The following is a 72,089-nucleotide window of genomic DNA, read 5'->3' on the forward strand; positions in this document are numbered from 1 at the left end:
GGTAGAGAATGAATCTAGATGGTTAGAAGATTTGGGCATTATCAAGCCCATGCAATTCGCAGAGTGGGCAACTCCCATTGTGCCTATCACGAAGCCGGACAAGACCGTATGAATATGTGCCAACCATATATTAAGAGACATTAAGGGACAATTTAGCATGGCCAATCTCCCAACCTGCACATCTTTGGACACTAAGGGGCAATTTAGCATGGCCAATCCCCCTGACCTATACATCTTTGGACACTAAGGGGCAATTTAGCATGGCCAATCCCCCTAACCTACACATCTTTGGACACTAAGGGACAATTTAGCATGGCCAATCCACCCTAACCTACGCATCTTTGGACACTAAGGGGCAATTTAGCATGGCCAATCTCCCAACCTGCACATCTTTGGACTCTAAGGGACAATTTAGCATGGCCAATCCACCTAACCTGCACATCTTTGGACACTAAGGGGCAGTTTAGCATGGCCAATCCACCCTAACCTACGCATCTTTGGACACTAAGGGACAATTTAGCATGGCCAATCCACCCTAACCTACACATCTTTGGACATTAAGGGGCAATTTAGCATGGCCAATCCACCTAACCTGCACATCTTTGGACACTAAGGGACAATTTAGCATGGCCAATCCACCCTAACCTGCACATCTTTGGACACTAAGGGGCAATTTAGCATGGCCAATCCACCCTAACCTACACATCTTTGGACATTAAGGGGCAATTTAGCATGGCCAATCCACCCTAACCTACACATCTTTGGACATTAAGGGACAATTTAGCATGGCCAATCCCCCTAACCTACACATCTTTGCACTATGGGAGGAAACTGGAGCACCCAGAGGAAACCCATGCAGATAGGGGGAGAGTGTGCAGACTCCACTCTGCACCAGTGGAGTGGCGATGAAATGGAAGCAGATTCAATTGGGACTTTCAAATGAGGGGGAGTTGGAGAAATGCAGGAAGAGAGATATATGCACCATGACTGGGGGAAAGGGCAGGGTGGTGGGGTTGTGATGGCGGGGGCGGGGGGGGGGGGGGGGGGTGGTGTTGTTGGGAGGGGGGCTGCGGGGAGAGGGCAGCAGGAGGGCAAATTGGATCACTCTTTCACAGCTCGATGGGCTGAATGGCCCCTGTTCCATTCTGAGGTTCCCTAAACTGCAGCTGGAGGCCCCTGTGCAGATGTGAGCAGAGACCGGGGTGGGGAGAGGGCAGTCGACCAGTCAGTGGGTGTGAAGAGTTCTGTCAGCCCGTGGTAAATAGTTGGACATAAAGCTGGCTACGGGACATCTTTACACCACACAGCCCAGCTAAAAAATCCATTTCCTCACGAAATCCAACTGTGATCGGGAGGGCAACGGTCCCCTTATTTGCGAAAGGATATTTTGGCCTTGGAGGGAGTACAGAGAAGGTTCACTAGGCTGGTACTGGAGATGAGGGGGTTGGACTATGAAGAGAGACTAAATAGACTGGGTCTGTACTCTTTGGAGTTTAGAAGGATGAGGGGGAATCTTATAGAGACGTATAAGATAATGAGAGGGATGAATAGGGTAGAGGTAGAGAGATTCTTCCTGCTCAGAAAGGATAGCAGGACTAGAGGGCACAGTCTCAAGATAAAGGGGGGGGCAGTTTAGATCGGAGTTGAGGAGGAACTTCTTCACTCAAAGGGTGGTGAATCTCTGGAATTCTCTGCCCGTTGAAGTGGTGGAGGCTACCTCGCTAAATATATTTAAGTCACGGGTAGATAGATTTCTGATAGACAGGGGAATTAAGGGTTATGGGGAGAAAGCGGGAAAGTGGAACTGATCCACTTCAGATCAGCCATGATCTTATTGAATGGCGGGGCAGGCTCGAGGGGCTAGATGGCCTACTCCTGCTCCTAGTTCTTGTGTTCTATTCGGTCCTTCAAGCCTGCTCCACCATTCATTATGATCATCGAATTCAATATCCTGATCCCCCCCACCTTCCCTTTTGCCCCAAGAGTTGCCCAAAAATTATATATATATATATAATGGCAGAACCCTTAAGAGTATTGATAGGCAGAGGGATCTGGGTGTACAGGTCACTGAAAGTGGCAATGCAGGTGGAGAAGGTAGTCAAGAAGGCATACGGCATGCTTGCCTTCATCGGCCGGGGCATTGAGTTTAAAAATGAACAAATCATGTTAATATAGAACCTTAGTTAGGCTGCACTTGGAATAAAGTGTTAATTCTGGTCGCCACGCTACCAGTAGGATGTTTGGAAAGGATACAGAAAAGATTTACCAGGTTGTTGCCTGGTGTGGAGTGAGTTTTAAGGGGCGACTGGACAAATGCATGAATAGGATGGGAATAGAGGGATGTGGTCCCCGGAAGGGTAGGGGGTTTTAGTTCAGTTCGGCAGCATGGTCAGTACAGGCTTGGAGGGCCGAAAGGCCTGTTCCTGTGCTGTAATTTTCTTTGTCCTTAATTTCTTCTTGAACTTGGAGAGACAAGGGGGACTCTCCAACCAATCTTAAGTTTAAGTTTTAAAGCTTATTCATTAGCATCACAAGTAGGTTTACATTAACACTGCAATGAAGTTACTTTGAAAATCCCTAGTCGCCACACTCTTGTTCAGGTACACCGAGGGAGAATTTAGCACGGCCCAATGCACCTAGCCAGCACGTCTTTCGGACTGTGGGAGGAAATCAGAGCACCTGGAGGAAACCCATGCAGACACGGGGAGAACGTGCAAACTCCACACAGACCCAAGCCAGGGAATTGAACCCGGATCCCTGGAGCTGTGGGGCACCAGTGCTAACCACTGTGCCGCCCCCTATATCTGCATTTAGAGCATTGCGTGAGGTTCTGGTCACCACACTACCAGAAGGATGTGGAAGCTTTGGAGAGAGTGCAGAGAAGGTTCACCAGGATGTTCCCTGGTCTTGAGGGTGTTGGCAGTGAGGAGAGGTTGGATAAACTAGGATTGTTTTCACTGGAAAGACAGAGGCTGAGGGGAGACCTGGTCTACAAAATGATCAGAGACCGGGGGGATAGTCAGAGACTTTTTCCTCAGGGTGGAAGTGTCAATTACACGGGGGGGGGGCACAGGTTCAAGGTGAGAGGGGGACAGTTTAAGGGAGATGTGCGGGGGAGGTTTTTCACACAGAGTGGGGTGGGTGTCTGGAACGTGCTGCCAGAGGAGGGGGTGGAAGCAGACACATTAACAACATTTAAGAGATGGGTACATGAATAGGGAGGGAATAGAGGGATACGGACCGAGTAAGGGCAGAAAGGATTTTTAGTTTAGTTAGGGCCTCAGGATCAGCATGGACTTGGAGGGGCCGAAGGGCCTGTTCCCACACTGTACTTTTCCCTGTTCCTTCCTTTTTATTTGGAATGATCATCCAAACATATTTTTTTTCTTCCAACTCTCTCCCATTGCTGAACTGGTTCCTGTTGCACGAAAGCAGAATGTCCCCTTGTTCCTTGGCCAATAGAACATTCCGAGGCTAGGCAATGAAAAGTGTCGGATTATTTAACTGTTCAAGAGTGTTGCAGACTTTGCTGTCCACGTTCGACAGGTGCCCTCTCCTGAGGCAGGGGTGGGTCACTGGCTGGGGGCCAGGAGGCGATGCTTGGTGTGGAGCGCAAGCTAGGCACCTTAATATGTCCCACCCCGTCCAGGAGGCTTCGGGAACTTGGCTCTCGATTTCTCTGCCTTCTACAACGCAGCCCCTTCCAAAACAGAAACATCTGCTCAGGAACAGGATTACAATTGGCAGAAGTGCACCTTGGCTCATTCCCAATGCTAGTTAGCCTGGAGGAGAGCTGAGCTGTTTAAACAAGGTAAATGTCACATCATTGGAAGCAATGCTTTCACAGATTAAACAACAGAGAGGAACAGATAAAATTCCTCATCTTTCCCTATGGCTCTCAGCTTTTTATTAACTACACATGGTGATTCTGGATAGCCGACACTAGATGGTGCAGAGATCTTACAATCCCACACTCCAATGCCTTTCCAGGTACGCGAAGAGGCAATTTAGCATGGCCAATCCACCCTAACCTACACATCTTTGGACACTAAGGGACAATTTAGCATGGCCAATCCACCCTAACCTACACATCTTTGGACACTAAGGGGCAATTTAGCATGGCCAATCCACCCTAACCTACACATCTTTGGACACTAAGGGACAATTTAGCATGGCCAATCCCCCCTAACCTGCACATCTTTGGGACACTAAGGGACAATTTAGCATGGCCAATCCACCCTAACCTACACATCTTTGGACTGTGGGAGGAAACTGGAGCACCCGAAGGAAACCTACACAGACACGGGGAGAATGTGCAGACTCCAGACAGACAGTGACCCAAGCCGGGAATCAAACCCAGGTCCCTGGCGCTGTGCGGCAGCAGTGCTAATCACTACTCCTGCTCCTATTTCTTATGTTCTTACACCGGCCTAACGGGAAGCAGAAACTCCGACAGGGAAGATGGCCACATTGTTGCGGTGCCTGCCATATTTGGTTGCTCCACTAGATGGAGCACTTTGCTGTATTGGAGGGAGAGCCGTTGCCATGGCTCAGGAGCCTCCTGGCTCGGGTATTCCTGCGTGTGAGAGGCAGCATTCTGGGCAAACGGCTACCACTGACACAGCACCGCCAGCCGCCCAGGCTGGGGCCTTTCATTCCCCCATCCCGTGGCCGTGTTACCAGAGCTCAACAGCACCCCGGACCTTTAAACTCACTGGGCTGGACGCCCTGAGACCGGAAAATCCCGCCTGAGGTCAACGGAACATCCCACAATCCGGCCCTCGCCCGCTCCAGTTCCCATGCGGTGGGTGGGAGGGGAAAATTCCCAAGTTTTTGAGGATTGGAGGCGGGGGAGGGGAGGGTGAGGGGAGGGTCTGGAGTGAATTTGAGCAGCAAAAAGTTGGGGGGGGGGGGGTCCAAACAGGAGGGTTTTTTCTTCCATTTGGGCCGCAACTGAAAGTTGGCCACTTGGGGGCAGTCTTTCCCTGGCAGAGTGGTCGAGAAGGAAGCTGGCACAAACTGTACAGTGGGCTGAAGGAAGGTTCCTTCGCTACATATTTAACTTTCCTCTTTCTGTTCTGGCTGTGGATCCTGTGAGGGGATGGCGGTCGGAGCTGGTGTTGACACCCCCTCAGGTTCCCGGAGAGCCTGGCGCACCTCATGCCAGGTGGCTGCGTCCCTGGACTGGGAAGAATTGCTTCTCCCTCAGCACAGCAGCTCACTCATACACAGCAAGCTCCCGCAGGCCTGGCCAGAATATCCGCCCTCTTCTTTTTTTTGGGGTGTTGATTGAGCAATTCGAAACATTGCCTCCCCCACCAGGTTTTTTTCCTATCCAGAAAAGGGGGTTCCCCTTGCAAAGCCGCACTGACGGCAGTACGGCACTCCCTCAGTACTGCACTGTCTCTGAGTCAGAGGGAAATGAGTGACACCTCACAGCATTCTCAGGAGCTCTGAGGCAAGGTGCAGACAAATGTCCCATTCCCTGGGATCCACTCCAGATCCCTCCCCCTGGGATCCACAAGATCCTCACCTCAGATCCAATCCCAACCCATCCCCGGGATCCACAAGATCCTCACCTCAGATCCAATCCCAACCCACCCCGGGGATCCACAAGATCCTCACCTTGGATCCAATCCCAACCCCAATCCTGGGATCCAAAAAATCCTCATGTTGGATCCAATCCCCCACCCCCCCCACCATCCACCGGAAGGATCCACAAGATCTCCACACTGGAGCCAATACATAACCCAACCCTGGGATCCACCAGGATCCTCACATTGGATCCAATCCTGACTCTACCACAGGGATCCAACGGGATCCTCGCCTTGGATCCAACCCTGACTCCACCGCAGGGATCCACCTGGATCCTCGCCTTGGATCCAACTCTGACTCCACCGCAGGGATCCACCGGGATCCTCGCCTTGGATCCAATCCTGACTCCACCGCAGGGATCCACTGAGATCCTCGCCTTGGATCCAATCCTGACCCCTCCTGTTTGGACCCTCTCCCCCACTTTTGCTCCTCAAATTCACTCCAGACCCTCCCCTCAGACCCATTCTGCCCCTCACCCTCCCCTCCCTCCCTCCGCCCCCATCCGCCTCCTCACCACTCTGGCTACAGACACACCCCATCCTGGGAAAGGGTCGAAAAGCAATCGCGAGCCTGTCCAGGGGTAAGTTTGCCCAGATGATGCCAGTGATGAGAAGCGAACGGTGCGAGGGAAGCCTGTTTTGCAAGGGACTGTTTTGCCTGAAGCAGTGAAGGTTGCCCAGGCATCTGATCTGAGCCCTCAATGATCTGAAACATTGAAATCAAATATCCACTTTGCCTTTTCCAATCGGGATAACTCCGGCTTCCCCTGTCTTGCAATGTAACTCAAAACCCTCAACCTTGGAACCATTTCAGTATCCAGTGTTCTCAGCCTCCTCCAGTGCTCCCCGGCATCTCAGATATCAGTCTCCAGCCAATTTGATTCACTCCACGTGATATCAAGAAATAGAACATAGTACCCTACAGCGCAGAAAGAGGCCCTTCAGCCCATCGAGCCTGCACCAAACACAATCCCAATCCCCATATCCCTACATATACCCACTAATCCCTCTAACCTACATATCTCTGGACTCTAAAGGGCAATTTCTTAGCACAGCCAATCAACCTAACCCGCACACCTTTGGACCATGGGAGGAAACCGGAGCATCCGGAGGAAACCCACGCAGACACGGGGAGAATGTGCAACCTCCACACAGACAGTGACCCCGAGCCGGGAATCGAACCCAGCTCCCTGGAGCTGTGAGGCAGCAGTGCTAACCCACTGTGCCACCCTGAAACCCATGCAGACACGAGGACAATGTGCAGACTCCGCACAGACAGTGACCCAAGCTGGGAATCGAACCCGGGTCCCTGGCGCCGTGAGGCAGCAGTGCTAACCACTGTGCCACTCATGATGTGCTGGGCTCCTCCATCATTGAGGATGGGGATATTAGTGGAGCCTCCTCCTCCAGTGAGTTGTTTAATTGTTCGCCACTCTGATATCTGGATGTGGCAGGACTGCAGAGCTTAGATCAGATCCACTGATTGTGGGATCGCTGAGTTCTGTCAAACACACGCTGCTTCCTCTGTCCAGCATCCATACAGGCTTTCCAAACCTGTGACCTCTTCCATCCAGAGGGACAAGGGCAGCAGATACCTGGAGGGTCCCCTCCAAGTCACTCACCATCCTGACTCAGAAATATATCACCGTTCCTTCAATGTCACTAGGTCAAAATCCATCCCTAACAGCACTGTGGGTGTACCTACACCACATGGACTGACTGATGCCCAATAACAATCCTGGAACTCCCTCCCTAACAGCACTGTGGGTGTACCTACACCACATGGACCGACTGATGTCCAATAACAATCCTGGAACTCCCTCCCTAACAGCTCTGTGGGTGTATCTACACTACAAGGATTGCAGCAGGTTCAAGAAGGCAGTTCACCAGCACGTCCTCAATAGGCAATTACAGATGGACAAAGAGTATAGCTGAGGCAGTGACGCCCACATCCTTTAAATGAATAAAGAGAGAATCTCCCAGCTGGTATTGACATCTAGTGTTTTATATAGCAGTGACCTCACTTCCTGTTTGTATACATCTATACAAAGAGCCCAGCATCTGAGATACCTTGTTCCTGCTTTTAGATGTAACTTTCGCTGGCATTCCCTCCCTCATCCCAACAACAATAGCCCATCACCTCACACATTCCCAAATCGAATTCCATCTGTCACACGTCCACCCATTCCAACATTTGTCCACATCTTCATGATGGCACATCGGGTTAGCACTGCTGCCTCACAGCGCCAGGGACATAGGTTCAATTCCCAGCTTGGGTCACTGTCTGTGTTTAGTCTGCACGTTCTCCCTATGTCTGCGTGGGTTTCCTCTGGGTGCTCCGGTTTCCTCCCACAGTCCAAAGGTGTGTGGGTTAGGTATATTGGCCATGCTAAATTGTCCCTTAGTGTCCAAAGATGTGCAGGTTAGGTGGATTGGCTATGCTAAATTGACCCTTAGTGTCCAAAGATGTGTAGGTTAGGGTGGATTGGCCATGCTAAATTGGCCCTTAGTGTCCAAAGATGTGTAGGTTAGGTGGATTGGCCATGCTAAATTGCCCCTTCGTGTCCAAAGATGTGCAGGTTAGGTGGATTGGCCATGCTAAATTTCCCCTTAGTGTCCAAACAGGTGTAGGTTAGGTGGATTGGCCATGCTAAATTGTCCATTAGTGTCCAAAGATGTGCAGGTTAGGTGGATTGGCCATGGTAAATTACCCCTCAGTGTACCCAAATAGGTGCCAGAGTGTGGCAACTCGGGGATTTTCACTGTGACTTCATTGCAGTATTAATGCAAGCCTACTCGTGACACAAATAAATAAAGTTAAACTTGAAACTTTAATGTGTCTCGCTTCCGGCAAATGTAAATGAGTCTTGTTACGAGTCTGACTGCGTTCTCCACGGCAATGGTCAGCCAATCAGAGTCAGCTTACCAACCAATTAGCACCCTTTTTTTCCGTAGTATAAATTGTTCTGATTGTTTGAAATTTGGTATTTTTGCATGTGTCCTGATAAGTCAAAGACACAAAACTTGTCTCTCTTTTCAGCAGCAATTCGGCTTGTTAGCAAAATTGAAATCTGTGGATAAAAGAATTCGTGGCAGCCCGGAGACAAAATTGGCAGCAGGGTAGTATACCCAGAGGATGGCGAATGGCTGTCTGCTGAGCAGAAGGGGGTATATGGTGGGTTTTCCCAGGATTCAATATTGGGACTATTGCTGGCTTTGATAAACATGCATGACTTCAGGGCAGGCGAGACAAAAAGGTCAATGGACCATTCAACATCTGTTGAGTTCAGACGGAAATTTCCGGTCTCAGGGTGCTCATTTCGAAACTTTAAATCCTGCCCGGACATTTGCATGGTACGCCTCCCACCCATTCCAATTCCCGTGGTGGGCAAGAAGGTAAAATTCCAGCCAATATCTTTTTCCCTTCCTAAAAATTTTGAAATTTGGTATTTTTGCATCTGTTCTGATGAGTGCAAGACAAGAAGTTTCAGCAGCATGTCTCTCTTTTCAGAAACAGTCAAGTTCTATACTACCAAGCAACCAATCGTAAGCCGAACTATAAGGCACTTTATGAAGCACATTTTGAAAGTCCACATGCACAGCATCTACCGCACTATCCTTATCAAACTCTGTTCCCTCATCAAAAACCTTCATCAAGTTGGTCAGATTGTTCTCACTGTCAGTTTCACACAGATTCTCCTTTATTTGACTTGTTTTGATTTTTGTCACATGTATTGGGATTCAGTGAAAAGTATTGTTTCTTATGCACTATACAGACAAAACATACCATTCATAGAGTACACAGGGAAGAAGGAAAGGAGAGAGTGCGGAATGTAGTGTTACAGTCATAGCTAGGGTGTAGAGAAAGATCAGCTTAATATTCGATTTGATTTATTTTTGTCACATGTATTGGGATACAGTGAAAAGTATTGTTTCTTGCGCGCTATACAGACAAAGCATACCGTTCATGGAGTACCTAGGGGAGAAGGAAAGGAGAGGGTGCAGAATGTAGTGTTACAGTTAGAGTGTAGAGAAAGATCAGCTTAATATTTGATTTATTATTGTCACATGTATTGGGATACAGTGAAAAGTATTGTTTTTTGTGTGCTATACAGACAAAGCATACTGTTCAGAGAGTACATAGGGGAAAAAGAAAGGAGAGAGTGCAGAATATAGTGTTACAGTCATAGCTAGGGTGTAGAGAAAGATCAACTTAATATTTGATTTGATTTATTATTGTCACATGTATTGGGATACAGTGAAAAGTATTGTTTCTTGCTTGCTATACAGACAAAGCATTCTGTTCATAGAGTACATAGGGGAAAAAGAAAGGAGAGAGTGCAGAATATAGTGTTACAGTCATAGCTAGGGTGTAGAGAAAGATCAACTTAATATTTGATTTGATTTATTATTGTCACATGTATTGGGATACAGTGAAAAGTATTGTTTCTTGCTTGCTATACAGACAAAGCATTCTGTTCATAGAGAAGGAAAGGAGAAGGTGCAGAATGTAGTGTCACAGTCACAGCGAGGGTGTAGAGAAAGATCAGCTTAATATATGGTAGGTCCATTCAAAAGTCTGACAGCAGCAGGGAAGAAGCTGTTCTTGAGTCGGTCGGTACGTGACGTCAGACTTTTGTATCTTTCTCCCAGCAGAAGAAGGTGGAAGAGAGAATGTCTGGGGTGCGTGGGGGGGTCCTTTATTATGCTGGCTGCTTTCCTGAGGCAGCGGGAAGTGTAGACAGAGTCAACGGATGGGAGGCTGGTTTGCGTGATGGATTGGGCTACATTTACAACCTTTTGTAGTTCTTTGCGGTCTTGGGCAGAGCAGGATCCCATACCAAACTGTGATACAACCAGAAAGAATGCTTTCTATGGGGCATCTGTAAAAGTTGGTGAGAGTCGTAGCAGATATATAAAATTTCGTTAGCCCCCTGAGAAAGTGGAGGCATTGGTGGGCTTTCTTAACTATAGCATCAGTGTGGTGGGACCAGGACAAGTTGTTCTCAGGAGACTAAGAAAATTTGGTATGTCAGCTATGACTCTCACCAACTTTTACAGATGCACCATAGAAAGCATTCTTTCTGGGTGTATCACAGCTTGGTATGGGCTCCTGCTCTGCCCAAGACCGCGAGGAACTACAAAAGGTCATGAAAGTAGCCCAGTCCATCATGCAAACCAGCCTCCCATCCATTGATTCTGTCTACACTTCCCGCTGCCTCGGTAAAGCAGCCAGTATAATTAAGGACCCCCCCACGCTCCCCGGACATTCTCTCTTCCACCTTCTTCCATCAGGAAAAAGATACAAAAGTCTGAGGTCACGTACTGACTGACTCAAGAACAGCTTCTTCCCTGCTGCTGTCAGACTTTTGAATAGACCTACCTCGCATTAAGTTGATCTTTCTCTACACCCTCGCTGTGACTGTAACACTACATTCTGCACTCTCTCCTTCTCTATGAATGGTATGCTTTGTCTGTATAGCGTGCAAGAAACAATACTTTTCACTGTATCCCAATACGTGACAATAATAAATCAAATCAAATCTGCGTGGGTTTCCTCCGGGTGCTCCGGTTTCCTCCCACAGTCCCAGAAGTGTGCAGGTCAGGCGGATTGGCTATGCTAAATTCACCCTTAGTGTCCAAAGATGTGTGGGTTAGGTGGATTGGCCATGCTAAATTCTCCCTTAGTGTCCAAAGATGTGTAGATTAGGTGGATTGGCCATGCTAAATTGCTCCTTTGTGTCCAAAGATGTGTAGGTTAGGTGGATTGGCCATGCTAAATTGTCCCTTAGTGTCCAAAGATGTGTAGGTTAGGGGGATTGGCCATGCTAAATTGCCCCTTAGTGTCCAAAGATGTGTAGGCTGCGGGGATTAGTGGGGTAAATATATGGATTTGCAGAGATAGGGCTGGGTAATAGGGAGGAAATAGCGAGGCATCTTGAGGGGAATTGCTTGATAGAGCAGACACAGCATGGTTTCGTTAAGGGGAAGTCGTGTCTGACAAATTTACTGGAGTTCTATGAGGATGTGTCCAGGGCGGTGGATAGAGGAGAGCCGGTGGATGTGGTCTTTCTTGATTTTCAGAAGGCGTTTGACAAGGTACCTCACAAGAGGTTATTGTAGAAGGTCAGGGGACATGGAGTTGGGGGTAGGGTGTTAGCGTGGATAGAGGATTGGTTGTCAAATAGGAGGCAGAGAGTGGGGGTTAATGGGTGCTATTCGGATTGGCGGTTGGTGACTAGTGGAGTGCCCCAGGGGTCGGTGCTGGGGCCTCAGCTATTTACCATTTATATAGATGATCTGGAGGAGGGAATCGAGTGTATGGTGTCGAAATTTGCTGATGACGCCAAGATTGGTGGAACGGCAAATTGCGCGGAGGGTGTGGAAAGTCTGCAGAGGGATCCAGATAGGCTGGGCGAATGGGCCAGGAACTGGTAAATGGAATTTAATGTTGGCAAGTGCGAGGTGGTCCACTTTGGTAGGAATAATGGTAGGAAGGATTATCACTTACGTGGAGAAAAACTGCAGCAGGCGACGGTGCAGAGGGACCTCGGGGTCCTTGTGCATGAGTCGCAAAAACCCAGCTTGCAGGTGCAGCAGGTGGTCAGGAAAGCAAATGGGATGCTGGCCTTCATAGCGAGGGGGATTGAATAGAAAAGTAGGGAGGTCTTGCTGCGGCTGTATAGGGCATTGGTGAGGCCGCAGCTGGAGTACTGTGTGCAGTTTTGGGCGCCGTACTTACGCAAGGATATTTTGGCCTTGGAGGGAGTGCAGAGGAGGTTTACTTGGCTGATGCTGGAGTTGAGGGGGTTGAGCTATGAGGAGAGGCTGAATAAACTAGGCTTGTACTCGTTAGAGTTTAGAAGAATGAGGGGAGATCTCATTGAGACGTATAAGATGATGAATGGGATGGATAGGATAGAGGTGGAGAGACTTTTCCTGCTCAGAAAGGACAGTAGGACTAGGGGGCACAGCCTCAAGATAAAGGGGGGGCGGTTTAGAACGGAGTTGAGGAGGAACTTCTTCAGTCAAAGGGAGGTGAATCTCTGGAATTCTCTGCCCGTTGAAGTGGTGGAGGCTGCCTCGCTAAATATTTTTAAGACGCGGGTTGATGGGTTTTTGATAAGAGAGGGGATTAAGGGTTATGGGGAGGGGGCGGGAATGTGGAACTGAGCCACGACAGATCAGCCATGATCTTATTGAATGGCGGGGCAGGCTCGAAGGGCCAGATGGCCTACTCCTGCTCCTATTTCTTATGTTCTCTGTCACAGAGTCAGCACAGACTGGATGGGCCGAATGGCCTCCTTCTGCACTGTGAGGATTCTGTGATCTCTATTCATCGCCACGAGTCAAGTGCGGACACAACGCAAGAAGCATGCTCCAACTCATTCGCCTCCAGTCTCACGCTGACCTAGAGACTCTGCACTCAGCCCCAGGGTTCGCACGCCTTGGCTGATCGGGTGACACCCTCCCCAACCACCCCCTCCGCCCCCGCCAAAAACATCACCCCCTAAAGGGGGCTCACTGCTCCAGATCATCTCAGCTGCCATTACTCTTCACAGCAGTGGCAAGAGGGGCAGTAATGCTTGGCCATTTCTCACACTTCCACCCTGACCGAGGGCAACTAATTGGGCTGAGGGCTGAGCAGAGGGGGTTGGGATGGGTTGTGGGGCATGGGCAGGGGGGTGGCGAGACACTGACACCTTCTTGCTTTTCCAATTTGGAGCCCCTTTCGTTCTAAGATTAGAATTCCGACAAGATTGCAATTTCATATCAATCGCTTATAAGAACATAAGAAATAGGAGCAGGAGTAGGCCATCTAGCCCCTCGAGCCTGCCCCACCATTCAATAAGATCATGGCTGATCTGAAGTAGATCAGTTCCACATTCTTGCTTTCTCCCCATAAACCCTTAATTCCCTTGTCTATCAGAAATCTATCCACCTGTGACTTAAATATATTCAGCGAGGTAGCCTCCACCACTTCAATGGGCAGAGAATTCCAGAGATTCTCCACCCTTTGAGTGAAGAAGTTCCTCCGCAACTCTGTTCAAAACTGCCCCCCCCCCCTCATTTTGAGGCTGAGCCCTCTAGTTCTGCCATCCATTCTAAGCCGGAAGAATCTCTCCACCTCTACCCTATCTAGCCCCTTCATTATCTTGTAAGTCTCTATGAGATCCGCCCCCCGCCCTCAGCCTTCTAAACTCCAACAAGTACAGACCCAGTCTATTCAATCTCTCTTTGTAAGCTTCATTCTAGGCCTACTGGCTAAGATCGGGGGAAGGCGATGGCCTTGCAGCATTATCGCTTGACTGTTCATCCAGAAACTCAGCTCATGTTCTGGTTTCGAATCTCACAGATGGTGGAATTTTGAAATCCATTTGGAAAAAAATCTGAAATTAAGAATCTCCCATGAAACCCATTGTCGGAAAAACTCATCTGGTTCATGAATGTCCTTCAGGGAAGGAAATCTACCGTCCTTACCCAGTCTGGCCTACATGGTCGCCACACTGCCAGAAGCCTTTGGAGAGGAGACAGAAAAGATTTACCAGGACGTTGCCTGGTATGGAGGGCATTAGCTACAAGGAGAGGTTGGAGGAACTTGGTTTGTTCTCACTAGAATGACGGAGGTTGAGGGGCGACCTGATAGACATCTACAAAATTATGAGGGGCATAGACAGAGTGGATAGTCAGAACACAGGGTGGAAGAGTCAATTACTAGGGGGCATAGGTTTAAGGTGCGAGGGGCAAGGTTTGAAGCAGATGTACGAGGCAAGTTTTTTTACACAGAGGGTGGTGGGTGCCTGAAATGCGTTGCCGGGGAAGGTAGTGGAAGCAGGTATGATAGTGACTTTAAGGGGCCTCTTGACAAATGCATGAATAGGATGGGAATAGAGGGATATGGTCCCCGGAAGGGTAGGGGGTTTTAGTTAAGTCGGGCCAAATGGTTGGTACAGGCTTGGAGGACCGAAGGGCTTGTTCCTGTGCTGTAATTTTCTTTGTTCTTTGTATACATCCAGAGCTACAGCAATATGGTTGACACTCAATTGCCTTGGAATGAGCGTATGGTTGAAAGGCGACCTGATAGAGGTTTGTGAGTTGTTGAGAGGTATAGATAGGGTGGATTCTCGGAGGCTATTTCCCAGGGCTGAAATGGTCACTACGAGAGGACACAGGTTTAAGGTGCTGGGGAGTAGGTACAGAGGAGATGTCGCGGGTAAGTTTTTCACTCAGAGGGTGGCGAGTGAGTGGGATCGGCTGCTGTCGGTGGTGGTGGAGGCGAACTCGTTAGGGTCTTTTAAGAGACTTCTGGATGAGTACATGGGATTTAATGGGATTGAGGGTTATAGATAGGCCTAGAAGGTAGGGATAGGATCGGTGCAACTTGTGGGCCGAAGGGCCTGTTTGTGCTGTCGTTTTCTATGTTCTCACCTTGTCAGCTTGGATCCGGTTTATCCCGAATGTGGGGGACTCTGATTGGGCTTAATTGGGATTTTCGATTCGGAATAAAGGCACAAAAAAAAAGATTTGTCGGAGTTTTACCCGCCCGAGAGATCAACGCCGTCCCACTCGTCTGGCCCGATTCTGGTAAAATTCCGGCCACTGGCAGGGGGAATTGAAACAGGTCGGACGCCCACCGCCATCTTTTTTTTCCCCCTCGTGGAATACAAGGCTGTTAAATTTGTGTCCGGTGGGGGGAATAAAACGCGAGTGACTTTCTTTGAGAGCCTTGTTCTCTGTGAAAATACCAGCAGCGGCGATACGAAGCTTGCTGTAGGTGTCTGCTATATATAAGCAGGGGGAAGCAGCAGATTTCCTGTATTGGTGCAGGCCAAGTGTACACAGAGTCTCTGTGAGGTGTGTGTGTGAACCGATAGAACAGCGTGTGCATTGAGTGGAGCACAGAGGAGGCAGTCGGACACTCCAGACTCAGGGTAGGAGTGTGAATACAGAGTGTGTGCTGTGTGGGGAGAGCAGCACAGGAAGATCAGTCTCGCGCTCGCAGTGGCAAATTCCCATTCCTCCGCTGACAAATATTTTCCACACTCTGTTCAAATTCCTCTGCTCTGCGTTCATTCCACAAGACGATTTTTTTTTTCCATTCGCACCCAGAGCGTAAATGCATTTCTTTGTCACATCCTCGCGCACTTTGTCGGTCAGTATTTGTTTCAGATGGGTGCAGACAGGCCTGAACTGAGGAGAACCGCTTTCTTTCATTCCCGACCCTGAAGCAAAGACGGATCCCCTCCCTCCGCAACTCCCGCCTTATAAATTACTCTTTTCTCCACTTGCCTCTTCCCCCGTCGGGTCCAGCCGGCTGACGATGGGGTGGGTGGCACGCCGCTCCTCACGGCCTGGCCTGAAGCGTCTGGTTATTCGACTGCGCGAGGGGAACCCAGAGTCAGAACAAAAACTGCTGGCATTGTTCAGCAAGCCAGGTCGTGGCACAGCACCACCCCACCTCACGGTGCCAGGGACCTGGGTTTGATTCCCGGCTTGGCTCACTGCCCGGGTGGAGTTTGCACATTCTCCCTGTGTCTGCGTGGGTTTCCTCCAGGTGCTCCGGTTTTCTCCCACACTCCAAAGATGTGTAGGTTAGGTGGATTGGCCATGCTGAATTACCCCTTAGTGTCCAAAGATGTGTAGGTTAGAGTGGATTGGCCATGCTAAATTGCCCCTTAGTGTCCAAAGGTGTTTACTTTAAAGTTTATTTATTTATTAGTCACAAGTAAGGCTTACATTAACACTGTAATGAAGTTACTGTGAAATTCGTCTAACCGCCACAGTCCAATGCTGCATGGGTCAATGCACCTAGTAAGAAGTCTCACAACACCAGGTTAAAGTCGAACAGGTTTATTTGTTGGACTTTAACCTGGTGTTGTGAGACTTCTTACTGCGTTTACCCCAGTCCAACACTGGCATCTCCACATCATCAATACACCTGACCAGTATGTCTTTCAGAAATTGCTAAATTGCCCCTTAGTGTCCAAAGATGTGTAGGTTAGATGGATTGGCTATGCTAAATTGTCCCTTAGTGTCCAAAGATGTGTAGGTTAGGTGGATTGGCCGTCCTAAATTCTTCCTCAGTGTACCCGAATAGGCGCCGGAGTGTGGCGACTGGGGGATTTTCATAGCAACTTTATAGATTTTTTGCCCCGGAGTTGAAGAGCATTGCAGCTGATTGACCTCAGCCCCCGGGGCTGCCAGTTACAATGAAGTCTAAGTTGAGTGACCAACGCCATTCGACTGGCGAATCAAACCCACGCGAGCAAAGATGTGTATCGAAACTGAATGATTTAATTTGCTTCTTGACAGCCACTTGACATGTCACACAGCCTTGCAGGCAAAATCCACAGCCCCCTTCACTTGTTTCGTTGCGTCTGTGAAGCTTACGTTCAAAGGCAGTTGTTGCAAACAGTTTTTGAAAAGACCACGGAGCAGGATGAGACAATTGTCACTGTTCGAAGGGCTGTACAGATATCCCACGAATAGGGAGGCTCAGACTGCAACATCAGACAGCTTTACTAGCTCCCTTTAGCCCATAAACTACCACAGAATGCACAGTGTGGGCAGCGCTTACACTCCCTCATTCATCAGTCAGGCCAACACAAGAGGCATAGAAATTCGAGGAAGAAATCTGCCAGGCTTTTGCAGAGCCCAACCACAGCAGAGCAAATAAATGGGAGGCATAAACAGCTCCAACTATTCACCAAACAAGAAGCGAGCTGTGCCGTGAAGCCAGCCGCACTCAGGAGCCTCTGGGTAACGGTGTGGATGTGACCACGATGACCTTTAACCCCCCCACCGCTCTCCCCCGATGATCGCCATGAGCAACCCTGCCTCCTCCACACAGTTTGATCCTTTCATTTTATCCCTCATTCTCTTCTTCAGCAGCCTCTTCGGTTCAAGGCATGGTGGCACAGTGGGTTAGCACAGCTGCTTCACAGCTCCAAGGACCCGGGTATGATTCCTGGCCTCAGGTCACTGTCTGTGTAGAGTTTGCACATTCTCCTCGTGTCTGCGTGGGTTCCATCCGGGTGCTCCAGTTTCCTCCCACAGTCCAAAGATGTGCAGGTTAGATGGAGTGGCCATGCTAAATCGCCCCTTAGTGTCCTGAGATGTGTAGGTTAGAGGGATGAGTGGGTAAAATATGTAGGGATGTGGGGGTAGGGCTGAATTGCCCCTTAGTGTCCAAAGATGTGGAGGTTAGGTGGATTGGCCATGCTAAATTGCCCCTTAGTGTCCAAAGATGTGTAGGTTAGGTGGATTAGCGGGGTAAATATGTGGGGCTACGGGGACAGGGCTTGGATAAGATGCTCTATCAGAGACTCAGTGCAGGCTCAATGGGCTGAATGGCCTTCTGCACTGTCGGGAGTTACGAGGTAGGAACTGAATCGAGATCCTTAAAGTTCTGGATGAAGTCGGCGTGGAGGTGGCAAAAAAAGTAGGGTTGATCAATGGAAGCTCATCGCAAAGAAATCCAATTAGGAATGTAGGAGGAATGTGTTCATCTGGGCCCTGGTGGGAAAGTAGAGTTCGCTCCCATACAGAGTGGTTTGAGGTGAATAATATTCACGGATTTAAGAGCAAGCTGGATATCGACGGGAAGCGACTTCCCTGCATTGTCTTTCATGTGTTCCTCTGCTTCACAGACTGGGTGCCTGGGATGTGGAGGTCTTGTGGTGAGTTCTGTCTGTGACGAGAGTGAATGGACTGACTGTGTTACACCTGCGGGAGAGAAGCCAGGAGAATTTAAGAGGGTCAAACAAGCGACTAATTCATGACTGACTCTTTCACATCAGTGTTGCAAAGCAACTTCATCGCCTGGGCACAGAAAGCAGAGTGAGTTCAGCACACTCACTGAGCCTGCACAGAGTGCTGGATTCCTATCCAAACTAGGGAGTTCTCTGTCAGTAACGTCCACACATAGGAACGTAGGTGAGGTGATGGCCTAATGGTGTTATTACGAGACTATTAATCCTGAAATGTTCTGGGGGACTCAGGTTTGAATCCCGTCACAGTAAATGGTGGAATTTGAGTCCAATTTAAAAAATCTGGAATTAAGAATCTACTAATGACCCATTGTCGGGAAAACCCATCTGGGTCAGTGATGTCCTTTAGGGAAGGAAATCTGCTGTCCTTACTCAAGATCAGTCTGTTGAGCTTGCTCTGCTATTCAATCAGATCGTGGCTGATCTGTCCCTGGTCTCAAATCCACCTATCCCCTCATCCCTTTTTTAAATTAGAAATATATCTATCTCCTTCTTGAGACCATTCAACGATTCAGATTCCACTGCGTTATGGGGCAACGGGTTCCACAAATTCACCACTCTCTGCAAGTAGTTACTCCTCATCTCAGTATTAAATCTACCGCCTCTCAACATATCCCTGTGACCTCCTGTTCCAGATCGCCCCATAAGAGGAAATATCTGGTCCACATTTATTTTTCAATCCCTTTTAGCATTTTATATACCTCAATCAAAGAGTTACGGTGGTGCAACGGTTAGCACTGCTGCCTTACAGTGCCAGGGACCCGGGTTCAATTCCTGGCTCGGGTTGCTGTCTGTGTGGAGTTTGTACATTCTCCTTGTGTCTGCGTGGGTTTCCTCTGGGTGCTCCAGATTCCTCCAACAGTCCGAAAGGCATACTGGTTAGGGTGCATTGGCCATGCTAAATTCTCCCTCGGTGTACCCAAGCAGGAGTGTGGCGACTAGGGGATTTGCACAGTAACTTCATTGCAGTGTTAATGTTGGCATACTTGTAACACAAACAAATTAACTTTAAAAAAACTATATTATTAACTATATCTGAGATTGTGAGAATATAAATATGTGACAGTGTCAGCTATAGTTGATCAAAAATAATTATAACATGACTATTATACATTAAATTTACATACAATTTTAACCTAACAGTCCACCTGAATTCATAATTTGATATTCAAACAAAAATTAATTTGAAGATTAAATTCAAAATACAGAAAATAATTTCTTCAGGGTTTTTTTTGTCTCAAATGTCATTTTGAAGTTTATTTATCAATGACATAAGTATGCTTATATTAACTCTGCAATGAAGTTACTGTGAAAATCCCCCAGTCACCACACTCTTGTTTGGGTACACTGAGGGAGAATTTAGCACCCTAACCAGCACGTCCTTCGGGAGGAGACCAGAGGAAACCCACGCAGACACAGGGAGAATGAGCAAACTCTGCACAGACACTGACCCAAGCCTGGGAATCGAACCCAGGTCCCTAGCGCTGTGAGGCAGCAGTGCTAACCACTGTGCCGGGCAGGTAATGGTAAATTCAACCTTTTGTGCGTGTGCTGGCAATTTAAGGAATGGTTCTTGTCTCTGTGTCTGTTGTGAAACAAGCTGCTATTGTTCATTGTATTCCCGCAAAAACAATCCTTTAATCAGTCTGATCTATTTTTTGAAGTTACCTTCCTGTGAACTCCTGGCGTTCACGTTGCTCGCGGTCTAGTTTCTTACAGGTGCCCAGCACGCTTCCAACAATAAAGTACTTAAGATTTTTTTAAATGAGTTTCCGCAGTTCTGTGTCACTTTGTTCACCAGCGTCTTGGCACTGGTTCAAAAGCTGCATCGTGGATTTTACTTTCTCAACCTCGATTAATGTAATTTACTCATTCATTTCTTCAGTAAATGGGTCACTTCCTTGAAACATTCACTCTCTCCACCCCCAATGCACAGTGACAGCCGTGTGTACCATCTACAAGATGCACTACAGCAACTCATCAAGGCTCCTTAGGCAGCACCTTCCAAACCCACCACCACTTCCATCTAGAAGGACAAAGGCAGCAGATACCTGGGAACACCCCCACCTGGAGATTCCCCTCCAAGTCACTCACCATCCTGACTTGGAAATATATCGGCCATCCCTTCACTGTCACTGGGTCAAAATTCTGGAACTCCCTCCCTCACAGCACTGTGGGTGTACCTACACCACATGGACTGACTGATGTCCAATAACAATCCGGGATCTCGTTCCCTAACAGCACTGTGGGTGTACCTACACCACATGGACTGACTGATGTCCAATAACAATCCTGGAACTCCCTCCCTAACAGCACTGTGGGTGTACCTACACCACATGAACTGACTGATGTCCAATAACAATCCTGGAACTCCCTCCCTAACAGTACTGTGGGTGTACCTACACCACATGGACTGCAGCGGGTTCAAGAAGGCACCTCACCCACCACCTTCTCAACAGGCAATTAGAGATGGGTGATAAATGCTTGTTGGCTCGACGATGGCCAAATCCCATGGACAAATGTATTTTGAAAAAGCTTCCATTTGCTGGCAACGTAGCGATTTGAGTGGAGGGTTCGGATGTTCCGATACGCAGACAGCATTAACACGCAACACACTGCGATGGAAGAAAGTGGGGGTGACTTGGAAAAGCCTTACAAACTGGGAGACATTTGCAAAGAGAGACAGACGCAAAGACAACCCGATCACATATTTAATGATACCGTCACAGATTGGGCACCCTGATCAGATATGAACATTGCTTCCTCCTTGTAAAAAGAAAGGGTTTCTTTCATGAACTGCTTGCAGTCATATTAACCGTATAACTTCAGACACAAACAGACTGATGTGAATATGCAGTCTCGCTGGAATAACAACAGATTCTTTCTATTTTAGCCATATCTATAAATCAAATTGGATTCACAAAGTCTTCCTGATCTTGCTCCAGATTTCACTGCAGACTCAGTCTTTATTGTCTGTCCCATTGAAGATCGCATTCCCTTGTTTCCTGAAGCAGGTTGTATTTGGTCCACGTTCAATCACAGCATCCTTTCCAATCCATGCGCCTTCCCAGTTCATTATCTTTTCAAACTTCACTTTCATCTGGTTCAAGTCTCCCTCCCTCACTTGCTTGAGTCCCTGACTTGTTTCACAATCCCCTCTGGTGAATACACACAGCTCTTAGCATCCATTGAATCCCAAAAGTGCAGAAAGAGGTCATTCAGCGCATCTAACCCGCACCAAATCGCCATAAGCGCATCTTACCCGCCCGCCGCTGCAGCCACCGGTCCCCATATCCCTACACATTCACTAGGTCTAATCTAATGGACACTAAGGGGCAATTTAGCATAGCCAATCCACCTAGCCTACACATCCTTGGACACTAAGGGACAATTTAGCATGGCCAATCCACCAAACCCGCACATCTTTGGTCACCAAGGGGAAACTTAGCATGGCCAATCCACCTAACGCAGAGAGAGAGAGAGCTAAGATTTTACCTGTTAAAAACCTGTTTAAAATAAGTTTAAAGCACTTTACTCTTTGTAGAACTGTTTAAAGCATTTATTTATTGTATTTACTGCTTTAAGAATTCTGAGGGTGTGGTGAAAAGGCATTTGTGGACCAGCCTGCTTTAAATCAGCGCCAGGTTTAAAAGGAGGCCTGGTGTAGACAGCGGGCAGCGTCTGAGCGGGCAGCGGAGTGAGGGGGAAGCAGAGTGAGTTAATAGGGCTTAATATCAAAAAGGGCTGGAGGGAAAAAAGGCCAGGTGAGTTTGTTTGAAAAAAAAACAAGGAAAAAAATTTTTTCAAAACTACTACAGCAAGAAACAAGGAAAAAAATGTTTTCCCCATAAAAAATTACAGTGAATAATGGAGGGGCATGTGATGTGTGGTTTCTGTATGATGTGGGAACTGGCGGACCCCAGGGTCCTTCCCAGTGACCATGTCTGCAGTAAGTGCAGGTTGTTGGAGGAGCTCCAGCTCAAGGTGGATGAGCTGGCCTCTGAGCTACAGACACTGAGGCTCATCAGGGGGAGAGAGGGTGCCCCTAGACTGGCTAAATCTAAGGGTCAGGGACAAAAGGGGGCTGCTGGGAGGAGGAGGAAGGGGGGTGAGGAGCGGAGGCCTCAGCCTCTTAATCTGCATAACAGGTTTGAGGTTCTTGCTTCCAGTCTGGAAGAGGACGAGGCAGGTGAGGTTGGTGAGCAAACTGCACACGGTACAGTGATGCAGCAGGACATAGGCAAAGAGAAGGGGAAAAGGAACGTAGTAGTGATTGGAGATAGTGGGGTGAAGGGTATTGACACTGTCCTTTGTCACAATGACAAAGTGCACAGAAGGGTGTGTTGTCTGCCTGGTGCTCGGGTACAGGATGTCGCAGCTGGGCTGCAGAGGAACCTGGAGTGGGAGGGTGAGAACCCGGTCGTTGTAGTACATGTGGGTGCCGGCGACGTAGGCAAAGTGCGGACTGAGGATCTGGGGAGGGAGTATGAGAAGCTGGGAATGGAATTAAAAAGTAGAACCGACAAGGTGGTCGTCTCTGGGCTACTGCCTGAACTGAGTGCAGACGGGCGTAGGGTTGACAGGATAAAGGAAGTGAATGGGTGGCTCAGGGATTGGTGTGGGAGGAATGGGTTCGAATTTATGGGGCATTGGCACCAGTATTGGGGTAGGTGGGACTTGTTCGGGCGGGATGGGGTTGGTCTGAATCGTGCTGGGACCAGAGTGCTGGCGAATCGAGTAAAGAGGACTGTAGACAGGGCTTTAAACTAATTAGGGGGGGGGGAGGGTGCGAGGGTAGGTGACGCTACGAGGTCTAAAGTTAAGGATAGGGTACAGGTAAGGGAAGAGGCCGAGGATGTCCCAAGTGGTGGCGTTACGGCAAATAGGGTCCAGGTGAAGGCTGGGATGAAAGCGCTTTATCTGAATGCACGAAGCATTCGGAATAAAGTGGATGAGCTGGTGGCGCAGATCGACACAAATGGATACGATCTGGTGGCCATTACAGAGACGTGGCTGCAAGGTGACAGGGACTGGGAGATGAATGTACAGGGCTATCAAGTGTTTAGGAAGGATAGGCAGGAGGAAAGAGGGGGTGGCGTAGCTCTGCTGATTAAGGATAGTATCAAGGTGGTAGCAAGGGATGATATCGGAGCCAAAGAGCAGAACGTGGAATCGTTGTGGGTGGAGATTAGGAACAGCAAAGGGAGGAAGACGCTGGTGGGTGTCGTCTATAGGCCCCCGAATAATGATCTGGAGGTGGGGCGGGCTGTTAACGCGCAAATAAGTGCGGCATGCAGGAATGGGACGGCCGTAGTTATGGGGGATTTCAATCTGCATATTGATTGGTCGACCCATGTTGGACGAGGTGGGCTCGAGGAGGAGTTCTTGGAATGCTGCCGGGATAGTTTCCTCGAACAGTGTGTGTTGGAGCCGACGAGGGAGCGAGCTATCTTGGATCTGGTGCTATGTAATGAGGCGGGTAGAATTAGGGACCTTGCGGTGAAGGATCCTCTTGGAGAGAGTGATCATTGTATGGTGGAGTTTCTGGTGCAGATGGAGGAGGAGAAAGTGGGTTCCCGGACACGCGTCCTTTGTTTGAATAGAGGGGAGTATGGTAGGATGAGAGAAGAATTGGCAAATGTGGACTGGGGGAGTGCGTTGGAAGGTAGGTCTGCTGAGGAGCAGTGGAGGATCTTTAAGGAGATCTTTCTTGGTGCTCAGCAGAAATTTATTCCGATGGTTAAAAAGGACAGTAGGAAGAGAGGTAATAAGCCGTGGATAACGAAGGAGGTGAAGGAAAGTGTTAAATTAAAAGCGGAGGAATTTAGAGTAGCTAAGAGCAGTGGGCGAGAAGAGGATTGGGAAAGGTTTAAATGTCAACAAAGATTGACAAAGAAGTTGATAAAGGAGGGTAGGAGAAGCTATGAGGCTGGGCTAGCACTTAATATAAAAAAGGATAGCAAGAGTTTTTATAAATATATAAAAAGGAAGAGGCTGGCTAGGGTGAACGTTGGTCCTTTAGAGGATGAGAAAGGGGAGCTAGTGGTAGGGGATGGGGATATGGCTAAGGTCTTGAATAACTTTTTTGTTTCTGTCTTCACGGAGGAGGACGTGAATAATTTGCCGGGTGTTAGCGATGGAAAGGTGGTAGGTATGGAGGGTCTTAATGACATTACTGTTACTAGAGAGGTGGTGCTCGACAGACTGGAGGGGCTGATTGTGGACAAGTCCCCAGGACCGGATGGAATGCATCCGAGGGTTCTGAAAGAAATGGCGGAGGTGATAGTGGATGCCTTGGTGGTTATTTTCCAGACGTCGCTGGATTCCGGGGAAGTGCCGGAAGATTGGAAAACGGCTAATGTTACGCCGTTGTTTAAGAAGGGTGCCAGGCAAAAGGCGGGGAATTATAGGCCGGTTAGTTTAACGTCTGTGGTAGGTAAAATGTTAGAATCCGTCATTAAGGAGGAAATTGCGAGGCATCTTGAAGGGAATTGCTTGATAGGGCGGACGCAGCACGGTTTCGTTAAAGGGAAGTCGTGTCTGACAAATTTACTGGAGTTCTATGAGGATGTGTCTAGGGCAGTGGATAGAGGAGAGCCGGTGGATGTGGTCTTTCTGGATTTTCAGAAGGCGTTTGACAAGGTACCTCACAAGAGGTTATTGCAGAAGGTCAGGGGACATGGAGTTGGGGGTAGGGTGTTAGAGTGGATAGAGGATTGGTTGTCAAATAGGAGGCAGAGAGTGGGGGTCAATGGGTGCTATTCGGATTGGCGGTTGGTGACTAGTGGGGTGCCCCAGGGGTCGGTGCTGGGGCCTCAGCTATTTACCATTTATATAGATGATCTGGAGGAGGGAACCGAGTGCAGGGTGTCGAAATTTGCTGATGACACCAAGACTGGGGGAAAGGCAAATTGTGCGGAGGGTGTGGAGAGTCTGCAGAAGGATCTAGATAGGCTGGGCGAATGGGCCAGGAAATGGCAAATGGAATTTAATGTTGGCAAGTGTGAGGTGGTCCACTTTGGTAGGAAGAATGGTAGGAAGGACTATTACTTACGTGGCGAAAAACTGCAGCAGGCGACGGTGCAGAGGGACCTCGGGGTCCTTGTGCATGAGTCGCAAAAACCCAGCTTGCAGGTGCAGCAGGTGGTCAGGAAGGCGAATGGGATGCTGGCCTTCATAGCGAGGGGGATTGAATATAAAAGTAGGGAGGTCTTGCTGCAGCTGTATAGGGCATTGGTGAGGCCGCAGCTGGAGTACTGTGTGCAGTTTTGGGCGCCGCACCTGCGCAAGGATATTTTGGCCCTGGAGGGAGTGCAGAGGAGGTTTACTAGGCTGATACCGGAGTTGAGGGGATTGAGCTATGAGGAGAGGCTGAATAAACTAGGCTTGTACTCGTTAGAGTTTAGAAGAATGAGGGGAGATCTCATTGAGACGTATAAGATGATGAATGGGATGGATAGGATAGAGGTGGAGAGACTCTTCCCGCTCAAAAAAGACAGTAGGACTAGGGGGCACAGCCTCAAGATAAAGGGGAGGCGGTTTAGAACGGAGTTGAGGAGGAACTTCTTCACTCAAAGGGTGGTGAATCTCTGGAATTCTCTGCCCGTTGAAGTGGTGGAGGCTGCCTTGCTAAATATTTTTAAGAAGCGGGTTGATGGGTTCTTGATAAGAGAGGGGATTAAGGGTTATGGGGAGAGGGCGGGAAAGTGGAACTGAGCCACAACAGATCAGCCATGATCTTATTGAATGGCGGGGCAGGCTCGAAGGGCTAGATGGCCTACTCCTGCTCCTATTTCTTATGTTCTTATGTTCTTTGGACACAAAGGGGAAATTTCGCACGTGCAGGTTAGGTGGATTGGCCATGCTAAATTGGAGAGACAGGATCTACAGGCATTTAGAGATGCAAGGATTGATCAGGGACAGTCAGCATGGCTTTGTGAGTGGAAAAATCATGTCTCACAAATTTGATTGAGTTTTTTGAAGGGCTAACCAATAAGGTAGATGAACATAAAAACGTAAGAAATAGGAGCAGGAGTAGGCCATCTAGCCCTTCGAGCCTGCCCCGCCATTCAATAAGATCATGGCTGATCTGTCGTGGCTCAGTTCCACATTCCCGCCCTCTCCCCATAACCCTTAATCCCCTCACTTATCAAAAACCCATCAACCCGCGTCTTAAAAATATTTAGCGAGGCAGCCTCCACCACCTCAACGGGCAGAGAATTCCAGAGATTCACCACCCTTTGAGTGAAGAAGTTCCTCCTCAACTCCGTTCTAAACCGCCCCCCCCCTTTATCTTGAGGCTGTGTCCCCTAGTCCTACTGTCCTTTCTGAGCGGGAAGAGTCTCTCCACCTCTATCCTATCCATCCCATTCATCATCCTATACGTCTCAATGAGATCTCCCCTCATTCTTCTAAACTCTAACGATTACAAGCCTAGTTTATTCAGCCTCTCCTCATAGCTCAACCCCCTCAACTCCGGTATCAGCCTAGTAAACCTCCTCTGCACTCCCTCCAAGGCCAAAATATCCTTGCGTAAGTGCGGCGACCAAAACTGCACACAGTACTCCAGCTGCGGCCTCACCAATGCCCTATACAGCCGCAGCAAGACCTCCCTACTTTTATATTCAATCCCCCTCGCTATGAAGGCCAGCATCCCATTCGCCTTCCTGACCACCTGCTGCACCTGCAGGCTGGGTTTTTGCGACTCATGCACAAGGACCCCGAGGTCCCTCTGCACCGTCGCCTGCTGCAGTTTTTTGCCACGTAAGTAATAGTCCTTCCTACCATTATTCCTACCAAAGTGGACCACCTCGCACTTGCCAACATTAAATTCCATTTGCCAGTTCCTGGCCCATTCGCCCAGCCTATCTAGATCCTTCTGCAGACTCTCCACACCCTCCGCGCAATTTGCCGTTCCCCCAATCTTGGTGTCATCAGCAAATTTTGACACCATACACTCGGTTCCCTCCTCCAGATCATCTATATAAATGATGAATAGCTGAGGCCCCAGCACCGACCCCTGGGGCACTCCACTAGTCACCAACCGCCAATCCGAATAGCACCCATTAACCCCCACTCTCTGCCTCCTATTTGACAACCAATCCTCTATCCACGCTAACACCCTACCCCCAACTCCATGTCCCCTGACCTTCTACAATAACCTCTTGTGAGGTACCTTGTCAAACGCCTTCTGAAAATCAAGAAAGACCACATCCACCAGCTCTCCTCTATCCACCGCCCTAGACACATCCTCATAGAACTCCAATAAATTTGTCAGACACGACTTCCCCTTAACGAAACCGTGCTGCGTCTGCTCTAACAAGCAATTCCCCTCAAGATGCAGGACAGTGCAGTTGATGTTGTCTACATGGACTTCAGCAAGGTCTTTGACAAGGTACCACATGGTAGGTTGTTGCATAAGGTTAAATCTCACAGGATCCAGGGTGAGGTCCCCAATTGGATACAAAATTGGCTGGATGACAGAAGCCAGAGGGTGGCTGTAGAGGGTTGTTTTTCAAACTGGAGGCCTGTGACCAGCGATGTGCCTCTGGGATCAGTGCTGGGTCCACTGTTATTTGTGATTTTTATTCATGATTTGGACGAGAATTTCTGAGGCATGGTTAGTAAGTTTGCAGATGACACCAAGATTGGTGGCAAAATGGACAGTGAAGAAGGTTACCTAGGATTGCAACGGGATCTTGATCAATTGGGCCAGTGGGCCAATGAATGGCAGATGGAGTTTAATTTAGAGAAATGCAAGGTGATGCATTTTGGTAGATTGAACCAGGGCAGGACTTACTCAGTTAATGGTAGGGTGTTGGGGAGAATTACAGAACACAGAGATCTAGGGGTACATGTTCATAGCTCCTTGAAAGTGGAGTCACAGGTGGACAGAGTGATGAAGAAGGCATTCGACATGCTTGGTTTCATCGGTCAGAACATTGAATACAGGAGTTGGGACGTCTTGTTAAAGTTGTACAAGATATTGGTAAGGCCACACTTGGAATACTGTGTACAGTTCTGGTCACCCTATTATAGAAAGGATATTATTAAACCAGAAAGTGCTCAGAAAAGATTTACTCGGATGCTACCGGGACTTGATGGTTTGAGTTATAAGGAGAGACTGGAGAGACTGGGACTTTATTCCGTGGAGTGTAGGTGTGATCTTATAGAGGTATATGAAATAATGAGGGGCATTAACCAGCTCGATAGTCAATATATTTTCCCAAAGGTAGGGGAGTCTAAAACTAGAGGGCATAGGTTGAAGGTGAGAGGGGAGAGATACAAAAGTGTCCAGAGGGGCAATTTTTTTCACACAGAGGGTGGTGAGTGTCTGGAACAAGCTGCCAGAGGTAGTAGTAAAGGCAAGTACAATTTTGTCTTTTAAAAAGCATTTAGATGGTTAAGATGGGTACAGAGGGATATGGGCTAAATGTGGGCAATTGGGATTAGCTTAGGGGTTTAAAAAAAAGGACAAGTTGGGCCGAAGGGCCTGTTTCCATGCTGTAAATCTCTATGATCCTATGTAGATGCTACACACAGCTCCCCTTATAACACAAACCATCAAGTCCTGGTAGCATCCTAGTAAATCTTTTCTGAGCACTTTCCAGTTTAATAATATCCTTTCTCTAATAGGGTGACCAAACTGTACACAGTATTCCAAGTGTAGCCTTACCAATGTCTTGTACAACTTCAACAAGACATCCCAACTCCTGTATTCAATGTTCTGACCGATGAAATCGGTGGTCGAGGGGGTGGATGTTTGTGGAAGGGGTAGCAATCAAACTGGGCTGCTTTGTCCTGGAAGGTGTCGAGCTTCTTGAGTTGGAACTGCACCCATCCAGCCAAGTGGGGAATATTCCTGACTTGTGCCTTGGAGATGGTGGACAGGCTTTGGGGAGTCAGGAGGTGAGTTACTACCAGAATGAATTCTCTTTCCTGTTTCAGTCTCCATCCTGGGAGCAGCTGCAATCCAGCTCATTGTTGGAGCATTGCCCTTTGAGGAGGGGGGGTGTTTCCTGAGGGCTGCCTGATCAGCGAGGATCTTACGGATCATCCCGGCAGGAAGTTGAGCCAATTGGCAGGAGGGCAGCGGTCACGGATTGGGGGGGGTGGAGGGACTGGTGGTCGGAGCTGGGGAGTTGAGCAGAGCAGTCGCTTTGTAAATTCGCCTGAACTTGTTGTATATGTACGCCTATGGTTGAATGAGTTTCAGCTTATTTATTAGTGTCACAAGTAAGGCTTACGTTAACACTGCAATTAAGTTACTATGAAAATCCCCTAATCCTGCTTCGGTACACGGAGGGAGAATTTAGCAATCCAGCCCATCTTTCGGACTGTGGGAGAAAACTGGAGGAAACCCACGCAGACACGGGGAGAATGTGCAGGCTCCACACTGACCCAAGGCAGGAATCGGAGCCAAGTGGGAGCCCCCATCATCAGCCTTTGGCCGGACTGAACTTGGCCTGAACTTTGTACTGGCCCCTCAGTAAATGGGATGTCGGTTAGTTCTGCTATCTGCCTGATTTCACTGCTGACTCGACTGGCTTTGGGCGAGTTTGTTGTGACTAGGTTGACTTTGATGCAGTGTGATTCCGTGCCGCCCTGTGGGACAGCGGCACTCTGAGGCAGAAGGCCTGGCACCGCGGTGACCTGCCAACCAAAGAGACTCCACTGAACAGGGAGACGGTGCCTGTAATACCCACCCGAAGGCAAGGATTGTCTCTGGATCCCAGGCCAGAGGTGAGTGACAGCAGGAGTTGGCGGGGGCGAAGGGGGTAAGGTGCTTGATAGCAAGTGCAGGGATTGGTTCACAGCGAGCAGTTCCCCTGTGCCAGGTCCCGCAATCAGGGCACTGAGTACTGTTTGAACAAGGGACACTAAGGGGCAATTTAGCATGGCCAATCCCCCTAACCTACACATCTTTGGACAATAAGGGGCAATTTAGCATGGCCAATCCCCCTAACCTACACGTCGTTGGACACTAAGGGGCAATTTAGCATGGCCAATCCCCCTAACCTACACGTCTTTGGACACTAAGGGGCAATTTAGCATGGCCAATTCCCCTAACCTACACATCTTTGGACACTAAGGGACAATTTAGCATGGCCAATCCACCTAACCTACACATCTTTGGACACTAAGGGACAATTTAGCATGGCCAATTACCCTAACCTACACATCTTTGGACACTAAGGGGCAATTTAGATTGCCAATCCCCCTAACCTACATGTCTTTGGACACTAAGGGGCAATTTAGCATGGCCAATCCCCCTAACCTACACGTCTTTGGATACTAAGGGGCAATTTAGCATGGCCAATCCCCCTAACCAACACATATTTGGACAGTAAGGAGCAACTTAACATGGCCAATCAACCTAATCTACACATCTTTGGACACATAGGGACAATTTAGCATGGCCAATCCACCTAACCTACAGATCTTAGGACACTAAGGGACAATTTAGCATGGCCAATCCACCTAACCATCTTTCAGACTGTGGGAGGAAACTGGAGCACCCAGAGGAAACCCACGCAGACACGGGGAGAATGTGCAGGCTCAGCACAGGCCGGGAATCGAACCTGAGTCCCTGGCGCCGTTAGGCAGCAGTGAGAACAACTGTGCTACCAGTTTGTTGCTCTTCCCAAACTCTTAATCCAGTACAAACAGCTATCAACAGTGACTCATTCACTCCTCACCGCCCCCCCTACCTCCCCCCAGTTGCACTGTTTCTCCCTCTCGCTACATTTTCTCTGAGTATGGTCTCTTCCGAAACGCAGGACCTCAGCTTGCAGTACCAGTGCCTACCTTCAGAGGGCCAAAGCCTTTGACAGCACCCACGTCCAGCAGCCGAACTCCAGTGCAGTCAGAGAAAGCCACCACAGCAGCACTGGGATCCTGCCTTGGAGCTGCAGAAGTACTTCAAAGACATGCCTGTCCAAATATTAATGGCAACTCAGGAATGTTGTCGACACAGGATGTATACCAGGGGCTAAATATGGTGGATTTAGCCTTCCTGAAAGATAAATAGGTTAAAGGAAACTTGGATTTTGAACCGGTTCTGACAGATAATTCTTTTGGCTGCATCTCTCGTCACCACATTTCCCCAGAAAACATCCTCAGTCAGTTCAAGACAGTCAACAACAAACCCCATTCTCTGCTCTCTAAATGCATTAGTGTTCATCCGAACTCACATTCCAAACATAATATTATTAAGGCCAATTGGATTCCTCAGCATCGAAGAGTCTTGCCCTTCTTCACTGATCCACACATTTTCCAATGAGGTGTTATGTGCCCGTCCAATGAACTTGTATTTTACCCCCGTGCTTGAAATCAGCTGAAGCAGGAGCCCCTCTCGTCCCCTTCAGTGCCTTGTTACAGTTCCAATTTGGTGGCGCAGTGGGTTAGCACTGCTGCCTCACAGCGCCAGGGACCCGGGTTCGATTCCCGGCTTGGGTCACTGTCTGTGTGGATATTGCATGTTCTCCCCGTGTCTGCGTGGGTTTCCTCCGGGTGCTCCGGTTTCCTCCCACACTCCAAAGATGTGTAGGTTAGGTGGATTGGCCATGCTAAACTGCCCCTGAATGTCCAAAGATGTGCAGGTTAGGGGGATTGGCCACGCTAAATTGTCCCTTAGTGTCCAAAGATGTGCAGGTTAGGGGGATTGGCCTTGCTAAATTGTCCCTTAGTGTCCAAAGATGAGTAGCTTAGATGGATTGGCCATGCTAAATTGTCCCTTAGTGTCCAAAGATGTTCAGGTTAGGTGGATTGGCCACGCTAAATTGTCCCTTAGTGTCCAAAGATGAGTAGCTTAGGTGGATTGGCCATGCTAAATTGCCCCTTAGTGTACCCGAACAGGTGCTGGAGTGAGGTGACTCAGGGATTTCCACAGTAACTTCATTGCAGCGTTAATCTAAGCTTACTTGTGACAGTAACAAATAACCTTTAAAGTTTAAACAATTCTTTCAAAGTGCAGTGATAGACTGGCTTTATGGAACATGTCACTTATAATTCCTTATGGTCCTGGTCCCAATCCAAATCCCATCTGAATTGTATGGTGTACTGGCCTTCATTAATCGAGGGATTGAGTTTAGGAGTCGGGAGGTAATGCTGCAACTTTATAAGACCCTTGTCAGGCCTCATTTAGAGTATTGTGCGCAGTTCTGGTCGCCTCACTATAGGAAAGATGTAGAAGCTATTGAGAGGGTATAGAGGAGATTTACAAGGATGTTGCCTGGACTGGGAGGCATGCCTTATGAAGTTAGGTTGAAGGAGCTGAGACTCTTTTCCCTGGAGAGACGAAGGTTGAGAGGCGACCTGATAGAGGTTTACAAAATGTTGAGAGGAATAGATAGGGTGGACTCTCAGAGGCTATTTCCCCGGGTTGAAATGGTTGCTACGAGAGGACACAGATTTAAGGTGCAAGGAGGGAAGTTCAGAAGTGATGTTAGGGGTAAGTTTTTCACTCAGAGGGTGGTGAGTGAATGGAATCGGCTGCCGTCAGTGGTGGTGGAGGCGAACTCGCTGGGGTCTTTTAAAAGACTTCTGGATGAGTATATGGGGTTTAATGAGATTGAGGGTTATAGATAGGTCTGTAGGTTGGTAGGTGTTGATGTGATCGGCGCAACTCGTGGGCCGAAGGGCCTGTTTGTGCTGTAGTGTTCTATGTTCTATGAATTCACGTTGGTATAGGGTAGGCTGTTGGTATTATTTTAGATTCATCCCTGGGACATGGGTGTAGCTGGCTGGGCCAGCATTTATTGCCCATCCCTTGTAGTCCTTGGAAGGCATTTGAGAGTCAACTGCATCGTTGTGGCTCTGGAGTCACATTTAGGCCAGGCCGGGTAAGGACAGCAGATTTCCTTCCCTAAAGGACGTTCATTGATTAGTGTCACAAGTGGGCTTACATTAACGCTGCAATGAAGTTACTATGAAAATCCCCTAGCCGCCACACTCCTGTTCGGTTACACTGAGGGAGAATTTAGCGTGGCCAATCCACCTAAGCAGCACATCTTTCAGACTGAGGGTGGAAACCCACACTGACACGGGGAGAATGTGCAGTCTCATTCGTTATGGACCGTAGGGCCTGTTTCTGTGCTATATTACTCTACAGCCGGAATTTTACCTCCCCACCTGCCACGGGAATCGGAACGGACAAGGGGTGGACCATGGAAAGGTCCATTGACCTCAGACGGAATTTTATAGTCTCTAGGCCGTAAAATCAATGACTCTAAACATTATTTATTTATGCAGGAAACTGGAGCACCCGGAGGAAACCCATGCAGACAGCTCCCAACAGACAGTGACCCAAACCGGAGTCCCTGAGGCAGCAGTGCTAACCACTGTACCACCCTGCTGCCCCACACTAGTGAACCGGAAGGGTTTTTGCTACAATGGTCTCATGGTCATTCTTAATTCCAGACTTTTTTTAATTGAATTCAAATTCCACCATCTGCCATGGTGGGATTCGAACCCGGGTCCCCCAGAATGTTAGCTGAGTTACTGGATTAGTAGCTTCATGATAATACCACTAGGCCATCACCTTCTTTGGTAGCCGTGATCACGGAGAAATCTTACTTTCTCCAGCCTTATGGTGATTTTAAACATTGACATTGATACATGGAAACTAGAAGCAGGAGGAGGCCATTTGGCCCTTCGATCCAGCTCTGCCATTCATTATGATCATGGCTGACCATCCAATTCAATATCCTGATCCCCCGCTTCCCCCCCATATCCTCGATCCCTTTAGCCCCAAGAGCGATATCTAATTTCTTCCTGAAATCACACAATGTTTTGGTCTCAACTACTTTCTGTGGGAGTGAATTCCACACATTCCCCACCCTCTGGGTGAAGAAATTTCTCCTCACCTCAGTCCTAAAAGGTTTACCCCTTATCCTCAAACTATAACCCCCTAGTTCTGGACCCCCTCACCATCGGGAATAACTTTTTTGTTTCGGTCTTCACGGAGGAGGACGTGAATAATTTGCCGGGTGTTAGCAATGGAAAGGTGGTAGGACTGGAGGGTCTCAATGACATTACTGTTACTAGAGAGGCGGTGCTCGACAGACTGGAGGGACTGGTTGTGGACAAGTCCCCAGGACCGGATGGAATGCATCCAAGGGTTCTGAAGGAAATGGCGGAGGTGATAGTGGATGCCTTGGTGATTATTTTCCAAACGTCGCTGGATTCCGGGGAAGTGCCGGAAGATTGGAAAACGGCTAATGTTACGCCGTTGTTTAAGAAGGGTGGCAGGCATAAGGCGGGGAATTATAGGCTGGTTAGTTTAACGTCTGTTGTAGGAAAAATGTTAGAATCCGTGATCAAGGAGAAAATAGCGAGGCATCTTGAGGAGAATTGTTTGGTAGAGCAGACGCAGCACGGTTTCGTTAAGGGGAAGTCGTGTCTGACGAATTTATTGGAGTTCTATGAGGATGTGTCTAGGGCGGTGGATAGAGGAGAGCCGGTGGATGTGGTCTTTCTTGATTTTCAGAAGGCGTTTGACAAGGTGCCTCACAAGAGGTTATTGCAGGTCAGGGGGCATGGAGTTGGGGGTAGGGTGTTAGCGTGGATAGAGGATTGGTTGTCAAATAGGAGGCAGAGAGTGGGGGTCAATGGGTGCTATTCGGATTGGCGGTTGGTGACTAGTGGAGTGCCCCAGGGGTCGGTGCTGGGGCCTCAGCTATTCACCATTTATATAGATGATCTGGAGGAGGGAACCGAGTGTATGATGTTGAAATTTGCTGATGACACCAAGATTGGTGGAACGGCAAATTGTGCGGAGGGTGTGGAGAGTCTGCAGAAGGATCTAGATAGGCTGGGCGAATGGGCCAGGAACTGGCAAATGGAATTTAATGTTGGCAAATGTGAGGTTGTCCACTTTGGTAGGAATAATGGTAGGAAGGACTATTACTTACGTGGCGAAAAACTGCAGCATGCGACGGTGCAGAGGGACCTCGGGGTCCTTGTGCATGAGTCGCAAAAACCCAGCCTGCAGGTGCAGCAGGTGGTCAGGAAGGCGAATGGGATGCTGGCCTTCATAGCGAGGGGGATTGAATATAAAAGTAGGGAGGTCTTGCTGCAGCTGTATAGGGCACTGGTGAGGCCGGGATAGGTTTTTGATAGGCAAGGGGATTAAGGGTTATGGGGAGAGGGCGGGAATGTGGAACTGAGCCACGACAGATCAGCCATGATCTTATTGAATGGCGGGGCAGGCTCGAAGGGCTAGATGGCCTACTCCTGCTCCTATTTCTTATGTTCTTATGAATATTCTTTCTGAATCTACCCTGTCTAATCCTGTTAGAATTTTATAAGTTTACCCCTTATCCTCAAACTATGACCCCTAGTTCTGGACTCCCCCCACCATCGGGAACATTCTTTCTGAATCTACCCTGTCTAACCCTGTTAGAATTTTATAAGTTTCTATGAGATCCCCTCTCACTCTTCTAAACTCCAGTGAATATAATCTTAACTGACTTAGTCTCTCCTCATATGACAGAGCTGCCATCCCAGGAATCAGCCTGGTAAACCTTCGCTGTCCTCCCTTTATAGCAAGGAACATCCTTCCTCAGATAAGGAGATCAAAATTGCACACAATATTCCAGGTGTGGCCTCACCAATGCCCTATACAATTGCAGTAAAACATCCCTTTCCCTATAGCCTGTCCAAATCATAGAATCCCTACAGTGCAGACAGAGGCCATTTGGCCCATCGAGTCTGCACCAACTCTCTGGCACAGTATCATTCCCAGGCCTATCCCCGTAACCCCACTTATTTACCCTATTCATCTTTGGACACTAAGGGGCAATTTAGCATGGCCAATCCACCTAACCTGCACGTCTTTGGACTGTGGGAGGAAACCGGAGCACTCGGAGGAAACTCACGCAGACACAGGGAGAACATGCAAACTCACACAGACAGTGACCCAAGGCCAGAATCGAACCCAGATTCCTGGCGCTGTGAGGCAGCAGTGCTAACCACTGTGCCACCCTGCCGCCCCACACTGAAGCATCTCTGAATCCTCCTCACAGCTCACCCTCCCACCCGACTTTGTATCACCTGCAAATTTGGAGATAAGACATTCAGTTCCCTCTTCTAACTCATGAATATATAATGTGAACAGTTGGGAGTCTGAGCACAGATCCCTGTGGAACCCCACTAGTCACTAACTGCCAATCAGAAAAGACTCATTTATACCAACTCTTTGCTTTCTATCTGCTAACCAGCTTTCTATCCATCTCAAAACATTACCTGCAATCTCATGTGCTTTAACTTTATATAATAGTCTATTACGTGAGACCTTGTTGAAAGCCTTCTGAAAGTCTAAATAAACCACATCCACTGGTTCTCCTCAATCAACTCTACTGGTTACATCCTCAAAAAACTCCAATAGAGGCTTCAAGCATGATTTCCCTCTCGTAAATCCATGCTGACTTTGTCTGATTACACGACTGCCTGCCAAATGTCGAGTTATGAAATTCTTGATAACAGACTCCAGCAACTTCCCCAGTATTGACCTTAAGCTCTCTGGTCTATAGTTCCCGGTTTTCTCTCTACCTCTCTTATTGGACAGCTTACATTAGCTACCCTCCAATCTGTAGGAACTATTCCAGAGTCCACAGAATTTTGGAAAATAATCACAAATAGATCTACTATTTCCAGAGCCACTTCCTTAAGTACTCTGGGATGAAGATTATCAGGAGATTTATCTACCTTCATTCCTATCAATTTCCCCAAAACCATTTCTCCACTAATGCTGATTTCCTTCATTAAGAGTGTTATCGGACAACAAATTTTATGAAATTGGGCACACAAAATGGAAGCAGGCTAAAGTTACACTCAGAGCCTCTCCACTAAAAATCACAAAGTAACAGACACCGATCAGTAGGCAAGAGCATGCTTTTAGAATGCAAATGGGGGCTAGCACACAAGGGAAGCGGGACAGGAACTAAATCCCCACCCCATCAAAATCAGCACTTCTAAACCAGTCAAACACCCATGGAGACACCTAAAATTAGCACAGCTAAGGAAACGTTCCTGGCCCCTCAAAACCTCTTTTGAGATCAATGACACACCTATGGTTCAAACCCCGGAGATTCTAGACCATTAATAGCCAATCAGACAAAAACGATTAACACACACTTCAAACAATTTTCTCAACACTCGAAAACATCGATACAGGATGGCTAAGGTTGAATACTGTAAATAAAGTATTAGCGTTTGAATCGCGTACTACACCGAAGATCATGTGTAACTATAGCCCGTTGCGGCGGATCATTGGAGCACTTTCGGGACAGTCCGATTGTATGTCCCGACTGTGCCTCTCCGTCGACGTAAAAGAAAATAAAGCGGTGCCGTTATTGAACTTCACCCTTAGTCCGTAGTGGTCGTTTCGCCCACTCGCGCTAACAAAGAGGATAGGTCAAAGGATCACAAAAATGTTTTCGAAACACTGCCCTTACCCAATGTCCCTTTGATAGATCTCTATCTACCCCAATCTCAAGCTAATGGTGCCACTTCAAACTCAGGATCCTTTCTTATTTGAATACTTTGTTGCAGCAAACCATTTGACTGGGTCGACATTGTCCACCTCCTTTCTGACTCATTCAATATCTGCCCAATCTTAAACATCTCCACGTTATCTTAAAATCATAGAATCCCTACAGTGCAGAAGGAGGCAATTTGGCCCATTGAGCCTGCACCAACCACAATCCCACCCAGACCCTATTCCTGTAACCACACATATTTACCCTACTAATTTCCCTGACAGTAAGGGGCAATTTAGCATGGCCAATCCACCTAACCTGCACATCTTTGGGCACTAAGGGGCAATTTAGCATGGCCAATCCACCTAACCTGCACATCTTTGGACACTAAGGGGCAATTTAGCATGGCCAATCCACCTAACCTGCACATCTTTGGACACTAAGGGACAATTTAGCATGGCCAATCCACCTAACCTGCACATCTTTGGACACTGAGGGACAATGTAGCATAAATAAAACTGGGAATGTCAGGGTTACTGACACTCCAGATTCTGACTGTGTTTTTTTATTAATTCATGGGATGCGGGTGTTGCTGGCTTGGCCAGTATTTATTGCCCATACCTAGTTGCCTGAGGGCAGTTGAGAGTCACCCACATTGCTGCAGCTCTGGAGTCACATGTCAGCCAGACCAGGTAAAGACGGCAGATTTCCTTCCCTAAAGGACATGAGTGAACCGGATGGGTTTTTCCGACAATGGTCATCAGTAAATTTTTAATTCCAGATATTTTTTATTGAACTCAAATTCCACCATCTGCCGTGGCAGGATTCGAACCCGGGTCCCCAGAACATTCGCTGTGTATCAGAAGCACTCAATGAATGGAATGGAGCTTGGAAAAAAGGGGAACCTGGTGGAGGGACACCAGCCTCTGAAGAGCTATTTCATTTCGCAAAACCATAAATCTGTGTCCTCCTAGTCCTTGGACCATCAGCCAAGGGAATAGTTTTTCTTTGAGCCCGTATCTAATCTTGTCCACCTCGAACAAATCTCCCCTCAATCTCCTTCGCTCCAAGGGGAACAACCCCAGCTTCTCCAATCCAAACCCTGAAGCTAAAATCCCCTCATGCCTGGAATCATTCTTGGTAAATCTGCTTCCGTACCCTCTGCGCCAGGGTGGCACAGTGGCGCACTGGGCAGCACAGTGCTTAGCACTACTGTCTCACAGCTCCAGGCACCTGTGTTCGCTTCCCAGCTTGGGTCACTCTCTGTGCGGTGTCTGCACATTCTCCCCATGTCAGCATGAGTTTCAAGGATACTGTGGGTATGTTGGAATGTTGACCTTTATAGCGAGGGGGATAGAATATAAAAGCAGGGAGGTCTTGCTGCAACTGTACAGGGCACTGGTGAGGCCGCAACTGGAGTACTGTGTGCAGTTTTGGTCCCCTTATTTGCAAAAGGATATATTGGCCTTGGAGGGAGTACAGAGAAGGTTCACCAAGCTGATACCAGAGATGAGGGGGTTACTTATGAGGAGAGATTGAGTAGATTGGGCCTGTACTCATTAGAGTTTAGAAGGCTGAGGGGGGATCTTATAGCGACTTACAAGATAATGAAGGGGCTAGATAGGGTAGAGGTAGAGAGATTCTTTCCACTTAGAATGGATGGCAGAACTAGAGGGCACAGCCTCAAAATAAGAGGGGGAGGCAGTTTAGAACAGAGTTGAGGAGGAACTTCTTCACTCAAAGGGTGGTGAATCTCTGGAATTCTCTGCCCGTTGAAGTGGTGGAGGCTGCCTCGCTGAATGTATTTAAGTCACGGGTAGATAGATTTCTGATAGACAAGGGAATTAAGGGTTATGGGGAGAAAGCGGGAAAGTGGAACTGAGCCACTTCAGATCAGCCATGATCTTATTGAATGGCGGGGCAGGCTCGAAGGGCTAGATGGCCTACTCCTGCTCCTATTTCTTATGTTCTTATCAGACAGGGCATCAATCCCAATATGACTATGGGCAGCATTTTGGCACATAGAGGGCAAGCCATGGAGGAAAACACTCACAAATCTAACCTAACCCCATGGGTGAAGGTAGCTTGCTTCACTTTGATCTGAGAAAGGACAGAACAGAAATTTCTCAGATATTGGAATAAATAATAGAATTGCAAACTCAGAGGAATGGCAAACAGTGAGGGTGATCCACACGAGGACATGGATAGGCTAGCAGGGTGGGCAGACAAATGGTGGATAGAGTCTAATACAGAAGTGCGAGATGATACGTTTTAGCAGAGGGTTAGAGAGAGGCAATACAGACTTAATGACATCATTCTAAAGAGGGTGCAAGGGCAGAGGGCCCTGTGGGTACATGTGGGTAGATCTTTGAAGATGGCAAAATCTTGGGCTTTGGAAGGAGAGTTATTGGCCGGGATTTTACTGCCCTGCCCACCACGGGAATCGGAGCGGTTGAGGGGCTGCAGACAGTGGATTTGTCAGTATTGTCAGGCGGGATTTTATGGTTTTGCTCGAGCGAGGTGGTTAAAGTCTGCCCGTTGAGTACAAAAGCAGGGAGGTTATGCAGAACCTTTAGAAAACTTACATAAAGTTTGTAACAAGTAGGCTTACATTAACAGCACAATGAAGTTACTGTGAAAATCCCCTAATGGCCACACTCCTGTTCAGATACACTGAGGGAGGACTTAGCATGGCTGATACACCCTAACCTGCAAAAGGTTTTTTGGATTGTGGGTGGAAACTGGAGCACCCGGAGGAAACCCACGCAGACACGGGGAGAGTGTGCAGACTCCACACAGTGCCCCAAGCCAGGAATCGAACCTGGGTCCCTGGTGCTGTGAGGCAGCAGTGCTAACCACTCTGCCACCGCGATATTGTTCCACAATTGGAGGCCCATGTCCATATTTGTCTGTATTGTGTAGGCATTGCATAAGTGTCAGATTGGCAATTCTGAAATCAAGCACAAAGACTGACTCAGAGTGTCTTCACTGTAATAGGGACAATGAAGAAATTTGAGAAAAAGTCATAGATGATGAAAAGATCAGAGAGGGTTGCCTGAGAGTAATGATACCCTACGGACACTGAGTCAGGAAGTAGAGGGCAAGGATTATAGAATCCCTACAGTGCAGGAGGAGGACATTCGGCCCATCGAGTCAGCAGAGAACCATTTTTTTATAATCTTACACAGTACTGATACCCGAAACCCCACGTATTTACCCGCTAATCCACCTAACCTATACACCTTTGGATGCCAAGTGAGAGTTTAGCATGGCCCATCCACCTAACCTGCACACCTTTGGACACTAAGGGGCAATTTATCATGGCCAATCCATCTAACCTGCCTCACAGTGCCAGGGTCCCAAGTTCAATTCCGGCCTTGGGTCATTGTGTAGAGCCTCTATGTTCTCACCATGTCTGGGTGGGTTTCCTTCGAGTGCTCCAGTTTCCTCTCACAGTCCAAAGATGTGTAGGTTAGGTGGATTGGCCGTACTAAATTGTCCCTTAGTGTCCAAAGATGTGTCAGTTAGGTGGATTGGCCATGCTAAATTGCCCCTTAGTGTCCAAAGATGTGTAGGTTAGGTGGATTGGCCGAACTAAATTGTCCCTTAGTGTCCAAAGATGTGTCAGTTAGGTGGATTGGCCGTGCTAAATTGCCCCTTAGTGTATCTGAACGGCGCCAGAGTGTGGCGACTTGGGGATGTTCACATTTTAATTTCGTTGCAGTGTTAATGTTGTGACACTGATAAATAAACTTTAAACTGATGAAATGATGATTGGTGATCAGGTGAACCCCAGAGAAAATTAAACTCCATTAAAGCGGAGGCGATGGCCTCGTGGTAATGTAGCTGGACTATTAATCCAGGAACTCAGCTAATGTTCTGGAGAGCTGGGTTCGAATCCCGCCACGGCAGATGGTGGAATTTGAATTCAATAAAAAATATCTGGAATTGAGAATCTACTCATGAAACCGTTGTCGGAAAAAACCCATCTGGTTCCTTTAGGGAAGGAAATTTGCCGTCCTTACCCGGTCTGGCCTACATGTGACTCCAGAGCCACAGCAATGTGGGTGACTCTCAACTGCCCTCCAAGGGCAACTAGGGATGGGCAATAAATGCTGGCCCAGCCAGAGACACCCATGTCGCACGATCGAATAAAAAAGATTCTGTCACCATCTATCAGTGAAAATTCAGAGTTTGGATTGATTTGAGTAAAAGTTGATTGCCTCATAACTCAGTTACTTTAGCAGAACTGGGTGAAAGCTAAGAGCGAATGTTCAGTTGAAATGATGATCGATCTGAACAAGTACAAGGTTCAAAATAATCGAGTTAAGGTAGGAATCGAGGGAGCTTAGCTGGACCAAAGTATCCTCATTCACTGGGCGACTTAATCTGCAGCCCAGGATTCGACACAATAGATTGCTGCCTTTTGAACTCAGAGCCAGTGTTTTCATTGAATCAGAAAATCATAACAGTGCAGAAGAAGCCTTTCGGCCCATCGAGTTTGCCCTGACATATTAGAACATAAAACATTCCAGCGCAGTACAGGCCCTTCGGCCCTCGATGTTGTGCCGACCAGTGGAACCAATCTAATGACCCTGTAACCTAAACTATTCCAATGTTATCCATATGCCTATCCACTGACTGTTTGAACACCCTTAAAGTTGGCAATAATATTAGAAACACCTGACCTCCCAGCTGATCCCATTTCCCAGCTCTTGGCCCTGAATGTTATGATGTGCCAAGTGCTCATCCGGGTACTCTGTAAAGGGTGTGGGGCCTCCCCCACCCTCCCAAGCAGCACATTCCAGACCCTCACCACCCTCTGGGTAAAAGGCTTTTCCTCACATCACCCCTAAACCTTGTCGGGCTGGAGGCCAGTGACCAGTGGTGTGCCGCAGGGCTCAGTACTGGGACCTCTCCTCTTTGTAGTATACATAAATGACTTGGAAGAGAGTGTAGGTGGTGTGATCAGCAAGTTTGCTGATGACACCAAGATGGCAGGGTTGGCGGGTACTGAACTGGATTGTCAGGTGATACAACAGGATATAGATAGGTTGGTGCATTGGGCAGATAGGTGGCAGATGGAATTTAATCCTGACAAATGCGAGGTGATGCATTTTGGAAGGAATAATGCAGAGAGGAGCTATGTGATAAAAGGTAGACAGATTAGGAGTATAGACATACAGAGGGACCTGGGAGTGCAGGTTCACAAATCCATGAAGGTTGCGTCACAAGTGGAGAAGGTTGTTAGGAAGGTGTATGGAATGTTAGCCTTTATAAGAAGGGATATAGAGTATAAAAGCTGCCGTCTAATGCTTCAGTTGTACAGAACGTTGGTTAGACCGCATTTGGAGTACTGCGTCCAGTTCTGGTCACCTTACTACCGGAAGGACGTGGAGTCTCTGGAAAGGGTGCAGAGGAGGTTTACCAGAATGTTGCCTGGCATGGAGGGGCTGGGTTACGAGGAAAGGTTAGAGAAACTGGGACTGTTCTCCTTGGAAAGACGGAGATTGAGGGGGGACATGATAGAGGTATATAAGATACTGAAGGGAATAGATAGAGTTAATAGTGAGAGACTGCTCCCTAGACTGGGTACAAACACGAGAGGTCATGATTTAAGGGTGAGGGGGGAGAGGTATAATTTGGAAGTGAGAGGAAGGTTCTTTACGCAGAGAGTTGTGGGGGTGTGGAACGCGCTACCGAGTAGGGTGGTGGAGGCAGGAACGTTGGACTCGTTTAAGGTTCAGTTAGATAGACACATGAGTGAAACGAGGATGGAGGGTTATGGTAGGGGCTATTAAATAAGGTTAGAACCTTGGGAGACACTGGAAAAGCAGGCTTGTAAGATTAACGTTTTTGTCTTTTTATTCTGCAGGTGGAGGTCCACCTCGTGTCAAATGAGGGGCATGCACACGGTGGGTCGTGCGTGGGCTGCTCTTGGAAGTTCCGGGAGTGGCCTAGTACTTCGTGTCAGTGTGTGTGCTTGATCCTGGACCGGTAGACGGGCGCCGCAACAGCTCGGTGACTAGCACTGCTAGCTGTGCAGATACATGGATTTGGGCCTGTGTCTGTGGGAGTTTGCGCATTCTCCCTGTGGTTGCGTGGGTTTCCTCCGGGCACTCCAGTTTCCTCCCACACCCCAAAGATGTGCTCTTAGGCTGATTGGTTTTACCAAATTGACACTATTCTCCCCTGAATCTGGCTAAGTCAGGGGTTCCATTCGTAGACATGCAGGGTAGAATAGGTGTAGGGTGATGCGGCGGCACGGGCTCGTTGGGCCGAAGGGCCTGTTTCCCGTGCTGGGTTGTTCTTTGTTCTCTTTGTTAAACCTCCCACCCCTCAGCTTGTTTTACTGTGCTTGCATTCTGACTTCTTAATATCCCACTTCAGAAAGTTTTTTGATAATTCTTTTACACGATTCACTGTCCAGGCCAGCATTTATTGCCAATCCCCAAATACCCCTTGAGAAATGGTGGTGAGCTGCCTTCTCAAACTCACAGCAGTCCCTGAAGTGTAGGTACACCTACAGTGCTGTTAGGGAGGGAGATCCAGGATTGTTATCAGTCTATGTGGTGTAGGTACATCCACAGTGCTGTTAGGGAGGGAGTTCCAGGATTGTTATTGGACATCAGTCAGTTCATGTGGTGTAGGTACATCCACAGTGCTGTTAGGGAGGGAGTTCCAGGATTGTTATTGGACATCAGTCAGTCCATGTGATGTAGGTACACCCACAGTGCTGTTAGGGAGGGAGTTCCAGGATTGTTATTGGACATCAGTCAGTCCATGTGGTGTAGGTACACCCACAGTGCTGTTAGGGAGGGAGTTCTAGGATTGTTATTGGACATCAGTCGGTCCATGTGGTGTAGCTACACCCACAGTGCTGTTAGGGAGGGAGTTCCAGGATTGTTATTGGACATCAGTCAGTCCATGAGGTGTAGGTACACCCACAGTGCTGTTAGGGAGGGAGTTCCAGGATTGTTATTGGACATCAGTCAGTCCATGTGGTGTAGGTACACCCACAGTGCTGTTAGGGAGGGAGTTCCAGGATTGTTATTGGACATCAGTCAGTCCCTGAGGTGTAAGTACACCCACAGTGCTGTTAGGGAGGGAGTTCCAGGATTGTTATTGGACATCAGTCAGTCCATGTGGTGTAGGTACACCCACAGTGCTGTTAGGGAGGGAGTTCCAGGATTGTTATTGGACATCAGTCAGTCCCTGTGGTGTAGTTACACCCACAGTGCTGTGAGGGAGGGAGTTGCAGGATTTTGATCCTGTGACAGTGAAGGAACAGCATGCATATTTCCAAGTCACCACAATCCCCTAGTCGCCACACTCCTGTGCGGGTACACGGAGGGAGAATTTAGCACAGCCAATGCACCCTAACCAGCACGTCTTTCGGACTGTGGGAGAAAACGGGAGCTCCTGGAGGAAACCCATGCAGACACGGGGAGAACTTGCAGATTCCATGCAGACAGTGACCAGAGGCTGAGAATCAGACTGGGATCCCTGGCATTGTGAGGCAGCGGTGCTAACCACTGTGCCGCTTGTGGAGAAGGTGGTCAAGATTCATAATATCCTGGCCAACGTTCCTCCCACAAACAGCTGGTCCAGCTGGTTACTTGAGGTGAATGGTCAGAACAAAATATCGAATTCCCATTTCACATCAACCAAATTCATTGCAAATGTTTGAGATATTTCTAAGCGATGTAACGGGGTGCTATATAAATGCAAATTCTCGCTGCTCTGGCCCTTTTTGCGTCTTTTACAATGAATGACCTCTCTGTATCGAAGATTCAGTGTTAGTTCAAAGCCTCCTCAGTCAGACTGCGTCGAAAATCAGATTGCAGAGTAAATTAAAATTCAACAAACATTGTCTCAGGACAAAGTGGGATCTCTTCTCTTGTCCACATCCAGGAAATGGAAAGAAGGAAGTAAAATAACAGCCACTTGACCACCCTTGGGATTCACCGTTTCAGCGAGGGGAATGTGAAAGCTTTGATTCTTCCAGGCAGCCTTCGTCTGTCCAAGTCTCGACAAATAAATGAACTTCAAAAGTATCCGACTTGAGTCCGAACATAAGAGGGCCTAAGAGGACCACAAGGACATAGGAGAGATCCCACGTTACACAGCACTGCGTGAACACACGCTCTGCAGCCACACCACACAGCCCCACGCAGTGTTTTCAATTGAAACCCTTTCTGAAGTAATGTTTTCACAGAATCATCGAATTCCTGCAGTGCAGAAGGAGGCCATTCGGCCCATCGAGCCGGCATCGATAACATTCCCACCCATCTCCATAACCCCATGTGCTTACCCTGCTAATCCCCCTGACATGAAGGGACAATTTAGCATGGCCAATCCACCTAACCTGCACATCTTTGGACACTAAGGGGCAATTTACCACAGCCAATCCACCTAACCTACACATCTTTGGACACTAAGGGACAATTTAGCATGGCCAATCCACCTAACCTACACATCTTTGGACACTAAGGGACAATTTAGCATGGCCAATCCACCCTAACCTACACATCTTTGGATACTACGGGACAATTTAGCATGGCCAATCCACCTAACCTACACATCTTTGGATACTAAGGGACAATTTAGCATGGCCAATCCACCTAACCTGCACATCTTTGGACACTAAGGGGCAATTTAGCATGGCCAATCCACCTAACCTGCACATCTTTGGACACTAAGGGACAATTTAGCATGGCCAATCCACCTAACCTGCACATCTTTGGGCACTAAGGGACAATTTAGCATAGCCAATCCACCTAACCTGCACATCTTTGGACACTAAGGGGCAATTTAGCATGGCCAATCCACCTAACCTGTACATCTTTGGGCACTAAGGGACAATTTAGCATGGCCAATCCACCTAACCTGTACATCTTTGGACACTAGGGGGCAATTTAGCATGGCCAATCCACCTAACCTGCACATCTTTGGACACTAAGCGGCAATTTAGCATGGCCAATCCACCTAACCTGCATATTTGTGGACTTTGATGAATTATTGCAAATTATCATGAGCTGATATTGTTGCCAGCTCCCCTCAATTTAAGGATGAGGCCTTGTCAAGGCCAAGAATATGACCTGAGGGGCTTCTTGTGATGAAACAAGTAGATTCTTGAGACATGGATAGTTGAAGATGTGGGGCAGGATACCTCACGAGGTACAGAGTGCTGGATTCACTTCTCTTTCCATTCTGCTGTAAAGAGAATACATAAAGAGAGAGGAACTGACCTGTATAAATAGGTGCCAGAGAGAGAGCGAGAGTGCACAGAAACATCAGAGGAAGTGAAGGAGAGGCACTGCCCCAGCTCTGGCTCCAGTGCCAGCCCCAGTCACTGCCCCAGCTCTGGATCCAGTGCCTGTCCCAGTCACTGCCCCAGCTCTGGATCCACTGCCAGTCCCAGCACTGCCCCAGCTCTGGATCTAGTGCCAACCCCAGTCACTCCCCCAGCTCTGGATCCAGTGCCAGTCCCAGTCACTGCCCCAGCTCTGGATCCAGGGCCAGTCCCGGGCACTGCCCCAGCTCTGGATCCAGTGCCAGTCCCAGTCACTGCCTCAGCTATGGATCTAGTCCCAGTCACTGCCCCAGCTCCGGATCCAGTGCCAGTCCCGGCACTGCCCCAGCTCCGGATCCAGTGCCAGTCCCAGCATTGTTCCCGACCCTGATCGCGGTCAAGCCCCACTCACTGACCCAGACTCTGACCCCGAGCCAACCCTGAGCACTCTCTCTTCCGAGGGACTGACCTCTGAAGCTGACTCAGAGCTGGCACTGCCAACCCTGGCTGGGAGCCTCAGGACTCAGTGCGCAGCAGCCCTGAAGACAAAGAGTTGGCTAAAAGCCACCCGCCTGAGGAAGCGTCCAGTGCTCTCGCCCGGGAGCCATGAAAGAGACAGTCCCTTTGCTGAGGCCTTTGCAGCCGAGACGTCATGGAGGGACAGCTCCCTGGGAGTCTGAGACCTGCCTCTTAGCCTCCCTCAGCACACAGAGGGGCACAGTAAACCCGATTCAAACACTGGCCCGACACTGGTACTGAGGTCAACACACCCCCAATACCCTTCAACACAAGTCCAATTTCTTTCCAGCTGGATAAGAGCTTGCGATCTGTTAGTCTTTCACCCAGTCATTTGTAACAAGATTAACAGCCCGAATTAGTAACAGTACAAACAGTAACCATATTTACAGGACATTATCCTACATTCTCCCAACTTTTGTGAACCTCTGCCATCATTTTTTCCTTGTTCGTTCATGGGACATGGGCGTCGCTGGTTGGGTCAGTATTTATTACCCATCCCTAGTTGCCCTTGGAGGGCAGTTAAGAGTTAACCACATTGCTGTGGCTCTGGAATAGGCCAGACTGGGTAAGGACGGCAGATTTCCTTCCCTAAAGGACATTAGTGACCCAGGTGGGTTTTTCCGACAATGGGTTGTCAGTAGATTCTTACTTCCAGATATTTTTTATTGAATTCAAATTCCACCATCTGCCGTGGCGGGATTCGAACCTGGGTCCCCAGAACATCAGCTGAGTTTCTGGGTTAATATCCTAGTGATAATACCACTGGGCCTTTGCCTCCCACCAACAGATATGCAGAATTGGGATGTTTGGCCATTGGTCAAGACATCCAATACTTCTTCGTACATACGCTGAGCTGCCCGAGAGTATTCACAGACCCTTCCCTAAACTCAATATCCCTCATATCCCTCTCTTTGCTGAATACCGATACAAAATACTCATTAAGGTTCTCACCCACTTCCTCTGGTTCCACACATAACCACCCTCCTTTATCCTTGACTACCCTCTTGCTCCTAATATATGAATAAAATGCCTTGGGATTCTTCTATGCATGGTGGCACATGTGGCACAGTGGTTAGCACTACTGCCTCACAGCACCAGGGACCTGGGTTTGATTCCTGGCTTGGGTCACTGTCTGTGTGGGAGTCTGCACATTCTCTCTGTGTCTGCGTGGGTTTCCTCCAGGTGCTCCAGTTTCCTCCCATACGTTGAAAGACATGCTGGTTAGGTGCTAAATTCTCTCTCAGTGCACCCAAAAAGGCACCGGAGTGTGGTGACGAGGGGATTTTCACACTAACTTCATTGTAGTGTCAATGTAAGCTGACTTGTGTCGCTAATAAATAAACTTCAAAAAATTTTCTAAACCCTGCTGGCCAGGGAGATTTCATGGTTCCTTTTAACCCTCCGAACTCCCTGTTTGAGCTCCTTCCTACTTTCTCTATGTTCTTCAAGGACTTTGTTTTCTTTTGCCTGGATCTTCCTTTATTTCTTCACCAAGTTGACAATTTCCCCTGTCATCCAAGGTTCCCGAATCCTGATATTCCTGTCCTTTAGTTTCACAAGAACGTTCCTGCCCTGCACTCTAATCAACTGGGCTTTCAAAGACTCCCACATGTCCACAGAAAGCATAGAATCCCTACAGTGCAGAAGAAGGCCCATCAACCCTGCACCCACAACAATCCCACCCAGGCCCTATCCCCAGAACACCACATATTTACCCCACTAATCCCTCTAAGCTACCCATCTTTGGACACTAAGGGACAATTTAGCAGGGCCAATCCACCTAACCTACACATCTTTGGGCACTAATGGGCAATTTAGCATGACAGAAAGAAATCCCACAACACCAGTTTAAAGTCCAAACAGGTTTATTTGTAGCAAAAGCCCCAAGCTTTTGGGACAGCCTGTCCCTTCATCAGGATGGCCAATCCACCTAACCTACACATCTTTGGACACTAAGGGACAATTTAGCATGGCCAATCCACCTAACCTACACATCTTTGGACACTAAGGGACAATTTAGCATGGCCAATCCACCTAACCTACACATCTTTGGACACTAAGGGACAATTTAGCATGGCCAATCCACCTAACCTACACATCTTTGGACACTAAGGGGCAATTTAGCATGGCCAATCCACCTAACCTGCCCATCTTTGGACACTAAGGGATAATTTAGCATGGCCAATCCACCTAACCTGCACATCTTTGGACACTAAGGGGCAATTTGGCATGGCCAATCCACCTAACCTGCAAAGCCAGAACTCTTCCCAAATAATTCTAATTGTTGAACTCGCGTGAAGAGAAGGATGTAGAGAAAGATCAAGTTAACATTTGAGTTATTATTGTCACATGTATTGGGATACTGTGAAAAGTATTGTTTCTTGCGTGCTATACAGACAAAGCATCCCGTTCATAGAGAAGGAAAGGAGAGGGTGCAGAATGTGGTGTTACAGTCATAGCTAGGGTGGGAAAGATCAGCTCAGTGTGAGGTTGGTCCATTCAAAAGTCTGATGGCAGCAGGGAAGAAGCTGTTCTTGAGTCGGTCGGTACGTGACCTCAGACTTTTGTATCTTTTTCCAGACGGAAGAAGGTGGAAGAGAGAATGTCCGGGTGCGTGGGATCCTTGATTATGCTTAATTATACACAGAAGAAGAGAGATATTTGCCCATTTGCCGATGATACGAAGATAGGTAAAGGGAAGGGTGTGATGAGGATATCGTGATTCTGCAATGGGATACAGATAGATTGGGTGACTGAGCGAAAACCTGGCAAATGGTGTTTAATGTGGGGAAGTGTGAGGTCATGCACTTCAGCAGGAGGAATCAAAATCCGATTATTTTGAATGGAGAGGGAATGCGGGTGAGTGAAGTGCAGAGGGATCTGGGCGTTCTAGTGCATGAATCACAAAAAGCTAGCAGGTAGGTCCAACCAGTAGTTAAGAAGGCAAATGAGATTTTGGCCTTTATTGCAAATGGGATTGGAGTTTAGAAATAGGGAGGTTTTGTTGTAATTGTACAGGGTGTTGGTGAGGCCTGACCTGGAACACTGCGTACAGTTTTGGTCCCCTTACCTCAAAAAGGGTCCAGTAACATTGGAGGCAGTGCGAAGGAGATTGAGCAGGCTCGTTCCTGGGATGAGCAGGTTGTCCTATCAAGAGAGGCTAAGTATGTATTCCTCAGAGTTTAGCAGAGTGGCGGGATGACCTTATTCAAACATATAGAATCATAGAACCCTACAGTGTAGGAAGAGGCCCTTCAGCCCATCGAGTCTGCACCGAACACAATCCCACCCAGGCCCTACCCCCATATCCCTACATATCATACCCACTAATCCCTCTAATTTATGCATCCCAGGACACTAAGGGGCAATTTCTTAGCATGGCCAATCAACCTGACCCGCACATCTTTGGACTGTGGGAGGAAACCGGAGCACCTGGAGGAAACCCACGCAGACACGAGGAGAATGTGCAAACTCCACACAGACAGTGACCCGGGCCGAGAATCGAACCCAGGACCCTGGAGCCGTGAAGCAGCAGTGCTAACCATTGTGCCGCCTGCATAAGGTTCTCAGGGGGTTTAACAGGGTAGATGGAGAGATATTTTCACTAGCGGCAGAGTCTGGAACAAGGGATCACAGCTACATGATAAAGAGCCAGTCATTTATAACTGATCTCTGTAGAAATGTCTTCTTACAGAGGGTGGTGAATCTCTGGAATTTTCTGCCCCAAAGGGTGGTGGAGGCTGGATCATTCGGAGTATTTAAATTGGAGTTGGATGAATATTTGATAGATCGAGGAATAGAGGACGATGGGGAAATGGCACAGAAAGGGAGCTGAGACCGGCGTAGATCAGCCATGATCGTATTGAATGATGGGGCAGGCTTGAAGGGCCGAATGGCCCTCTCCTGCTTCTATATTTTTTCACTCATTAATGGGACATGGGCGTCGCTGGCTGGCCAGCATTTACTGCCTATCCTTGGTTGCCTTTGAACTGAACGGTTCGCTAGACCATTTCAGAGGGCAGTTGAGAGTCAACCACATTGCTGTGGTTCTGGAGTCACATGTAGGCCAGGCCGGGTAAGGACAGCAGATTTCCTTCTCTAAAGGATGTTAAACTAGAGAGAATGCTGCAAAGATTTACTAGGATGCTACTGGGACTTGATGGATTGAGTTATAAGGAGAGGCTGGATAGACTGGGACTTTTTTCTCTGCAGCGTAGGAGGCTGAGGGGTGACCTTACAGAGGTCTAGGAAATAATGAGGGGCACAGATCAGCTAAATAGCCAATATCTTTCTCCAAAGGGGAGTCTAAAACTAGAGGGCATAGGTTTAAGAAGAGAGGGGAGAGTGTCCAGAGGGGCAATTTTTTCACACAGAGGGTGATGAGTGTCTGGAACAAGCTGCCAGAGGTAGTTGTAGAGGCGGGTACAATTTTGTCTTTTAAGAAAAACATTTGGATAGTTACATGGGCAAGAAGGACATGGGCCAAATGCGGGCAATTGGGACTAGCTTAGTGGTAAAAACTGGTTAGCAGGGACAAGCTGGGCTGAAGGGCCTATTTCCATGCTGTAGACATCTATGACTCTATAATGAACCAGATGGGTTTTCCCAACAGTGGTTTCATGGTCATCAGTAGACTCTTAATTCCAGATATTATTTATTGAATTCAAATTTCACCATCTGCTGTGGTGGGATTCGAACCCGGGTACCCCAGAACATGAGTTGAGTTTCTGGATTAATAGTCTAGCGATAACACCACGAGGCCATCGCCTCCCCATTGTTTTCAAATTAATTTTATTCCATTTCTTGTACAATGCCAGTGATGAACGCTGACAGACTTCAGGAGATTATTTGGAAAAATACAACACTGGGAAATGAACTCTTCCCAGAAAAACTACAACAGGTAAAAAGTCACACCAGGCTAACGCACACAAAACTGTAGTCAAACAGACAGCAAGTACAAAGAGACATTGAAGAAATTGAAGTCACAAATTGGTCGGATGGTTTTTGGAATCGGGGCACGAATATACATACCCAACCTTGGCTTTACCTCCTATGATGTGGAGATGCCGGCGTTGCACTGGGGTAAACATAGTAAGAAGTCTCAGAACACCAGGTTACAGTCCAACAGGTTTATTTGTAGCACAAGCCACTAGCTTTCGGAGTGCTGCTCCTTCATCAGATGGGTGAGAGTTCAAACAGCCAGTTCTGAAAGCTAGTGGAGTTTGGTACAAATAAATCTGTTGGACTTTAACCTGGTGTTGTGAGACGTCTTACTGTGTTTATCTCCCATCAAAGCTCACTGCACTGCTCACTCAATTAGCTTTCATGGATAGAGCCATCCCAGCAGTGACAGTTTTCAAGTGGAAACAGGAATGCAATTGTGTTCCTGAATGCTTGGGTGGCACAGGGGCAGTGCAGTGGCACAGTGGTTAGCACTGCTACCTCACAGTGTCAGGGACCCGGGTTCAATTCCCGGCTTAGGTTACTGTCTGTGCAGAGTCTGCACATTCAACCCGTGTCTGTGTGGGTTTCCTCAGGCTGCTCTGGTTTCCTCCCACAGTCCGAAAGTCCATGCTGGTTAGGTGCCATGCTAAATTCTCCCTCAGTGTACCTGAACAGGAATGTGGCGACAAGGGGATTTTCACTGTAACTTCATTGCAGTGTTAATATAAGCCTACTTCTGACGCTAGTAAATGCCCAGGGGCATCTTGGCACTGGCCATGGGGCAGTGCCAAGAGGGTGGGCACATGGGGGCTTAGGGGGCAGGGCCTGGTGGGGCAGGACATAGGGTGCTACAGGTGGGGTTGGGGGGGCTCCCGCTGCCACTCTGCTTAGAGATTGGCAGGGAGCCTGGCAATCAGGGCGTGCTGTGGGGGGGAGTTGGGGGCGTTGGGGAGTGCAGTTTGGGGCTGGGCCCAGGAATGGTCAAGGGGCCAGCGATGGGGACATGATGGCACGAAGATTTGGCACTGCGGGGGCCGTGGGACTGGCTAGCAATTGGTAGTGCGGGGCCATTGTGCGTGCACTGATCTCAGCGCTGACGGATCTCTCCAGTTTGCACACAAGTTCGACAATTAGAATTTTTTGGGGAGAGTCCTGGCCTTGTAGGTTAGGTAGATTGGCCATGCTAAATTGCCCCTTGGTGTCCAAAGATGTGTAGGTTAGGGTGGATTGGCCATGCTAAATTGTCCCTTAGTGTCCAAAGATGTGCACGTTAGGTGGATTGATCATGCCAAATTGCCCCTTAGTGTCCAAAGATGTGCAGGTTAGGGTGGATTGGCCCTGCTAAATTGCCCCTTAGTATCCAAAGATGTGTAGGTTAGGCGGATTAGCCATGCTAAATTGCCCCTTAGTGTCCAAAGGTGTTTCATCCAGGGGGACTAGTGGGGTAAATATGTGGGGTTACAGGGATAGGTCTTGTATGTCGGAGAGCTGGGATGGGCCAAATGTCCTCCTTTTGCACTGTAGGGATCCTATGACTTTAACGTGCAAACTCCACACAGACAGACAGTGACCCGAGACCGGAATCGAACCCGGATCCCTGGCTCTGTGAGGCAGCAGTGCTAATGCCGGGAGTATTGTCGAGTGGCGAATCCTGGCCAAGGTGGTGAGCGCAGCTCAGACTTCCAAACCGGATGGCCTGTCGGAGAGTGTGATCTCTCCGTGCTCTGCGTTCAAAATGTGGCCTGCGCAAAACCAGAAACGGAGCTCACTCGGGGAAAAAAAAGAGGCTGGAGGAATGAGATGTGAAAGCATAGACATGCCAGGCGTATGAAAGAAGGGAGCCAGTGCAAACAAAGGCCTCTTTGAGTGAGGCAGTGATAGTGCGGGCTGTCCATCAGCGCAGAGAGGAATCCTGGCAGGAGGGCACAGACTGGTGACGGCGAGCTGGCAAGAAGAAGCTTTGGACTTCTCAAAGCAGTGTACTGTGCTTCACAAATATTTGCCTGTTTGTGTCAATGGAGGCCAGGAATGCAGAACAAATATAGAACCCGCAAGAGACCGAGAAAGCGAACTGGTGCAAGGGAAAAAAATGCTACCTTTGTACACAGGCAGAGAAGAAGAGACTTCACTCAGTTTAGTTCAGGTGAGGCAGCAGCTTCTGAATTAACTTTTCATCGAGGGCCAGAATCTCAAACAGCAAGATTTCCCCACACCCACCCAGCGAAAAGGCATCAAAAAACGTGTAGCCTGGGCAGTCCGTTTGTTTGTCTTGCTCTCTTTTTTGGTCACAGTATACAGGTACGGTGGCAAAGCTGCTGCCTCAGTGCTCAGGATGTGAATCCGGCCTCGGGCCATGGTCTGCGCGGAGCTGGAAGCTGTCCGCATGGATTTCCTCCGGGGGCTCCAGTTTCTTAAATCAGGTTTACACTCGTCTCAATGGGATTTTACCGCCTCGCTGGTCCCGAAACCGTAAAATCCCACCCAAGGTCAACAGACCTTCCCGTTGTCTGCTCCGATTCTCGCGGGATGGTAAAATTCCAGCCATTGATAGAATCCATACAGTGCAGAAGGAGGCCATTTAGCCCATCCAGTCTACACCCACCACAATCCCACCCAGACCCTATCCCCTTGACCATTCATATATAGCCTGCTAATCTCTTGACACTAAGGGGCAATTTAGCATGGCCAATCCCCCCTAACCTGCACATCTTTGGACACTAAGGGACAATTTAGCATGGCCAATCCACCCTAACCTACACATCTTTGGACACTAAGGGACAATTTAGCATGGCCAATCCACCTAACCTACACATCTTTGGACACTAAGGGGCAATTTAGCATGGCCAATCCACCTAACCTACACATCTTTGGACACTAAGGGGCAATTTAGCATGGCCAATCCACCTAACCTACACATCTTTGGACACTAAGGGACAATTTAGCATGGCCAATCCACCTAACCTACACATCTTTGGACACTAAGGGACAATTTAGCATGGCCAATCCACCTAACCTACACATCATGTGACGATAATAAATCAAACATTAAATTTATCTCTCTCTACCCCCTAGCTGTGACTGTAACACCACCTTCTGCACTCTCTCCTTTCACTCTCTATGAACGGTGTGCTTTGTCTGTATAACGCGCAAGAAACAATACTTTTCATTGTATCCCAATACATGTGACAATAATAAATCAAATCAAAGCTGAAGCCAACTGCTGATGGTGGGAGGAGGGCGTGGTAACCCTGGCACTTCACCCGCCCCACCCACCCGCTCCCCCGAACACCGTCTGCCCTTGGTGACACAGAGACCGGAGGTGAGGCAATGGACTCCTCACTCTCCTGAGAACTCGTGTGGAAGCAAGTCGACTCCGCGGGAGTGCCCGAGAGGTTGTCTAAGATGAGCATTTCGAATACTTGTCGGTGAGATTGTTGTTGCAGCACAGAATGAGGCCCTTCGGCCCATCCTGTCTGTACTGACCATCACACCCCTATCCATTCTAATCCCATTGTCCCCCTGACTTGATCTGTAGCCTTGTACGCTATGGCGTTTCGCGTGCTCATCGAAATACTTCACAAATGGTGTGAGGGTCTTTGTCTCCGCTTTCAGACAGGGAATTCCAGACTCCCACCACCCTCTGGGTGGAAACGTCCCTCGAAACCTTCTGTTCCCATCATGAGGTCAATGAGTATTATGCTAGAATGTCAGGATTGCCTCATTGTGGTCAGCGAGGGAGGTTGGATTGGGACCTTCTGCTGCTCCCGTGCCTCCTGAAAGACAGACCTCCTTCCCAACTGGAAGCCCGCAATACTATGTGGCTCCTCCTGCCAAAACAGTCGGGGGCCACCTGAACTTCCAAGAGGCCATCTTGAGTCCAGGTTATCGATTGGTACCCCTCATTACATTTCAGAGAATCATCGAATAGAATCATAGGATCCTGACAGTGCAGAAGGAGGCCATTCAGCCCATCAGGTCTGTCACATCCCATCCAGGTCCAAGTTCCTTAACCTCACCCATTTATTCTGCTAATCTCCCTGACACTAAGGGGCAATTTAGCATGGCCAATCCACCCTAACCTGCACATCTTTGGACACTAAGGGGCAATTTAGCATGGCCAATCCCCCTAACCTGCACATCTTTGGACACTAAGGGACAATTTAGCATGGCCAATCCACCCTAACCTGCACATCTTTGGACATTAAGGGGCAATTTAACATGGCCAATCCACCTAACCTGCACATAGAGTCAGAGGTTTACAGCGTGGAAACACGCCCTTCAGCCCAACTTGTCCATGCCACCCTTTTTTTAAACCCCTAAGTTAGTCCCACACTTGGCCCATTTCCCTCTATACCCATCATACCCATGTAACTATCTAAATGCTTTTTAAAAGACAAAATTGTACCTGCCTCTACTACTACCTCTGGCAGCTCATTCCAGACACTCACCACCCTCTGTGTGAAAAAATTGCCCCTCTGGACACTTTTGTATCTCTTCCCTCTCACCTTAAACCTATGCCCTCTAGTTTTAGACTCCTCTACCTTTGGGAAAAGACATTGACTATCTAGCTGATCTGCGCCCCTCATTATTTTATAGACCTCTATAAGGTCACCCCTCAGCCTCCTACGCTCCAGAGAAAAAAGTCCCACTCTATCCAATCTCTCCTCATAACTCAATCCATCAAGTCCCGGTAGCATCCTAGTAACTCTTTTCTGCACCCTTTCTAGTTTAATAATATCCTTTCTATAATAGGGTGACCAACTGCACACAGTATTCCAAGTGTGGCCTTACCAATGTCTTGTCCAACTTCAACAAGACATCCCACCTCCTGTATTCAATGTTCTGACCAATGAAACCAAGCATGCCGAATGCCTTCTTCATCACTCTGTCCACCTGTGACTCCACTTTCAAGGAGCTATGAACATGTACCCCTAGATCTCTTTATTCTGTAACTCTCCCCAATGCCCTGCCATTAACTGGGCAAGTCCTGCCCTGGTTCAATCTCCCAAAATGCATCACCTCGCGTTTGTCTAAATTAAACTCCAAGTGCCATTCATCAGCCCACTGGCCCAACTGATCAAGATCCCGTTGCAATTGGAGATAACTTTCTTCAGTGTCCACTATGCCACCAATCTTGGTGTCATCTCCAAACTTACTAGCCATGCCTCCTATACTCTCATCCAAATCATTAATATATATGACAAATAATGGTGGGACCCAGCACTGGTCCCTGAGGCACACTGCTGGTCACAGGCCTCCAGTTTGAAAAACAACCTCTACAACCACCCTCTGGCTTCATTCTGATCAGTAATCTGTAAACTGTCCATGCTGTTATATGCTCTGTCTGAGGCCAGAACTCTCCATTCACCTGACGAAGGGGCAAACCCTGAAAGCTTGTGAGTTTAATATCAAATAAATTGGTTGGACTTAAACCTGGTGTCGTCATATTCTGTCAAGAACCCAATTTTGTATCCGCTTAGATAGCTCACCCTGGATCCCATGAGATTGAACCTTATGCAACAAGCTGCCATACTGTACCTTGTCAAAGGCCTTGCTAAAGTCCATGTAGAAAACATCAACTGCACATCTTTGGAGGGTGGAAGGAAACCAGAGCAAACCCACGTCGACATGGGGAGGACGTGCAGACTCCGCACAGACAGTGACCCAAGGCAGGAATCGAACCCGGTTTCCTGGCGCTGTGAGGCAGCCGTGCGAACCACTGTGCCACCCTAAGACCCTCTTATGAGCAGGGACATTGTGGACCCTCACTGTCACCCTGGTTGAGGTCAGTCGGCACGTATAGACAGAGGATCGAGCATGGGACTGTCTTGCGCTGAGTGGTACAATGCCAAAGCAACATGATGGATTCATACATTTACATGGGTCATTTGGATTGGAATCGACTGTAATCCTGGACTCATTCACAAAGCCTATTCGAGTGGAAAAGGGGATTAAAAATGCGGTATTTACTGTCTCATTACTGTGAGTCCCCGCTGTCTCGTTATGTTAATTGCTCTGTTTAATCAGCACAGCCTCTGGATTTTGCTTCACGCTTGGTTAATCAAAGCTAACCTCCATAGCGTCGTGGTGTTACATTCTGCGCCCCTGCTGGTTCCAACTCCCCCAGTTTCCGAGCAGAGCTGTCATTATTTGTCTCTGATTGATTGTTGATTAACTCTCGGACGGGGTGCTGGATCTCTTGCTGGGATATTTTAAAGTGACAGCAGACCCGGGGAGTGGGCCCTGGGACTTTCAGGAGAACCTGGTGAATTGGTGCGACGACAATAATCTCTAAGCTGATCTTTCTCTGCACCCTATCTGTTTCTGTAACACTACATTCTGCACCCTCTCCTTTCCTTCTCCCCTATGTACTCTATGAACAGTATGCTTTCTGTGCATAGCATGCAAGAAACAATACTTTTCACTGTATCCCAATACATGTGACAATAATAAATCAAATCATATATTAAGTTGATCTTTCTCTACACCCTATCTATGACTGTAAGACTATATTCTGCACCCTCTCCTTTCCTTCTCTCCTGTGTACTCTATGAACAGTATGCTTTGTCTATATGACATGCAAGAAACAATACTTTTCACTGTATCCCAATACATGTGACAATAATAAATCAAATACTGAGTTGATCTTTCTCTACACCCCATCTGTAACTGTAACACTATATTCTGCACTCTCTCCTTTCCTTCTCAATGAACGGTATGCTTTGTCTGTACAGCACGCAAGAAACAATGCTTTTTGCTGTATCCCAATACATGTGACCATAATAAATCAAATCAAATTGAATGAGTAAAATGAAGGAGATAGTCATCAACTCTGGGAAAAGATTTTAAAGTTTAGTGTCACAAACAGGCTTACATTAACAGTGCAATGAAGTTACTGTGAAAATCCACTATTTGCCACACTCCTGTTCGGGCACACTGAGGGAGAATTTAGCACGGCCAATCCACATAACCAGCATATCTTTCGGACTGTAGGAGGAAACCGGAGCATCCAGAGGAAACCCACACAGGCATGAGGAAAATGTGCAGACTCCGCACAGTCACTCAAGCTGGGAATTGAACCTCGGTTCTGGGCGTTGTGAAGCAGCAGTGCTAATCACTGTGCCACCGTGCCACCCCCAAGTTTGGTGGAGGACATGCCCCTGTCTACACCAACGGGGATCAAATGGAATTGGTTAAGAGCTTCAAGTTTCTACGCATTCAGATCACCAACAAACTGTCTTGGTCCCTCCAGGCCAATGCTATAGTTAAGAACGATTACCATGCTAAATTGCCCCTTTGTGTCCAAAGATGTGTAGGTTAGGTGGATTGGCCATGCTAAATTGCCCCTTAGTGTCCAAAGATGTGCAGGTCAGGTGGATTGGCCATGCTAAGTTGTCCCCTTAGTGTCCAAAGATGTGCAGGTCAGGTGGATTGGCCATGCTAAGTTGTCCCCTTAGTGTCCAAAGATGTGTAGGTTAGGTGGATTGGCCATGCTAAATTGTCCCTTAGTGTCCAAAGATGTGCAGGTCAGGTGGATTGGCCATGCTAAATTGTCCCTTAGTGTCCAAAGATGTGCAGGTCAGGTGGATTGGCCATGCTAAATTGTCCCTTAGTGTCCAAAGATGAGAGGTTAGGTGGATTGGCCATGGTAAACGTGCAGGTTTATGGGGATAGGGTGGAGGGGAGAATGGGGTGGGATGCCCAAAGACTCAACAGGCCGAACGGCCTCTTCTGCACTTTAGGGATTCCACGGATCCCTGTCTGCTGTTGGCCTTTGCCAATATTCAGGACAATTCCCCTGGTGGTGTGCGAATGTCAGGACAGTCGATGTATTCTGCTGAACGGACTGTTCAGCTGGCGTTGAATTCGATAAATGGGTTAACAGTAAAACAGACAACAGCTAAATTCCACACAAGCCCGATCTTTGTCTTCCAATCTCAAACAGGGGACTTGTAGCAATCAGTCCAGTGCTGTTCCCCCTTCATTCTGTCAGAGGCAGCACCCATGTGTCAGGAATCCAACTATATCAACACAGCGACTGATCTTCAGCTCGATATAGGGGCAGCAATGGGGGCAGGTTGGCATGGCATTTCCCAATGCCAGCCATCACATTGGTTCATTGCCAGATTCCCGACACCTGACCATGTTCCAGGTCAATTGTAGAATGGCTAACCCCCTGCAAGTAATGTTGTGAACCTCAATTGAGAGGCCAAATATGATCAATGATCAGAGTTTTAAAAAGTTTCTTAGTTTCACAAGTAGGCTTACATTAACATTGCAACGAAGTTACTGTGAAAATCCCCTAGTCGCCTCACTCCTGTTCGGGTACACTGAGGGAGAATTTAGCATGACCAATCCACCTAATCAGCATGTGTTTGGGTACTAAGGGCAATTTAGCATGGCCACTCCACCTAACCTTCTCATCTTTGAACACTAAGGGACAATTTAGCATGGCCAATCCACCTAACCTACACATCTTTGAACACTAAGGGACAATTTAGCATGGCCAATCCACCGAATCTACACATCTTTGGACACTAAGGGACAATTTAGCACGGCCAAACCACCTAACCTGCACAAGTGAAACACAAGCTGGGCCTCTCATGGGATTTCCCACTCCCGTCTCCAAAGGCACTTGAAAGAAATGGGAGTGGATAATCCCAGCTCACATCGTCACAAATGTATCTTCAATGTATCTAAGGATGGAATTTTCCCATCCAAGCCTCCAGGGGAGCTGCAGCGGGCAGGACACAGAGCCTGCAATGTTCCACTGTCCTCAGGCAGGATTTTCTGGTCCTGGGCCAAATCTGGCGGAAAATCCCGCCGGAGACTTTTAAATCCGATGCCGAAGGCAGGGGCCACTCCAAGCGTCAATTGGTCTTTGTGTCAAGTAGGTTTTCCTGATCAGTAAGGCTCTGGGGAAGTTGGCTCTGACTGATGTTCAACTTGCTTTAACCTGTAGTAATTCATTTGCTAACGAGTAACGACTAACTGTCCTCCCTGGGAGGATTGAGGTCAAATGGACGTCAAGATAGCATGATTGATAATCAGTTAATATATGAGCGAAAAGCCTCCCTCATTAATCGAGGAATGGACTTGCATCTGGTGCTCGGGTTCTCTCTGTTTTGCTCTCAATATCCCTGCAACGCAAGCCCATTCTGGGTGCCGTGCACCTAGCCCCTTCTTGCAAGGTGCCACTAAAGCCGTGGGCGGCACGGTGGCACAGTGGTTGGCACTGCTGCCTCACAACGCCAGGGATCTGAGTTCAATTCCGGCTCAGGTCACTATGCATGCAGCAATCTGCACGTTCTCCTGTGTCTGCATGGGTTTCCTCCGGGTGCTCCAGTTTCCCCCCACAGTCCAAAGACGTGCTGGTTAGGTGGATTGGCCATGCTAAATTCTCCCTCAGTGTACCCGAACAGGAGCGTGGCGACCAGGGGATTTTCACAGTAACTTCATTAATGAAAGCCTACTTGTGACACTAATAAATAAACTTGAGAAACTTTAGGAAAAAAAAACATAGAATATAGAGGCCAAAGGAGGCCATTCGGCCCTCCAAGCCTGCTCCACCATTCATTATGGCTGATCATCCAACTCAATAGCCTGATCCTGCCTTCCCCACATATCCTTTGATCCCCATCACCCCTAAAGCTACATCTAATTTGAAATGGAAATGGTTGAGAGCTTCAGGTTTCCAGCTGTTCACATCACCAACAACCTGTCCTGGACCCTCCATGTTGACGCTATAGTTAAGAAAGCCCACCAATGCCTCTACTTTCTCAGGATGCTAAGGAAATTTGGCATGTGCTACAACTCTCACCAACTTTTACAGATGCACCATAGAAAGCATTCTTTCTGGTTGTATCACAGTTTGGTATGGGGTCCTGCTCTGCCCAAGACTGCAAGGAACTACAAAGGGTCGTGAATATAGCCCAATCCATCACACAAACCAGCCTCCCATCCATTGACTCTGTCTACACTTCCCTCTGCCTTGGACAATCAAGCCAGGATAATCAAGGATCCCACACACCCCGGATATTCTCTCTTCCACCTTCTTCCATCGGGAAAAAGATACAAAAGTCTGAGATCATGAACCAACCGACTCAAGAACAGCTTCTTCCCTGCTGCTGTCAGACTTTTGAATGGATCTACCATATATTAAGCTGATCTTTCTCTACACCCTAGCTATAACTTTAACACTATGTCCTGCACCCTCTCCTCTCCTTCTCCCCAATGTACTCTATGAACAGTATGCTTTGTCTGTATAGAGCTCAAGAAACAATAAGAACATAAGAAATAGGAGCAGGAGTAGGCCATCTAGCCCTTCGAGCCTGCCCCGCCATTCAATAAGATCATGGCTGATCTGTTGTGGCTCAGTTCCACATTCCCGCCCTCTCCCCATAACAATTAATCCCCTCGCTTATCAAAAACCCATCAACCCGTGTCTTAAAAATATTTAGCAAGGCAGCCTCCACCACTTCAACGGGCAGAGAATTCCAGAGATTCACCACCCTTTGAGTGAAGAAGTTCCTCCTCAACTCCGTTCTAAACCGCCCCCCCTTTATCTTGAGGCTGTGCCCCCTAGTCCTACTGTCCTTTCTGAGCAGGAAGAGTCTCTCCACCTCTATCCTATCCATCCCATTCATCATCTTATACGTCTCAATGAGATCTCCCCTCATTCTTCTAAACTCTAACGAGTACAAGCCTAGTTTATTCAGCCTCTCCTCATAGCTCAACCCCCTCAACTCCGGTATCAGCCTAGTAAACCTCCTAAAACTTTTCACTGTATCGCAACACGCGTGACAATAATACATCAAATATTAAGTTGATCTTTCTCTGTACACTGTGACTGTAGCACTACATTCTGCACCCTCTCCTTTCCTTCTCCCCTACGTACTCTATGAATGGTATGCTTTGTCTGTATAGCGTACAAGAAACAATACTTTTCACTTATCCTAATACATGTGACAATAATAAATCGAATCTAATATTAAGCTGGTCTTTCTCTACACCCTAGCTATGACTGTAACACTACATTCTGCACCCTCTCCTTTCCTTCTCCCCTATGTACTCTATGAACGGTATGCCTTGTATAGTGCGCAAGAAACAATACTTTTCATTGTATCCCAATACTTGTGACAATAATAAATCAAATCAAATATTACGTTGATCTTTACACCCTAGCTATGACTGCAACACTATATTCTGCATCTTCTCCTTTCTTTCTCCCCTACGTACTCTATGAACAGTATGCTTTGTCTGTATAATGCACAAGAAACAATACTTTTCACCATATCCCAATACATATGACAATAATAAACCAAATATTAAGCTGAACTTTCTCTGCACCTTATCTGTGACTGTAACACTACATTCTGCACCCTCTCCTTTCCTTCTCCCCTACATACTCTATGAATGGTATGCTTTGTCTGTATAGCATACAAGAAACAATACTTATCACTGTATCCCAATACATGTGACAATAATAAATCAAATATTAAGCTGATCTTTCTCCACGCCCTAGCTATGACTATTAGACTACATTCTGCACCCTTTCCTTCTCTATGTACTCTATGAACAGTATGCTTTGTCTGTATAACGTGCAAGAAACAATACTTTTCACTGTATCCCAATATAAGTGACAATAATAAATCAAATCAAATCAAAAATTCCTTCTTCAAATCACACAACATTTTGTCCTCAGCTACTTCCTGTGGTAGTGAATTCCATACATTCACAACCCTCTGGGTAAAGAAATGTCTCCTCACCTGTGCCCTAAGCAGTCTAACCTGAATCCTCAGACTGCCACCCCTGGTTCTGGACTCCCCCACCGTTGGGAACATCCTTCCTGCGTTTACCCTGTCTGACCCTGCTTGTAAAATAATTTTGCAGAGAGAAAAGAAGCCTGCATTGCTATAGCACCTTTCCCCACCTTCACAAGCCTCAAAGTATTTCAATGAAGTGCTTTTGAGGTGAGTCACTGTTCGGAATGTCAGAAAATGTGCAGCCAATTTGCGTGCAGTTAAAGTGCCAAAAACAACAGGTAAGATGAATGGCCAAATCATCCTTTTTGGTGCAGGAATAAATCAAGTGGTTAGAACACTCGGAGCAAACTAATAGAACCACAGCTTTCAGTGTCTCAGCAAAATACAGCATTTCCGACAGTTCCAACCTCCTTCCTATCGCAGTGGAGGTTACACCACATCACAGATGAAGCAGGGTTTACAGAAGCATAGAGTCATAGAGGTTTACAGCATGGAAACAGGCCCTTCGGCCCAACTTGCCCATGCCGCCCTTTTTTTTAAAACCCCAAAGCTCATCCCAATTGCCCGCGTTTGGCCTATATCCCTCTATACCCATCGTACCCGTGTAACTATTTAAATGCTTTTTAAAAGACAAATTTGTACCCGCCTCTACTACGACCTTGTCCCAGACACTCACCACCCTCTGTGTGAAAAAATTGTCCCTCTGGATCCTTTTGTATCTCTCCCCTCTCACCTTAAACCTACGCCCTCTAGTTTTAGACTCCTCTACCTTTAGGAAAAGATATTGGCTTGTCTATGCCCCTCATTATTTTATAGACCTCTATAAGGTCACCCCTACGTTCCAGAGAAAAAAGTCCCAGTCTATCCAGCCTCTCCTTATAATTCAATCCATCAAATCCCAGTAGCATTCTAGTAAATCTTTTCTGCACTCTTTCTAGTTTAATAATATCCTTTCTATAATAGGGTGACCAGAACTGCACACTGTATTCCAAGTGTGGCCTTACCAATGTCTTGTACAACTTCAACAAGATGTCCCAACTCCTGTATTCAATGTTCTGACCGATGAAACCAAGCATGTCGAATGCCTTCTTCACCACTCTGTCCACCTGTGATACCACTTTCAAGGAGCTATGAACATGTACCCCTAGATAAGAACATAAGAAATAGGAGCAGGAGTAGGCCATCTAGCTTTTCGAGCCTGCCCCGCCATTCAATAAGATCATGGCTGATCTGAAGTGAATCAGTTCCACTTTCCCGCCCTCTCCCCATAACCCTTAATTCCCTTGTCTATCAGAAAGGATCTCTTTTAGATCTCTTTGTTCTGTAACTCTCCCCAACGCCCTACCATGAACTGAGTAACTCTATATGCCCCTATATTCTCATCTAAATCATTAATATAAATGACAAATAACAGTGGGACCCAGCACTGATCCCAGAAGCACACCGCTGGTCACAGGCCTCCAGTTTGAAAAACGACCCTCTACAACCATCCTCTGGCTTCTGTCAAGAAGCCCATTTTGTATCCATTTAGATAGCTCACCCTGGAGATTTAACTTTATGTAATAACCTACCATGCGGTACCTTGTCAAAGGCCTTGCTAAAGTCCACGTAGAGCATCCCAGCCATGTGTACATCATGGCAGATTGCAATTTTCCAATGACATGAACATGCAGCGTAGACAGAGACGCCACTTGCTGTCTGCATCTCGACAGATCTGTCCAGATTGTTCCACCCCCCACGACCCTTTCCCCCTGCAATTTTCTTCCCATTGACAATATATCCAACTCCCATTGGAAAGATACCCTTGAATCCGTGTCTGGCTCCCCTTCAAGCAGCGCATTACAGATCTTAACAATCATTAACTCTTCCACCAGTGCAAACATTTCCTCTGTTCTCCAACTCTCTGTAATTTTGAACACCGCGGCTAAACTTCCCATAACCTCCCAAAAGGGTGGCATGGTAGCACAGTGGGTTAGCACTGCTGCTTCACAGCTCCAGGGTCCTGGGTTCAATTCCTGGCTCGGGTCACTGTCTGTGTGGAGTTTGTACATTCTCCTCGTGTCTGTGTGGGTTTCCTCCAGGTACTCCAGTTTCCTCCCACAGTCCAAAGATGTGCAGGTTAGGTTGATTGGCCATGCTAAAATTGCCCCTTAGTGTACTAGGATGCTTAGGTTAGAGGGATTAGTGGGTAAAATATGTAGGGATATGGGGTAGGGCCTGGGTGGGATTGTGTTCGGTGCAGACTTGATGGGCCAAAGGGTCTCTTTCTGCACTGTAGGGTTCTATGATTCTATGAACCTTCTCTCCGCATAAGAGAATAATCCCAGTTCTCGTTGAGAACTTGTTAGCCAAGTGAGAGGTGTTGGCCCACACGCTGTTTAATCATCAGCAATGGAACAGTCGACCCTGACACACTCAATGAAGGATGTCCCGAGGCATGGTACACTGGGGAGACCATGCAGACACTAAGACAACAGATGAATGAACACTGCTTGACAATCACCAGGCAAGACTGTTCTCTTCCTGTTGGTGAAACTTCAGCAGTCACGGGCATTAAGCCTCTGATCTTCGGATAAACGTTCTCCAAGGTGGCCTTCACAACACACGACAGTGCAGAGTCGCTGAGCAGAAACTGACAGCCAAGTTCCGCACACATGAGTATGGTCTCACCCAGGATCTTGGGTTCATGTCACACTATCTGTAACCTCCATGACTTGCTTGAGTTTGCAAAATCTCACTAACTAACCTGGCTGGAGACAATACACATCTCTTTAACCTGTGCTTAACCCCCTCTCCACTTACATTGTCTGCACCTTTAAGACTTGATTACCTGTAAAGACTCGCATTCCAACCATAATTTTATAAATTGAGTTTGTGTCTTTATATACCCTGTTTGTGAACAGAACCCACTCACCTGATGAAGGAGCAGCGCTTCAAAAGCTTGTGGCTTGTGCTACCAAATAAACCTGTTGGACTTTAACCTGGAGTTGTAAGATTTCTTACTCAGAATCAATTACATCATTATCCACCTTGACAAAGAATTCTACCATATTATGGTCACTTGTCCCCAAGGGTTCTCTCACAACTAGATCGCCAACTAATCCTTTCTCATTGCACAACACCCAGTTCAAGATGGCCTGATCCCCTGTTGGTTCTTCAATGCACTGCTCCAGAAAACCCTCCCGTATCCATTCCAGAAATTCCTCCTCTATTGTATGGTAACTACTTTGACTCTCCCAATCTACATGCAGATTCAAGTCACTCACTATCACAGATGTTCCTTTAAGACACGCGTCTCTGATTTTCTGTCTAATGCTCTTCCCAACATCACCATTACAGTTTAGTGGTCTGTATACACCCAAACCAATGGTTTTTGTTGTTGTTTCTTAACTCAACCCACAGAGACTCCATATCATCTATGCTAATATCCTTCCTCAATATCATATCAATATCTTTAAATGCAACTCCACCACCTTTTCCTTTCTATCTGTCCTTCCTAAACACTGACTAGACCTCAATGTTTAGTTCCCAGCCTTGCTCACCTTGGAGCCACGTCTCTGTAATGCCAACTATATCATACTCTTTCCATCTATCTATGCAATTAATTCATCCATTTTGTTTCAAATGCTCCGAGCATTCAGGTACAAAACCTTTGGGTGGGCACTTTAAACGTTTCTTTTCTCTTTCCAACTATTTTTTAGAATATAGAACACTACAGCACAAACAGGCCCTTCAGCCCACAAGTTGCACCGATCATATCCCTACCTACCAGGCCTATCTATAACCCTCAATCCCATTAAATCCCATTTACTCATCCAGAAGTCTCTTAAAAAACCCCAACGAGTTCGCCTCTACCACCACCGACAGCAGCCGATTCCACTCACTCACCACCCTCTGAGTGAAAAACTTACCACTGACATCTCCTCTATACCTACTCCCCAGCACCTTAAACCTGTGTCCTCTCGTAGCGACCATTTCAGCCCTGGGAAATAGCCTCCGAGAATCCACCCTATCTATACCTCTCAACATCTTATAAATCTCTATCCAGTCACCTCTCATTCTTCGTCTCTCCAGGGAGAAAAGACCAAGCTCCCTCAACCTATCCTCATAAGGCATGCCACCCAATCCAGGCAACATCCTTGTAAATCTCCTCTGCACCCTCTCGATAGCTTCCACATCCTTCTTGTAGTGAGGCGACCAGAACTGTGCACAGTACTCCAAGTGGGGTCTGACAAGGGTCTTATAAAGTTGCAACATTACCTCCCGACTCCTAAACTCAATCCCTCGATTAATGAAGGCTAGTACACCATACGCCTTCTTGACCATATCCTCCTCCTGTGAGGCCAATTTAAGAGTCCTATGGACCCGGACCCCAACGCCCTTCTGCTCCTCAACACTGCTAAGAGTCTTACCCTTGATATTATACTCCTTCACCCCATTGGTCCTGCCAAAATGGACCACTACACATTTATCCAGGGTGAAGTCCATCTGCCACTTCTCCGCCCAGCCTTGCATCCTACCTATGTCTCGCTGCAACTTCTGACATCCCTTCAGACTATCCACAACACCACTAACCTTCGTGTTGTCGGTAAACTTACCAACCCATCCCTCCACTTCCTCATCCAGGTCATTTATGAAAATGACAAACAGCAAGGGTCCCAGAACAGATCCCTGGGGCACTCCACTGGTAACCGACCTCCTTTTTTACTCAGTCCTTATCTGATTCTGGCTTTTGATTTCTCTGCCTAACACTTTCCTTATTCTCCGTACTCTCTCTCCCTCTTGTTCTTAATTCCCCCTGCTCCGAATCCTTGCAAAGATTCCCACCCCCTTACCATATTGGTTTAAACCCTTCCCCAACACTCTAGCAAGTACCTGCCCTCCCCCCACAAAGGACATCAGTCCCAATCCTGTCCAGGTGTAACCCATCCAGTTTGTACAAGTCCCACCCCTCCCCCTCGCACCATCTTTCCAGCCACACATTCATAAGAACATAAGAACATAAGAAATAGGAGCAGGAGTAGGCCATCTGGCCCTTCGAGCCTGCCCCGCCATTCAATAAGATCATGGCTGATCTGTCGTGGCTCAGTTCCACTTTCCCGCCCTCTCCCCATAACCCTTAATCCCCTCTCTTATCAAGAACCCATCAACCCGCTTCTTAAAAATATTTAGCGAGGCAGCCTCCACCACTTCAACGGGCAGAGAATTCCAGAGATTCACCACCCTTTGAGTGAAGAAGTTCCTCCTCAGCTCCGTTCTAAACCGCCCCCCCTTTATCTTGAGGCTGTGCCCCCTAGTCCTACTGTCTTTTTTGAGCGGGAAGAGTCTCTCCACCTCTATCCTATCCATCCCATTCATCATCTTATACGTCTCAATGAGATCTCCCCTCATTCTTCTAAACTCTAACGAGTACAAGCCTAGTTTATTCAGCCTCTCCTCATAGCTCAACCCCCTCAACTCCGGTATCAGCCTAGTAAACCTCCTCTGCACTCCCTCCAAGGCCAAAATATCCTTGCGCAGGTGCGGCGCCCAAAACTGCACACAGTACTCCAGCTGCGGCCTCACCAATGCCCTATACAGCTGCAGCAAGACCTCCCTACTTTTATATTCAATCCCCCTATATATTCAATTCACCCTATATATCCTGCAGTCTCTACTCCGACAAGCACGAGGTACGGGTAGTAATCCTGAGATCACTCTCTTTGAGGTCCTACTTTTCAGCTTGCTTCCTATATTCTGTTTTTTGGACCTCATCCCTTTTTTTAACCTGTGTCCTTTGTACCATCGTGTACCATGGCCACTGGCAGGGCCCATTCAGAATATCCTGCAGCCTCTCCAAGACATCCTTGACCCTAGCACCAAGGAGGCAATCCTGGCTATAAAATAGCACTGGAATATCACCTGAGTGTGTTTGCCCACTAATGTCATTCACAGTCATTTCGGGGCTAAGTGGTGAAAGAGAAAAAAGAACTGAATATAAGAGTCATTTTTTAAATTCACTTGTGGGATTTGGACATCGCTGGCTGGCCAGCATTTATTACCCATCCCTAGTTGCCCTTGGAGGGTAATTGAGAATCACCCACATTGCTGTGGCTCTGGAGTCACATGTAGGCCAGACTGGGTAAGGGCAGCAGATTTCCTTCCCTAAAGAACAGGTTAGGTGGATTGGCCATGCTAAATTGTCCCTTAGTGTCCAAAGATGTGCAGGTTAGGTGGATTGGCCATGCTAAATTGTCCCTTAGTGTCCAAAGATGTGCAGGTTAGGGTGGATTGGCCATGCTAAATTGCCCCTTAGTGTCAGTGGGACTAACTACGATAAATGCATGGGGATATGAGAATAATGTCTGGGTGGGATTATAGTCGGTGCAGACTTCATGGGCCGAATGGCCTCCTTCTGCACTTTAGAATTCTAAAAGCAGGGACATATTGTTGAACCCATCTGAAGATCTGGTTTAGGCCATTACTCAGCTCTGTTCCCTCTTTTTTCCCTTGTTTAAATATTGAGCATTGAACATCATGGCAGCTGTAATGCCAGACACACCTAAAAATGAGATGGCCACAGGTTGAAGCTACAGCACCGAATGATGTGTGGGATGGGCAGAACAGAATGATCCCACGACCAACGGATCAGATCTAAGCTCTGCAGTCCTGCCATAACCAGCCATGAATGGTGGTGGATAATTAAACAACTCACTGGAGGAGGAGGCTCCACAAATATCCCCATCCTCAGTGATGGAGGAGCCCAGCTCATCAGTGCAAAAGATAAGGCTGAAGTATTCACAGCAATCTTCAGCCAGAAGTGCCAAGTGGATCAAAACATTGAAACATAGAAACTCGAAGCAGGAAGAGGCCATTCGGCCCTTCGAGCCTGCACTACCATTCATTCTGATCATGGCTGATCATCCAACTCAATATCCTGATCCCCCCCTTCCTCCCATGTCCCTCGATCCCTTTAGCTCCAAGAGCGATATCTTATTTCTTCTTGAAATCCCACAACGTTTTGGCCTGAACTACTTTCTGTGGGAGTGAATTCCACACATTCACCACCCTCTGGGTGAAGAAATTTCTCCTCACCTCAGTCCTAAAAGGTTTACCCCTTATCCTCAAACTATAACCCCTAGTTCTGGACTCCCCCCACCATCGGGAACATTCTTTCTGAATCTACCCTGTCTAACCCTGTTAGAATTTTATAAGTTTCTACGAGACCCCCTCTCACTCTTCTAAACTCCAGTGAATATAATCCTAACTGACTTAGTCTCTCCTCATATGACAGACCTGCCATCCCAGGAATCAGCCTGGTAAACCTTCACTGTACTCCCTCTATAGCAAGGACATCCTTCCTCAGATAAGGACACCAAAACTGCTCACAATACTCCAGGTGTGGCCTCACCAACACCCTGTACAATTGCAGCAAAACATCCCTTTCCCTGTACTGAAATCCTCTCGCAACATACCATTTGCCTTCTTCACTGCCTGCTGTACCTAAGCACTTACTTTCAGTGACTGATGCATGAAGGTCTCATTGAGTATCTCCCTCTCTCAATTTCAGGCAATAATCTGTCTTTCTATTATTGCTACCAAATTGGATAATGTCACATTTATCCACATTACACTGCATCTATCATTTGCCGTGACCTGTCCACATCACACTGAAGTATCTCTGCATCCTCCTCACAGTAGATCCTTCTCTGTCTCTTCCAGTGCTCCCCAGCATCTCAGAT

General features: G+C 47.8%; 1 long non-coding RNA gene across 1 annotated transcript; it reads right to left on the bottom strand.

The window, feature by feature from the left end:
• Nucleotides 1-17,787: 17,787 nt before the first annotated feature.
• Nucleotides 17,788-58,330, bottom strand: LOC145362012 (uncharacterized). The gene is made up of 3 exons (XR_013889907.1): nt 58,142-58,330; nt 31,172-31,379; nt 17,788-18,320 (listed from the first exon to the last, which is right to left on the bottom strand). It is a non-coding gene; the product is annotated as an uncharacterized LOC145362012 (long non-coding RNA).
• Nucleotides 58,331-72,089: the final 13,759 nt, after the last annotated feature.

The sequence above is a fragment of the Carcharhinus amblyrhynchos genome, chromosome X, assembly GCF_965287045.1.
Source record: "Carcharhinus amblyrhynchos chromosome X, sCarAmb.v2.hapA, whole genome shotgun sequence".
NCBI lineage: Eukaryota > Metazoa > Chordata > Chondrichthyes > Carcharhiniformes > Carcharhinidae > Carcharhinus > Carcharhinus amblyrhynchos.